Source organism: Fundulus heteroclitus, chromosome 1, assembly GCF_011125445.2.
Source record: "Fundulus heteroclitus isolate FHET01 chromosome 1, MU-UCD_Fhet_4.1, whole genome shotgun sequence".
Lineage (NCBI taxonomy): Eukaryota > Metazoa > Chordata > Actinopteri > Cyprinodontiformes > Fundulidae > Fundulus > Fundulus heteroclitus.
In genome coordinates, this window is record NC_046361.1 from 30,073,065 (window position 1) to 30,143,989 (window position 70,925).

General features: G+C 38.3%; 5 protein-coding genes across 7 annotated transcripts; 3 read left to right on the top strand and 2 right to left on the bottom strand.

The window, feature by feature from the left end:
* Positions 1–15,890: 15,890 nt before the first annotated feature.
* Positions 15,891–19,994, top strand: LOC105928558 (major facilitator superfamily domain-containing protein 4B). The gene is made up of 10 exons (XM_012865866.3): positions 15,891–16,233; positions 16,324–16,522; positions 16,625–16,870; positions 16,959–17,121; positions 17,297–17,412; positions 17,557–17,730; positions 19,145–19,292; positions 19,382–19,452; positions 19,583–19,703; positions 19,822–19,994. The coding sequence occupies exons 1-10, from the start codon at positions 16,004–16,006 to the stop codon at positions 19,923–19,925; spliced, it is 1,572 nt and encodes a 523-aa protein (XP_012721320.2). The 5' UTR covers positions 15,891–16,003; the 3' UTR covers positions 19,926–19,994.
* A 2,847-nt stretch (positions 19,995–22,841) lies between these two features.
* On the top strand, positions 22,842–30,348 carry LOC105928569 (CMRF35-like molecule 7). Of its 2 annotated transcripts, none has more exons than XM_021318190.2 (5): positions 22,842–23,134; positions 24,839–24,965; positions 25,049–25,414; positions 26,840–26,891; positions 29,939–30,348. In XM_021318190.2, exons 2-5 carry the CDS (start codon positions 24,929–24,931, stop codon positions 30,027–30,029), a joined length of 546 nt encoding a protein of 181 aa, XP_021173865.2. In that variant the 5' UTR covers positions 22,842–23,134; positions 24,839–24,928; the 3' UTR covers positions 30,030–30,348. The 2 variants fall into 2 exon arrangements, with proteins under 2 accessions (XP_021173865.2, XP_012721340.2); XM_012865886.3 differs by lacking the exon at positions 29,939–30,348 and adding an exon at positions 27,055–28,182 and having other exon boundaries at positions 22,844–23,134.
* Positions 30,349–30,809: 461 nt separating this feature from the next.
* On the top strand, positions 30,810–37,570 carry LOC105928568 (cell division control protein 42 homolog). 2 transcript variants are annotated; one of them, XM_012865885.3, is made up of 6 exons: positions 30,810–30,927; positions 31,497–31,638; positions 31,721–31,793; positions 32,421–32,530; positions 35,312–35,509; positions 35,678–37,570. In XM_012865885.3, exons 2-6 carry the CDS (start codon positions 31,534–31,536, stop codon positions 35,765–35,767), a joined length of 576 nt encoding a protein of 191 aa, XP_012721339.1. In that variant the 5' UTR covers positions 30,810–30,927; positions 31,497–31,533; the 3' UTR covers positions 35,768–37,570. The 2 variants fall into 2 exon arrangements, with proteins under 2 accessions (XP_012721339.1, XP_012721338.1); XM_012865884.3 differs by having other exon boundaries at positions 36,356–37,570.
* A 2,624-nt stretch (positions 37,571–40,194) lies between these two features.
* On the bottom strand, positions 40,195–53,045 carry LOC105928571. Its single transcript, XM_036142039.1, has 15 exons — positions 52,840–53,045; positions 52,456–52,600; positions 49,220–49,469; positions 48,985–49,099; positions 48,767–48,862; positions 48,545–48,680; positions 48,308–48,453; positions 46,048–46,057; positions 44,684–44,785; positions 43,013–43,084; positions 41,974–42,217; positions 40,987–41,101; positions 40,791–40,886; positions 40,410–40,539; positions 40,195–40,341 (listed from the first exon to the last, which is right to left on the bottom strand). The coding sequence occupies exons 2-15, from the start codon at positions 52,528–52,530 to the stop codon at positions 40,195–40,197; spliced, it is 1,734 nt and encodes a 577-aa protein (XP_035997932.1). The 5' UTR covers positions 52,531–52,600; positions 52,840–53,045.
* A 4,496-nt stretch (positions 53,046–57,541) lies between these two features.
* LOC110368726 (F-box only protein 44) lies at positions 57,542–69,694 on the bottom strand. Its single transcript, XM_036140435.1, has 6 exons — positions 69,206–69,694; positions 62,143–62,371; positions 60,890–61,004; positions 60,695–60,790; positions 59,048–59,183; positions 57,542–58,961 (listed from the first exon to the last, which is right to left on the bottom strand). The coding sequence occupies exons 1-6, from the start codon at positions 69,320–69,322 to the stop codon at positions 58,740–58,742; spliced, it is 915 nt and encodes a 304-aa protein (XP_035996328.1). The 5' UTR covers positions 69,323–69,694; the 3' UTR covers positions 57,542–58,739.
* Positions 69,695–70,925: the final 1,231 nt, after the last annotated feature.

Consider the following 70,925-nt stretch of genomic DNA (forward strand, 5'->3'; position numbering starts at 1 on the left):
ATACAAATAGACATCTTTATGTGAATATATCCTTAACTTGAATTTTTCATCCATAACTTAAAATTGTTTAGACTGCATGTGTTTGTTTGTTTGTTTGTTGTGTGTGTGTGTGTGTGTGTGTGTGTGTGTGTGTGTGTGTGTGTGTGTGTGTGTGTTTTCAGTGTCTACTTAACAAAGTCTTCTCTATGTATTTTGGGGACAGTTAAAGTTTATTGTTGGCTCAGTTGGTTTAAAAGGTCACTTAAATGCATGTCTTATCTTCCAGGAAGAGCCTGCAAATTTTAAACAGAAAGAAGGGTTTCTGGCAGATGTGTTATAGTTTTTTAAATCCAAAATGTGCTAATAATGTTGCATTAAATGTTTATTAACCCAGTTGTTAGAAGTGTATTGCTGCATTAAATAAGCATTCCATGGCATTTATTCAGCTCTTTGAAAGAACACAAAATAAATTAAGCAAAGCAATTAAAAAAAAGAAAGATATTTTTCCATGTAATGGAAATACAAACGAATGGCTATAGTGGTATGTTACATTAAATGGCTTAGTTAGGCAGGTATTAATATTTGGAGAAGCTTATGGAAAGAGCATGTAAATCATATAATTTTTGGATTGTTCCTCTTCTTTTCAATTAGTCCTGCAATTGTGACGGTTCATGTTCTATTACCCTCTATGTTATGGCAACAAGACCTGAGAACAGAGCTTTGCAGACATATACACGGCTCTGGAAAAGTGTCCAAAATATTTTATTGCAATTGCAACCAAAACATAAAAAAAAACATAATTTGAAATATCATACTGTAATTCTATTGATAGACCAAGACAAGTGAAAGAGACCAATACATGGCTTTTAGTTGTTTTGTTTATTTTAACAACAGTCTGTACAGTGTGGCTTATATTCGTGGATGTGCAAAGCCAGTTGGGATAAAAGACTTGCAGTAAAAAAAAAAAAAAAAAAAAATTGCAGGGGAGGGGGGGTTGGAGTTCTGGGGGTGCAGCAAATAAAGAGGCAGTAAAACCTTTTGAAAACAATATTTTTTTTCTTCCATATCACAGTTATGAACGTTTTTATGCGTTTATGTATCTCATAAAACCCTATTAAAATACATTTGGAAAGTGACAACAAAAAGTCCAAGAGGTTATGGATACTTTATTAAGCCCTCGATGTGCAATTCGTTCATAGTTTTAGTGACCAGCTCTTGTATCATCTGCAGTGACATGTGGTATCATTATATTCTCAGCATAATGATACTAGCCTCCTTTAATTAACTCTAGGTGGAACTAGACGTGTGTCATTTCCTGAGGCAGCGGTGTGGAAACGGTCTAATTTGGCCACAATGGACTACAAGGCAATCAACAGGGCAGGCTGAAAAAGTCAAGAATTTATTTTTTTAAAAAGACAAATTGCAAAAAAAAAAAATGTCCCACAGTCATTGAATGAAACACATCTTAAAGGAGTCATGGCTACAGCATGACATGCATATTTTTGCAAATGTTATTATTTGCTGGTCTAAACAAACACCACAGTCAAGGATACACCTACATATCTGGACTTGGAAATCATTTTTAATGATTCATCTTCAGATTATGGAGATTCACATTAAACGGTAAATTTAAAACAAATCTGTCTCTTGAAGTCTTAAAAGAGCTCCTCAGTTGATAGTCCACTGTGCATCCAATGGCTTTAAACCCTACATGACATGTCAGAAAAAAACCTCACATAGGAATAGAAAGCCATAAGTCGCATGTGTGGTTTTGACACTGAAGGTGATGATACGAAATTGTGCACTCAGATCCAGTTAGAGCATTCATGCATTTCAGACTGGGAGCTTGCAAACAAAGAGGAAAAGCAGGAGAAAAGTGCACAGCATTCAGCATTTGTAATCACATCCACATGAATAATTAACCAAAGAAACTGAAAGTATTCATCTGATGCCCGGGGGAGTAAACTGAACCTGTCTTGTGAGCCTTTAAACAGTAAAGATTGTATTTTTCACAAAACAGACTCACATAAACTGACCCCTTTTTTTTTCTTCTCTGGGAATGAATTGCACAGCAACCTCCCTTAAACTGTGCAGTTCCTAGAGGGGGGTGGGGGGTCCTTGTGAAAAAATCTTTGATTAAAAATGTAGTGTTAAATCCACGTCTGCAGGGGAAAGGTGCAGTTTTGTTTCAAAACACATCACGTAAACTTTTTCTATTTTCTGCACGACTTCCTCAAAGACAAAAACAAAAGACCATTCATCCTAAAATATAGTTTATCTGCTGAGCATAAAAGGCTTATCAGACTTTAATAATGCCATCCATTCATCCATCCATCCATCTATCTTCTTCCGCTTATCCGGGGTCGGGTCGTGGGGGTAGCAGCCTTAGTAGGGAGGCCCAGACTTCCCTCTCTCCAGCCACTTGGGCCAGCTCCTCCAGGGGGAATCCCAAGGCGTTCCCAGGTCAGCCAAGAGACATAGTCCCTCCAGCGTGTCCTGGGTCTTCCTCTGGGCCTCCTCCCGGTGGGACGTGCCCGGAACACCTCACCAGGGAGGCGTCCAGGAGGCATCCTAACCAGATGCCTGAGCCACCTCAACTGGCTCCTCTCGACGTGGAGGAGCAGCGGCTCTACTCTGAGTTCTCCCCAGATGACTGAGCTCCTCACCCTATCTCTAAGGGAGAGCCCAGACACACTACGGAGAAAACTCATTTCAGCCGCTTGTGTCCGCGATATCAATGCGATGCTTCGGTCACGACCTAAAACTCATGACCATAGATGAGGGTAGGAATGTAGATCGACCGGTATATCGAGAGCTTTGCGTTTTGGCTCAGCTCTCTCTTCACCACAACAGACCGGTACAGCGCCCGCTTCACAGCAGACGCAGCACCAATCCTCATATCGATCTCCCATTCCATCTTTCCGTCATTCGTGAACAAGATCCCGAGATATTTAAACCCCTCCGCTAGGGGCAGGACATCGTCCCCGACCCAGGGATGCCAAAAACATATTTACATAGACACAAAAGTAACATTTCCATGCAGCTGCAACTTCACCACATCAGTAAGAGCAATCATTGCAGCGAATTAAGACAGATTAATATATATATATATATATATATATATATATATATATATATATATATATATATATATATATATATATATATATATATATATATATATATGTTAAATTGTGTACTTCACAGTTATGCCTAAATACAGTTTTTATGAATTAATCTTGTATTTAATCTGTTCTTTATTGAAGTTAGGGGACAGTTACCAGCATTGCTGACTGATAAAGGTGCTACGGGTCATTTTGAGCTGCCCATGTTAGCAGAGGCTCTGTGCTCAAGCTGTGCAGGCCAACTCTGCACACCCAGATGTCTGCTCAGAAAACAGAAGCCTTTAGAAAAACATGAAAAATAATCCTCCCGGACTGAGAGGAAACGGGCTAGCATGGAGGACAGAGGAGGCATTTGTTGACATTGTATCAAGTGCAAAGCCAAGGTATGTGAGGCTTAGCGAGGCCAGGTATTTGTCAGTCAGTGCTTCTTGGGCTTTTGCTGTCTCCAACTCAAACAACAAAAGCTCCATTGAGAGCCTCCTTTTTTTCCCCTCCTCTCTGAACAAGCACACAAAGCTTCCTAAACTATAGGGAGTAACTGTTCTGTTCTCACAGAACCACATCCTTTTATGCACCTGTTTAAGTTTTGCACAGCAAAAACACACATTTTTAAGGTCAGCAAAAAAAATTAAATCAGAATTAAATGACTGAAATGAAGAATGTTTAAATAGTTTGAGAGGTCAACCTTTACAAACCGGTGCCTGTTACTGTTCCCACTCTGAGATGACCAGAGCATACGCTAGATATTCTCGTTCACATCCGTTCAGGGAAGAAAAGAAAAAAAAAAGATTTACTCTATCCGCCTACTCTGGGTTCAAAGGAGACCACTGCCGCTGAGCTGCAGGGTTCCTCTCCTCATGCATGTCTCAGCATAAATTAGTGAAGCCCCCTCTGTCAGACTCTGTCCAGACAAATAGGTGAATCTCAGCCACAGGCAGGATTAGTATTAATCCCCAAACATCGTACATGGCTCCTCTCTGCTTGGAGCCAATTCTGGAAATCATCATTGGCCTGGTTATTTTTTTCTTCTTGTTCGCTTGTTTGTTTTTAAAAGTCTTTGAACCGTGGATGCTATTTAGTACAGGTCTTTCTGCAAAGACAAAACCTTAAAGCACAGTGGAAATTTCCTCTAAATGTTTTCACAATCAATAAAGCAATTGACTAATAATCAATTATTAAAATTTAAACGTGTATTGCTATATATGCTGATCAGTTGAAAGCATCTTCAACTGCCTGACGACACCTCTATATCCTGTTTAATGCTGCATACAACACAAGAGAGTCGCGGAGCATCGCTGAAGAAGCTGCATTGCTGTCTGACTTGATATAAAGAAACAGCCTGAGGAGCTGCTACAAGCCCCACTTCAACAACTAACAGTGACATGCATTTGATACTGGATGGATTCTGCTACAAATCTGACTCTTACCTCCTCTTCCCCCTCTCCAACGTCCCTCGCTGGACCGACTGTGGCATCCCCTCAGCCTGATACTGTATGGAAAGACAATGGGTAGGTTCGGGGGGGAGGAGTTACTATGTGAGCTGGAGATGGAGTAAAAGCAGAATGAAAACTGGAAGAGAGAGAGAGAGAGAGGGAGTGAGGGAGAGACAGACAGAGAGAGAGAGACAGAGAGACAGAGAGAGAGGGAGCGCTAACAGACCTTCAAAATGCACATTTGACTGAACGTTACATGAATTGCAATTCTACTCTCCCCTCCTCTCCCTCCTTCAGAGGTAGGGTCAGAGAGAACGACAGCCAGAAAATCCATCCTTACGTGGGAAATGTGAGAGAAAACAACAGAGTGTGAAGGGGGGGAAAAAATGGGTTCTGGTTTTAAACAAGTCGCTTCTTTCTTTGGTTTTTCCTTTGAATGAGTTCTTAAGATTCCAAGTTGGCAAAGAGCCCATGGGTCCTGGATGGAGAGGATAAAAGAGGGGCTGAGTTAGGGACAGGGGAGGGGGGTTCATTGTGCTTGTTCCCTTCCTTTCAGTCTCTGCACTCAAGTTGATCTTTGCAGCCAGTTACTAAATATTTCAGCCATTGGTCACCCGGTTTAAAACAGAAGTTCACATTTCTTTGTCATACTATTGATGTTTTTGCTCGGTTATCAAAAAAAAACGTTGTTATCCTGCCCTTGTGATTGAAAAATACTGTAAAATAAAAAAGAAACGTTCCATCTTGAGCTCCCTGATTTTTGTTTTGTTTATTTTTTTGTCCTCCTTACAGTCGGTTACCAGTTTTGTCTGATAAAACTGAGCCGAAGACAGGAAGACAGCAGGTGCTGTGAAACTCTCTTGGAGCCAAATTCAAATTCACTCACTACCCCCCCCCCCCCCCCCCCCCCCCCCCCCTTCATTCACTCCATTAATACACCCTCCTATCCCTGTCTGTGTTTTGTGTAAGGCTGGGGGCTAGTGGGGAGAAACATGAGACCCACTTAGTGAAAAGATACACTTTACCTTTGGTTTTAACGAGTGATGTCACCTTGGTCTTGTTAGAACGCCTGATGATTGTGGAAACAGTGAAAGGCATTAATGTCTGTCATATCTTTGCAGCCTGTGCTGCAAAAAAAAGCCTTCTCTCCCCCCCTTTCTTTGAGTGGACCCCCTCCTCCTCCCCCTCGTTACCCATAAACCCTTCCCATACCCACTCCGTCTTCCTCTCACTTTCCCTCAAATAGACACACAGTCGTGGTTCATTACTATTCACCAGGTTTCACTAAGACACGCATCATTGCTCCGCTCCTTACAACTGTGTCAGGAGAGGTGGAGGAGAGCGAGGCAAAAGCAAAAGACATTTTTGCAACACAAAATGATGAATCACCGAGGTGTTTTCTGTGTCCTGGTGTCTGTACAAAGCATATATTACCAGAAAGCTGCACGCATGGGTTCTCGTCTTAAAAAAACATTCATTTAGTAAAACTGGTACGGTTCTTAATATAGAATGAGCCTTTGTGCATTCTTTAATCAGTCACTTTCCATTCATTAAATCCATTCATATTGTAGCCAAGCCGTATTCACATTATTAGCTGCTCTCATACAATGACATGGCATCTCATCCATGAAAATGGTCACAGTCCTCTCTCGCTCATGTGTTGGATCCATTTAGGCTTTCTAAATCAAGATCATGCTGCCATATCTAATACACAGAATTACATCCTAATGAGTATAAGTCTTAGTGGTCCTGCTTTTCCTCTTTGTAGCCAGTTTTCCAAGTAGATAACAATCATAACTGTGATATCTACTGCACTGAAAAAAAACCATTCCTGCATCATATACTATGCACTGTTACTTTATTAGATCAAAGAAGATCAGATTTAGCAGCCGCTTTAATCCTAACCAGACTCGATTAAGGTCAAATCAGCTGGTATAGTTTATCAAAGTATTTATAGTTAAGAGTCTGCTGTAATATTAGACTAAATGTATTTGAATTGATTACAGAAAGCACCGTTGTCAGCTCAAGTGCTAGGAACTCATTTTGAGTTTCACAACTTGACTTATGCATTCCTCAGTTGGTACAAAGATGTGTTGAAATTTTATGTAGCTATTGGGCACGGTGGTGGCACAGGAGTAGGGCTCACATCCCATGCAGGGAGGGCTCAGTCCTGGACATGGCTGTGAATGTTTCAGGCCTCAGCCTGTGAACCTTTGCCACATATCTTTCCCCTCTCTCTCAACCCCATTTCCTGTCAGTCTACCATCAAGTAATGGCCCCTAGTGCCGCAAAATAAGAACATTTAAAAGAGTAGCTTCTGTTGTGAGTGAGACTCATGCTGTGTTCAGACCAAACGCCTTTGGAGCGTCAAAAAGACACCCAACGCCTCAACTTGGACGCTTGCCAAAAGGGAACAAAAAGTACATAAAAATTTCTTGAAATTAGTGTATTTTACTTGATTTGAGGAGCTAAAATAAGACAATTTGCCAATGGAATGAGTATTATTACCCCTAAAATAATATAATTAGATATCCTGCACTTGAAATAAGATGATGGAGATGAATAGTTCCAAAAAGTGCAAAAATCTTATCCCATTGGCAAATAATCTTATTTACCTGCTCTAATCAAGGAAAAATACACTTATTTCAAAAAAATCTCACTTACTATTTGTTCCCTTTTTGCAGTGTGCACATAAAAGTCCAACGCGCTGTCTAGAGCCTCGACGCTCTGACGGTGCGTCTGACAAAGTGGTTCCCGTTGGGAGGAGCTACCCTGTTCTCTTCCTCTGCCGGACTCTTTGGAAAATTGCGGATGTTAAACATCATTGCACAGGTTATTTTGATCAACTGCAAAAATTCAGATTGTTCAACTCTTGCGGCTCTAGAGGCGCTTAACGCTGAAAGCTTCAAAACGCGCAGTGCAAGATGCCCCTTGAGGGGCTTTCGCCATAGACTTTGCATGTAAATCTGACGCCCTTGATGCTCAAAAAGCGTTTGGTCTGAACGCAACATAAGTGACCCCATGATGGCCCTGGCTGAAACCACACAACTTTTTTGTATTTTTTTTTTTTCTTTTTCTTTTGCCTCTGTCACATTCCTTCTCACCATGCTTGGTGGTAAAATAAACTTCTCATCAGGCTTAGTTTGTCACAGTTGCAGTTATTTAAAAAAAAAAAAAAAAAAGGATTATTTTGTCTGCAGATGATCAAAAACGTTTGTGTAAGTAGACATTTCCTGATCCCCAAAGGTCAGCACACTCCCCCCATATATGAAGGACATGTCCTCTAGTCTTTCCCATGTTGAGTAGCCAAATTGCCCTCTGGGTCTAGTCCTATTTAAAACAAGAGCAAGAGGAATTTAAAAGTTGCTTAGTAATCAGATTAGTTTATACATTTACAAAAAGGTTTGGATTCCAATCAGTTTTATAGCCATTGTTAGAGGTGTTAAACATCTTGGCACAGGTGATTCTGTCAAAAACAACTCTTTTTTTATGTGTTTTTTCCATTGTGAGCATATGCAGCTGAAATAATAGATGAATTTCTTTTTGAGAAATTTGTACTAGGGGTGTCAATATTTGTTGACAGTGCTGTAATTCAAACATTCTAATATAAAATCCAGATACCAAAATATAACCAAGAGGATTTAATGTAAGATTTGGCAAAAATATATTATTCGTACTTTGCCAGTGGCATAACAACAGATGCTGTTTTCTTGGTTTTCTTGATGACTCATAGGGAACAAATGATCCAGCCGTAAAACCACTTAATCAGGGTAAGTAAGGGTGGCTGCTTGGAATAAAACCCACAGTTCCTATGTTTACATGTTAAAACACAGCATTTTTCCAGGTTGCTTAAGTAGAGCATTCACAGATTCAGTTTTTGCATTGCCTTATTTTTACCAAGTCAATATGTGGTTATTATTATTATTGCTTTCGATAAAAAAAAATCACGTTCTATAATACAAGGCAGTGAAAAGTATTTGAGTTGAGGCCTGAATAACACCTATGGCACCAGCAGGGGGTGGTAGTGCGAAACCCCTGTCGCCGCTCCACCATCTTGAGATACACTGGGAATAAAGGAGTGAAATATTTATAACTTGGGGTCTTCAGCTGATGACCACTTTGTGCTCACAAAGGTGTTTGAGGCAGCACATTTGGCGTAGCATCTGAGGAGGCGCGTCAGGCAGGTAGACCATCGACCTGGATCTCCATGACCCCTCTTACAAATTTTGTTTGCTGTTTTGGCCATTTGGAAGAACTTCAATGTTTCAGATCGTCAATATTTTATCTGTAACAAAAATAAACTGTTTAAATAACTAAAAAAAACTGTTTGGGAAAAAAAAATATTAATGTATAAAAAGCTACCCAAACCAACTTCACTGCAAAAAGGGAACAAAAAGTAAGTAAGTGCAATTTTCTTGAAATTAGTGTATTTGCGCTTAATTTGAGCAGGCAAGCTTATCTGCCAGTGTTATGAGAATTTTACCCCTAAAATAATATGGTTTTATATATATATATATATATATATATATATATATATATATATATATATATATATATATATATATATATATATATATATACTACAATTGAAATAAGATGATGGTGATGAGTTGTTCCTAATTTAAGTGCAAAAATATTATTCCATTGACAGAAAAAATTATTTACCTGCTCAAATCAAGGCCCAATACACTCATTTCAAGAAAATGTTACTTATTTTTTGTTCCCATTTTTCAGTGTTGGCCCTTTCTGAAAAAAAAAAGTAATTGCCCCTCAAAACTCAATAACTGGATGTGCCACCTGTTGCAGCAACAGCTGCCATCAAGAGTTGTGATAACTGGCAGTGAGGAGAAATGTTGGGCAACTCTTCTTTACATATTTTTTTTTAATTCAGCAACATTGGTGGGTTTTTCAGAAAAACATGTTTTAGGTCATCCCACAGCATCTAAACTGGATTTAAGTCCAAACTTAAACTAGGTTCCTCCTGCATAGCCTACTGTATGTCTTGATTTCACTGGTCTGGAAGGCGTGCTGGAATTGAACTCAGCTTTCAAAGAAACGTGTTCAGTCACAATTTATGATTTAACGATGGAGGGTCAGATACAGCATCTGTTCAAATGGGGCCAAGTTGGTTTTGTTTGGTTCATTAATGAGATCATCACTGAAAACTGTTTTTTTTTATTTACTCAGGTCATCTCACTTTAATACTGTTTGATAACCTGAAAGAAATCTTTAAGGGGGTAAATATTTATTCATGGTACTATATAGACATTAGTTTTTAGTTTGATAAAAAAAACACCCCACCATCATTTTTATACACAACTTTATCTTATATTAAATAGCTGCCATCTCACAGCATCTTTCAAGCTAATAATGAGCCGCCTTCACCTCCACTTTACCTTCCTCACTTTTTGAGTGCACCATGTCTAAGAGAGTAGCAGTGTTTTGCCCTGCAGACATGTCTGTTTGCATACCTCCCTTCCTCTCCTCTTCTTCATGCTATGTGTGTGTGTGGGGGGGGGGTCTCTGTGGGGCATTTCTAACCAAGGCTACAGGGACTGACTGCAGAAATGTGGATTGGTGACAGAACCATCTCTTGATGCTCTGTGTCACATCTCCTTTGGCTAATCTGCCTCACTTGTGTTTCTGATTAATGGATGAGTTTGAGCTGAATATTATGCTAATTTTTGACTTATGGGTAGGGAATGTCTTAAATCAGACAACGTGCTCTGCAGGCAGTTTAGATTCTAAAGGAGCATAATAAATACTGTAAAACTTTGGGGGGGGGGGGGCAGTGTGAATAAAAAAAAAATAGTAATCAGTTTATAATTCCTGTCACATTGTACTGGCTCTGCTTCAGGTTTCTGATTGCGGATTGGATAAATGTCAGCATATGGAGATGAGACAGAGGAGCGGAAGGCATAAATGATTTGGACATTTATGTGGCTGCCGTGACCAAACAACCGCAAAGACCGAATAAAAGATATAATATTTATAAGTAATTTGCTTTTTATTGGCTTCCTAATTTAGTTTCACTATTCCTCCTGGAGACCTCTGACCACACTTAATTGTTGTGGAGGTCTGATAGCTACACATGAAGGCGGCACTTTCACACCATCTAGTGTTGGAGAAAAGCAGTGAATTAGGAAGTCTGTCACGTCACCAAATGATGTGCTGGTTTGCTCACTCAGTTTTGATTGTTTGACCATCTCTGTGCAGAATAATTCAGTGAGTATGTAATGAGTTTGACTCTAGAAGCCTGTATAGAGAGCACAATATCTATGAGGTCTACTCTAAAATCACAAAGTAATTAAGAAAGAAGTGTGGTTCAACAAGCATCTAGTATTGTGTTGTATTTAACAATTAGGCTTGTATGAAGACAGTCAGTCACTAGCAATGCTTTCCTTAAAAACTCAACAATATCTTACCAGAAAACATGGTTCTCTCCAACTCCTACTGGGATCTCCTTTTGAGGAACAATGTTATAAACAGAAATAACAACAAACTATAACGTGTATTGTTTATTTTAGGCTAACCAATTGGTTTCAGTTGCATTATCCCTGCAACTGGATGGGCTTCCCTTATTTATTTGATAAAAAAATAGGTCAATTTTATAACTTGATGCCGGAACCAGAGCTGCAGCCTCCGCTCCACTTCGTCCCAAAGGTTTTCTATAAGGTTGAGGTCAGGATTCTGTGCAGGTCAGTCAAGTTTATCTACACCAATCTTTATACACCTGCAGCCATGGAAATGAGTGAAAACTCTCTATCCATTGATTTGGTGGCGTGCCCCCATACTTTTAGCAATACAGCATATGTTAGAACAATGCAAAGTATTTCCAGTGGCAATATCTGCTGTTTACTGTACATTCACTTGACCTCTAAATGGCTCAACAATAGGTTACTCAAGTAAATGTTACTGAGGAAATGAAATACCCATCTCTAATGGCAGCAGGGAGTTCTGTTTCCTCGTGGGTCTGATTTTTAACTTGTACGCTGGACCATGTAATTTCATGGTTCCATGTTTAAAATGACGCTGCATTCATTCGGGACACATGCGTGCCAAACCAGAATGTTTGTACAGAAAGATTTCAGTATGAAACATTTAATTTCAACAGTTTATTTCTTATTTACACAATCACAGTGTAATGCTACCAGTTTAATATTTTTAGTAGCTTGCATCTGAGCTGGAATCAGGTTTTGTGCACATTGTTATCTTCACAAGTATTTGCCAGTTTTCTGTGGTTACTTGAAATCGCTCCCAATTAAACTTGTCTTTTCCATTCTGACTCCATCACATTTGAATTTAAATGTTGTTAGTGGTAGCAGGTTGGTGATAGGCTTATTACAGAGTGGGCTCTCAAATGAAATTCTGCTTAAGGCTCTGTACAACCCAGGGTTGGCTCTGTGGCACATACTTATACATCACCCAAGCTTTAGAAATAAACCCAATCCAAGGTATAAAGCACTGCTGCATGTAGCTAAAGAGAGAAGTTACCAGAGGATATATATTAAGTCAAGTCCAGTTTATTATTTATATAGCACATTTCAGCAACAAGGTGGTTCAAAGTGCTTTACATCCTGAAAACATAAAAACATCAGAATGGTCACCAGTTGTGAAACCAGTAACAAACATTGAATGGTATTAAGTGAAAACAGATGAAATATGTTGTTCAATGTCCCTGTTATTATGGGTCGAAAGCAACTCTAAAGAGGTGGCTTTTCAGTCTTGATTTAAAGGAACTCTGTGTTTCGGCTAAAGTTGAAGTTTTCTGGGAGTTTGTTCCAAATTTGTGGAGCATATAGGAGCTGAACCCTGTTTCTCCATGTTTGGTTCTGGTTCTGGCTATGCAGAGTAGACCAGAACCAGAAGACCTGAGTGGTCTGGAGGGTTGACACAGCAACAGCATGTCTTTAATGTATTTTGGTGCTAAGCAAAAACAGGATTTACAGGTACTTTTTAACAGATATGACATAGATTTATCCATCTATCCATTGTCTGGACCTACTTATTTGTGATGAGTCACAGGGGCGTTGGTGCCAATTTAGAGAGGCCAATTAACCTGGCAGCCGTGTTTTAGAACTGTGGGAGGAAGTTGGAGTACCTGGAGAAGAACCTAAGCATGCACAGGGAGAACATGCAAACCACACACAGAAAGACCCCAGGAAAGGATTTGAAGCTGGGACCTTCTTGCTGCAAGGCAACAGTGCTACAAACTGCACCACTGTGCTTATACTGCGTTCTAATTTACATAACATAATCCCAAAGAAAATATGCTCCACCAGCCATGATGCTGCACCTTCATCAGGATCACTTTGAAAATAAGAATCGCTGTTTAAAATTACAATGAAGTTTTGCTCATTAAGGGTTTAAGGGTCGTAGTGATGTATTTTGACCATAAAAGAAAACACACAAAAAAAATCATTTTCATCTTCAAATAAAAGAAATATACGGCTACATTCATCCTGATAGTGTGTTTGAAGAGCAACCGGATCTCACAACACTGCTGGGAGTTGCTGACTCCCTTGGGCCTCATTACCTCTCCTTGTTTACTCATATTATACAATATCATACTTTTGGTAACGTGATCTTGTTATGGTAAATATACACAAAAGCACTTCATTTACTAACAAACAGAGCAAAATACAAAGTGTAAAACACAAAAATAAAATATAAAAAGCCAACAAGGCTCAACAATTTAATCGGAAAACCTTTGTATCCGACCAGAGTGTGCTACTGGTGTAGAAATTCGTAAAGTCATAGTACATGACTGGGCCTCTTTGTGCATAAAGACAGGACCAGTAAAAAAGAAGAAATAATTGTGTAATGCTGCTAAAAATCCCACAGCAACCATGTTTACACAAGTCTTACACTGAAGTCAACACAGTTAAGAGGTCACCTCTACTTTAGAGCCAAATAAATGTCTTGATGATTGATAAAGCACAAAACAATATAAAGACAAGAAAAAAAAAACAGTATTGGATAATTGTAAATTTCAGGTCATAATGTCTGGGGGGAAAAATATGTAAATCTCCACTGTGCTTGAAAAGAGAGCAAATTAGTCGTATGCAATCAGTGTACAGCTAAACAAAGCATTCACTGGAGAACATTAGGTGTTGGTAGCTTTCCCATTTAATAATGCATTTTGTAAGAAGCACGTTTAAAAAAATCTAATGCCTTTTAAGCTATTCCTTTCTTTCAGTAAATGCATTCTGTGCATCTTACCACAACATGGGGCATATTACTGCTATTGAAACTAAACTGGCTTTCTGTGTTCTGAGTTATCTCCCTGTAAATATCTAACTTTCCTCAGTCACTTATGCAGCAGGCATTTTGAGCAGTATACATGAAAGAATAGACAAAGTAGAGACGCTATTATATTTTCAATATATCCAAAAGAAGTAATGAATGAAATGAAAATGTTTTTAAAAAAAAAAAAAATACTTTAACTGCTCTCTTGTTAAACTCATTAAAAAATCAAGACATCAACCTGAAAATGAAAATAGTTTTTTTTTTCATTGAATCTGCGTTAATGTTTAAGTATGTCTTACAATGTGCATTTATTGCAGAGTTCAATTGCTTATTTATGGTTTTGAGCTTTATTCAACTCTGTGTTCCAGATTTTGAGATCTGATATGTTTCAGTTCAGAGACAGATGACCTACTTCAGTTGCCACAATTTGCTGTTTATTTTTAACACTCGTCTCCAAGATAATGTTGGTTGACAATTACCTGAACAGCTCCTCTCGTGTTGCTTTATCTCCAGAAGAGGATGTGAATGTTAATGAATGTCTGTTCTGAAAACACACGTATTTCTCATGGTTTAGAACATAACCAACATGCTCAACTGTTGGCAAATCAGTTACACAGCTGGAGGCTTTGCTTGGCTGACTCTGAAAGGCATTGCAGCGGGAAGAGATATAATCTCAAGAAAACATGACATGTTTAGCAAAAAAGGAGAGCATGGATTTTTCCTTTTGTAAAATGCATCTGTCAACTACAGATAGGCATATCTTTTATGTTTTGGGGCAAATTAAATCACAAAAGAAGCAAGAGAAGAAGCAGTCAAATAACACATATGCAAGATGATTTAGTGACATAATTACTTATCGCATTAAACGCGTATCACTGGAAAGATTTGTGTCATTAACTTGATATAACAATGTGCTATAAACTCCACCGTAAACATAAATAAATTCAAAATCAAACTAAAAAAGAGCACGTCTATAATTTATGTTTCTCCCTATTAAGATTTTGACGAATGCCCATATTTGGTCATAACCTGCACAACGGTTTCCTCTTTCCTGTTCACATTAACAGGATTAGGTATTCAGTCGTCTTTTTTATTTCTACCAGTAATGGTCTGATAGCAGATTTTAACATGTTATATACATCCTTATATATATTCTTTTTTTAAAAACACTTTATCACTGTGGGAGAAGATTGATTCAATCTACCATATCACCAAGTAATGTTTGTTCCATCATGGTTATCCAGGTAGGTCTAAGTTTGGTTGCAGACATCCAAGTTGATATATGCAACAGCAGGTCGCAACCTAATGTGCATTCCTGGGTTATTTCTCTGATAAATCCCATGTAAGTCATCCTCTCTGGCTACAAAAATCCAAATGGGCAACTACAAAAAAAAAAACAGACTTGTAACTTAAACAGATAAATCTGCAAGTTGCAAGCAACATCATAGTTGAAAAGATTTTTTGGAACTTCAATAAAGATGTGTAAAAAAGTATTTTATATTTTTTTCATTGCAGTGCTATGATCACACATTGATTCTTTAAAACTCAGCCTTCACTTTAAACACATTCATTCAGTACAGGGGAAAACAATGTAAATAAATATATTGTTAACATGAAACCATGTAAACTGCACTTTAATGGCCTTGAGCAATTAAAATTTGAAAATTTGAAGCCTACTTCAGCCAAACCTTGTTTTTTGGGAGAAAATAAATGTTTTGTTCACATTACTTCATCTGGTTTTAATTTTTTTGAGTTTGTTGAATTACGTTTTCCTGGACATTCTAAGGTGAGGATTATCGTTTTCCACAAGGGCCTTAAAATTGTCCAGGTACGACAAAAATAAGACAACCTGTACATGAGACATCTGCGTTGTTGCTTCCTGTATGACAAATCTTCCATTAAAATGGCTCCGATGCTGTGCAAATGTTAACTTTCTCGTAGCATTTCAACAAAGAGCCTCTTTCTCGGCCAATCATTGACACCTTTCAGATTGGGATATTATTGTTGTAGGAATCAACACTTTATCCATTAACTCAAAAGGACATCCTTTTCTGTTGAGAAATGCAGAAAAAGGGAGAGAGTTGAATGCTTTAAAAAGAGATCCAGAAACCAATTTCACTTGAGCAGAAGTCTATAGAACCACAGAGCTTCATTCACACACTCCAGCTGTAACATTCAAAGGTAAAAAATTATACTTGGCTGTCAGCTGTCCCCAAGATGTTCATAGATGAGCGGATTGTAACTCTATTCAAACGAAACGCCCATCACACGCTGACTTACTGGAGCGTTTTCTTCAGCTTTGGACTCTGCATTGCTTTTCTCGGACCTACGATTTTGGACCTGCAATGTCAGACGAACTCGACACTCAGTCAGATCACCTGGGTGTTTTTTGCTCAGCAGTTCTGCTTGTTGATTGGCAGCTCCATTGGTGGCGTTTTCACAAAAACGTACGTAAAACAAAACAAGCGAGCTGCAAGAGGTTTCTTCTTCATTTTAACCGTATGTGTCTCTGTCCATTTTGCTTTTTGTCCTTAAAGGTTGTTCCGTGCTCTAGCTGCCCTATTTGTCTCTGCTATTCTCATCTCTGTAATATTTTCCATCATCCCTGTGTGCAATAATGTCCTCGTACTGGCCATCGCCATGGCTGTTTCTGGCTTGGCAATGGGTGTTATTGACACCATTGCTAACATTCAACTGGTGACCATCTATCAGAAGGATTCAGCTATTTTCTTACAGGTACAAAATAACTAGCTTTTTTTTTCTTTACTTAAAGACTCTTATTTGAATAATAGGAAACTCCAGTAGCTTGATGTTCTTGGCCTTTGTGTACTCTTGCAGGCTCTGCACTTCTTCATCGGGTTCGGTGCCCTGGTGAGCCCACTGATTGCAGATCCTTTCCTCTCAGAGACAGGCTGTGGGAATCATACGGGGAACGAGACCGAGATCATGCATCATTTCAGGAGCATGCTGAGATACAGTCCGATTGTGGAGCACAACATAACTCAGAGCCACCTGCCACACGATGGAGGGGAGAAGGAGGAGCCCATTGTGCAGTACGCTTTCTGGATCATGGCGCTTATTAATGTAAGACACTCAGCACACACACATTAGAAGTCATTGGCGTTTCACTTATTTGATGGTAATTTCTTTTTTTTTTTCTGCTCTTCTACAGCTGCCTGTGCCCATTGCTGTGCTATTTCTCATGTATCGGGAGCAGTTGCTCCCATGCTGCCCTGGCAGCACTCCACGCCTTTTAGACAAGGATGAACTAGCAATGGAGACCCAGCAGGGGGCCGAGGGCCCAGACTTGGAGCAGAAGGAGCATGAAGCTGGAGGTACACATTTGAAAGAAGTATTTTATTTCTTTTATTTTAATTCATCTTATATTCCTTCATGAATAAATCATGCTTTCATTGAAATGTCTGTCAGGCAATATAAAAACAAAACAATAAATGCCTTTATATCGTTTGTAACTTTTTTTATTTTATTCTTTTTTTTGCTTTGCCACAGGTCATGGGAGTATCTTCAGCTGCTGTCAGAATGATAACCTGCGTGGACTGCCAGCATCCTTCTTTATGATTCATATCCTGGGAGGGATGGTGCTCTTTATGACCGATGGCATCGTGGTGAGTGAGGGGTGAAGATAAATCACACAATGTTCATTTCACATGCATTATTTTCCACATAAACTTTTATTAGTCTACACAAGATATGCTTCTCATAAAGCATGGAAAGTAGAGCGCGTGAATGAAGCTGGCTTGTCTTCTCAGGGAGCATATGCCGGCTTTGTGTACACCTACGCTGTGGCCCCACCGATGTCGCTGCCGAACAAGACGGCAGGTTACCTGGCTAGTATTTTTTGGGCAGCGATCACTGCTGGACGTCTCTTGTCCATTCCTCTTTCCTATCGTTTCCAGCCAGTGAGACTACTCATGTTTAACCTGGTAAGGCCAATTAGAAAGTTAAAGGTGCATCATCTGTATGTACTGTACAGTGCCTTGCAAAGAAAATCATACCACTTTAAATCGTTCATGTTTTTCTCTTGTTACAACCACAGACTTCAATGCATTTTATTTCAATTTTATCAAACAGACCAACACAGAGTAGTGTATCATTGTGAAGTGGAAAGAAAAAACACAATATGGATTTGAAAATTTTTCACAAAAGAAAACTGGGAAGTTTGGTGAGCATTTTTAGTCCAAACTGCAAAGTTCATACTTTGCAAAAAAAAAAAGAAAAAAAAAAAGCCTTTTACTGCAATTACAGAAGTGCAAACTTTTTTGGTTCTGTCTCTATCCTTTGTTAATGTATGAACAGGGACATTTTTTTATTTCATACCTCATGCATTAGTCAGTCACAGAATCTCAGTTAGAGTCAAGGTTTGTCTAATACATGCAGTCATGTTCCATTAATTAGAATGTCTGTTTCATTGAGGCTCGTTTGTAAAATTAAAAGTGCTTTTTGGAAATAGAAACCTTCTTGAATGTATTAAATATACTTTTAAATAAGCCCACATATATATATATATATATAAAAAATGTTTTATCAGTCGGATGTAATTTTCTAATCCTAAATGTCATCTTCTCATTAGCTGTAAGCAGAAAATCATTATGATTAACAGGAATAAAGGCTTGAAGACATTAGTTAGATTAGTTCATCTATGTAATGTGTTTCACTTAATAAATTGAGCAGCTGGAATAAATTAACTTTTAAAAACAATTCCACTTTATTGAACTTTACTGTAAATATCTTTGTCTATTTACAGCTGGTTGATGGAAACTCTTGTGTGAAACATTTAATTGTAGCTCTGGCTGTATGTTCGGAGCTGCTCGAAGGGGATCTCCGGCCCTGTCTCAAGTCCTTTGCAGCTGCTAACAGCTTTTTTTTTTAAAGGATTGTCCTGTATTTAGTTCTGTCCATTTTCACTTCAGCTCAGATCAGGTTCCTCATGCTGCTGAAGAATGCAACCCCGCATCATGATGCTGCCACCACCATGTTTCAGGTTGGATGTGGTGTGTATAGTAAGTTTGTTGTCGGCTGTACATAGTATTTAGAAATTTGTTGTCTTCTGAAGGCAATTGGTTTCACTAGTTTTATTTAAGAATATGACATTGATAGTGGCTAAATATCTACGCAAACCAAAGTTTCAGCCCAAATTTGAACACCTCGTGTCCTTTTTACTTCCACTTATTGATGATTTACTTTGTGCTGGTCTCTCCAAAAATCCCCAAAAGATATATACAGCAATGCATGGTTGTAACAAGATATTTTTCCAAGGAACTTAATGTCAGGTATAGGATAAAGCTATGTTGGAAGTAACATTGGACAAAATATTCTCTTTATTTAATCTTTTTTCAGGCAGGAGCTATTGTTACTGTGTTGATGCTGCTCATTTTCTACACCAGCAACGCCTTTCTGTTTGTTGGAACCTGTTTATGTGGACTTTTCCTGAGCAGCATATTCCCATGTATGCTTGCCTATACTGAGGACATCCTTGATTACCAGGGTATTTTAAAAAAAAAAATCTCTTCTTTACAGAAACCAACGCTTCACTGTTGGGATTATTGTGTGAGAATATGAATTTGTTTTTTGCAGGATGTGCAACCTCGGTCCTGGTGACAAGCGCAGGAATGGGAGAGATGGTGATGCAGGTTCTGGTTGGCTCAGTAAGTTTTATATGTCTCCCTTGTTTGATTAGAAGATAGAAATAAGAAGATGTATCTTTAGTTGGAAACTCGTGGCAGGTATTGATTTAGATTCATGTATAGAAGTTTGACGTTGCATTTATCTCCACAGATCATTCAGAGTGAAGGGAGCTACAGCTTCCTGCTGTGCGGAATGATAATCGCATGCATCGGTTTTGTCCTCTTTATTGGTCTCCTGCTGTTCCATCGTATGCACAGAAATTACCTTACAGGTACATCATCAAGCATAGTCCTTACACACTGTAGATCTAGGTTTGCTAAATGTTTTATTTATTTTTTTGTCATCCTCACTTCTCATTACCCTTCTTTCTACTCCTAAAATTTCAACAGGAACATCAAAGAAGTCAGCAATGGTAGAGGAACCAGCAGCAGAGCAGAATGGATCGGCCAAAACAGAACAAACAGAGAATGCTAACGCGGTTGCAATTTCATAGTTCAGCTTTTTTTTTTTCAATGTTCTTCTGTTTTGTAAATTATATTTTAAAAAATATTTGAATCATGAAGGTTTCCAACATTTTATGGCTTGACTGTTGGAGGTAAATGTATAAAAGGATAGCCTAAAATAGATTTTAAAAGTGGGGCTGTGTTAAAAAAGGTTATAAGTGGGTAATATCTTACCTTGGGCAGTTTAATATCATACTATTCTTATTTTTGTAGAGCCCAGTAGCTGAAGCAAAAGGTTAGCATGAAAGGGGCCAAGAGCAAAGTGGACTTTAAGCGGCTTAAACAACTCCAACAACTCAAACGCTTTAGGTCCGAGCCCCTCTTGGACTAGCATCTAGTTTCAGCCTCTAGGATCAACTAATCTGGATTTATACTAGATGAAGACCCAAAAGGGATTATATACTGCAGGTAAGACATAACCTGCTTTTAACCTTTTAACAGATTCTCACTTGCAAAGTCCTAAACTGTCCCTTTAAAACATTTTTGTTCTTTTTGCATATTTTGCCACATATGTTTATATAAGAGTGATACAAACTTATTGTAATAAAGTTAAATATGTCAATTGTTTGTTTTCTTTGCTTTGAAGATTAACTATTTGCAGAGGGATCCTCTGTCTTTATAGTTTTCCATCACACAAAGAGGGGAACTCAGACATTCTGCAGGGAATAAAATGCCAGACTGGGTCACCCAGCCTTTCAGCGGTTAACAGTAAATCCATAACTTCAGTCAGAGGACCAGTAACACAAGGAATATAAGTTTTCCCTTTAGTACAAGAGGATTCTTTTAGACATGTATTTCAGAAAGTATGCGATATCCATACTTAAAAAAAACTCACACACACACACACACACACACACACAGCAGCAGTTGCAGGCTTTAAAGTGGACATTAAGACATTAACGTGAGTATGAGCGCTTGTGGCGTGCTGTGGCTGATCACCTCCCGAACACAGGAAGCTATGTTGTAAACGTAAATGGTGTAAATGATGGCTAGCATCTTGGAATTGGAATTAGCTGAACTTCAGCTAATTCAGGCATTCGAAAATGAAATAATGCGGAGAGACAATTTTTCACATTTATAAGTGCTATGCAGATGTACTATATGCAGGTTGGTGAAAGCACATAATGGAAAAAACGACAAAACGGAGTAAGCTCACATTACCCGACAATCAGTGTTTAAACCACTCAATGAAGCAACGTTTGTTGCAATTTTATGGCACAACCCAAACCTGTTTTGTGGCATGAGGCTTATTGGTCTAGTTCCCTGCAAAATAGTTGTTTTCCCTCAAGCAGTTAAGCACCACAAACAATGCAAGACACAATGAGCACTAAGCAATAGATTTAGACTGTTTTATCCAAAACTAATTTTCTCTGCCTAGACACAACCGGCAGCCAGTTTGAGGCAGCTAGACTTACTTGTGAGTAGGGTACAGTCACACAGATAGACCGTATTGTCACAATGTTGAGGTGTTTGGTTATGGTTTTCATTTGAATTCATATTTTTCAGTTTTTCTTGTCCTGCATTATGTACTACAAGTCTTGCCAAAGTCTTCTGTTCTTTTGTCACATTTGAGTTTGGCTGAATCGGTTTATTTGTCCATTCCTGTATGTGTTAGATGTTATTCTGTGTCAGTGGATTTCTTTGCTTTAAGCCTTCTAGTTTATTCTTGTATTTATTTTTACTCGTAGTCTTGTGTTTGTGTTCGCAGTCAGATTATCTCTCTGTTCAGCTCAGTTCATGTTTACTTCAGTTATTCACCCTCAGATATCCACTATCCAATTAAGCTTTTTCAGTCCACCTTTTGCCTTCTCATCACACTCATGCTTCCCACCTGTTTCCCCTGCCTTTTAAGCTCCCATCAGCACCTTGCTGGATTGCACTGTTTCAATGCGGTACCGCGCACGTGACGTCACCGTCTCAAGAGCAACGCCCCTTTTGCCGCTTAGGTAGGGCATACAGGAGAGAACGCACGGATAACAGATATGACCGACTTTACAGCCGTTAAACTTTCCCAAGACGATGTCCCAGGCGCACGGATTACTGGTCGCACTGTCGAAGAACACACCAACGTTCAGCTCAAACGATGGCTTGAGGTTCGATGGCTTAAAAAGACTGGAAAACTGGCCGAGTTGATGAACGGTAAGCTTTGTTTTTTTTTTTCTGCGCGGCGATCATGGCAGCGTCGGCCGTTTTTTTTGTTGTTGTTGTTTGCAATCACCGTCCAGGAATGGGTATATGTTTAATGTTTGTCTCATTTGAAATGTTTTTGAGTAAGCTATCCTGGTAGCAGGCTATCATGTTAGCGCCTGCTACCATGATAGCCTATATGCGATCATGGTAGCAGGCGCTACTTTATTAACATGTCGGCCACCAAAATACTCTTACCTTGACTTGATGTCGCTGGAATTGGGTCAGGATGTTCTTCGGTTGTGCCCTTTCCTCCGACAAAATGCTTGCTACATATGTACTTGAATTTGGTAACTTTTTCCGGGTTGAACTGTTGTGTAGGCCGACCGCCCCGGTGTTCCAAGCGTACACATTTCTCCTTGGCAGTCTTGAAGAAAACATCCTTCATATACGGCCGATCAGCGTAACTCGAGTCGCTGTTGCACGTTCCATAGCAACAATGTTTAAAAACCATGGTCTTAGATTTGGAAAAAGCAGTCGTTTACCGAGTAAAACCAAGGGTAACGCACGTCTCTTTTACAGCGAAACAGCGGCGGACTATGCAAGCTTGCCCTACTGCGTACCACGTGATGTGACGTCATCGTGACGTTGTGTTTCTAAAAATAGCTCGCGCGCGGTACCGCATTCATGTCATATCAAGCCAAGCCAGCCCATACCTTGGCCATCTCTCTTTGTTGCCTCATTTCATTCTTTTGTAGCTCCCATTTAAAATGTATTTTTTAAATTATTTTTAAGGTCTTCAACTCTTGTGCTGTCTCTGCATGCCCATTTGCACTTGACTCCACTCAAAGAGACACATTTCTGACACACTTTGCTTTGGATCTTCTTCGAAGATGCATTCTTTTACTTGGCCAGCAAGATCAAGACTTTCCCGTACATATCCTCCCCATCACAGCCCGTGGAGTGCTGCATACAAAGAGAAAGAACTGCACTCCACTCAGAATATCGTAGCTCTATAACGCCATGAAAATCCCAGCTGTGAAACTTCTGCTTCATGGAATCGTGAAAATGGGTCAGTACTGTGCATTTTGGGACTCAGAGTTTTTGTTCACTGTGTGCACTTCAGTGCTTGTTCTCCATCCATGGCTGGGCCCACGCATTGCTTGAATTTGTGTGCAGTGACAGAAAACATTAACAGTCTAATCACAACGTGAAGACAAATGGAGCTTGAGAACCTATTTGGGCACCAAATATTTGATGGTAAACATGTTTGACATCTCTAATTACGCTGAAGAAGGAAGGTGAAGTGTCATAAGCAGGGATTTGCAATCGGTTTCAAACCACTCATACGTAAATGGAGAACTTACCAAATTAAAGCTTCCTATATCACTTATCTTTCTACAGTGGCTTGCAAAAGTATTCATACCATTTTAACGTTCCACATTTTCTCACATTACAACCACAAATGTAAATATATTTTATTATAATCTTATGTTAAAGACCAACACAAAGATGATGCATGGAGCCAAATACAGGGCAGTCATGGAAGAAAACCTGTTGAAGTCTACAAAAGACAATTGGTTGCACTCAGAGAGATGACTACTTTTGCACATGACACTTTTCATATTATCATATCATATTCATGTTTGTGGTTGTAATGTGAGCAAATGTGGAAATGTTCAAGGGGTGTGAATACTTTTGCAAGCTACTGTATGTCTATAAAAGCCAGACTAATATTGCAGGAGTTAAATACTGGTCCAAGAGACTCAGATAGCAGAAGTAATGCTGTTAAACCTTTGAAATAACATAGGTCTGATTTTGAGAGGCTTTTGCACAATATTCACGTAAAACAAATATCAGAAATTAATCTCTGAATCATACGAAGAAAAGTCTGCTTCTCTCAAAATGCCTTTTATCATTTAACATTCTTCCTATTTTGAAGAATATAAAGAATACTCTGATCTAACAATCTTAAAACTACATTGACGTGCCTTTTACACTTATATTAAGCATTATAGGTTAAAAATTTGTACCTGTCACTTTGAAAATAGTTTACATACACTCTGCAATAGTGTCAATGAGCGTGTAGCCACGGTGGACAGTCATCTGTATTGTTGATGGCTTTCCAGCAATTCCTCATATCGAGCATGCATGTAGTGACAGTGGAGAGGAAAATTTCCCTTAAACAGGAAGATACCTCCAGCAGAACCAGGCTCAGTCTGAACATGTAAAGTACCCAGACGCTCTTTTATATGTAGCTGCCAGGGGACATTGTCTGATATAAAACAACAGTCTTAGTATTTGGAGTATGTTTAAAAGCTTATGTTAAAAGTAAAAATGTGTAATTTTGTTTTTCTTCTATGGTCTGATCTTTGATTAGCAGTAATGATTTAAATATAAGTATCTAAGGTGCTGGGTTCTTCTGTGACCTCCTGGATGAGTAACTGAAGCATCCTTGTAGTATTTTGGTAAACCAGTGACTCTTGGGAAGGTTCACCACTATTCCTACTCCTATTTTATCTCCATTTCTGTATAGCTGTGAACCACTGACATAAATGATAACATTTTATTTTTCACCATAAAACATGTAGTGTAAAACAGGTGCATGACATGTAGAGCATGCTCCAGATTGTTGATGACATCAAACTATACTTCATGTGGTTTGACAAGTTGTTAGAGGAAACAACACACATCAGAGCAACTTAAACTCCAAGAAAAGTGTTTAATGAACACAGAACAAAGGTAAAACAGATGATAACTTACTGTTAGTTTACAGGAGACGTTTTGCATAATCAGAAGGAATAAGAGGAAGCTTCTAGTTGCCAAAGTCAACGTCATACTTCACATCGTTCCCAGCAGCCAAACCATGAGGACTTCAAGTTTTTTTGCCAGCAGGATTTGGGGTAATTTTCTTTTTGTTCTTAACAATAAATACTTAGCTATCTAAGTATTTGACATTGGAAATATTTTTTTTAATCTTTTGCAGTTCCTGTTCTCTGTCTTTTATTGCCAATAAAGGATACAGTGGACTCAGTTGATCTGCTGGCTCCAGAAAAAGTAACAGCAACACACAATGGATCGGTGAAAGTCGCATGTCAGTACGACCTTCAATTCAAGACAAACACTAAGTACTGGTGCAAAGGACCAATCTATGATCTGTGTGGAATACTGGTGAAAACACCCAAAAACAGACCCAGTGACAGATTCTTCATCGCTGATGACATGGAAGCAGGAGTCTTCACCATTACTATGACTTTAATCAGGGAAAGTGATGAAGATGTGTACTGGTGTGTAATATCCAGATCCGGAAGAAACGTCTACAAACATGTGAAGCTTGTCGTCACTCAAGCAGGTATGCTTTAATCCCCTCAGATATCCAACATAATATATACAATGGAATGAAAGAAATTTTAGCCGATAAAAAGCAAAGATCTTTTAGAGAAGCAGATTTGAATATTTTTGCAATTACAGGAGTTGCTTGTGTTGCCAGCTGTCACATCTTCTAAAGACACCATAGAATAGTCCAAAAGCAACAAGTCAACAGACATCCACTGATTCAGTTATATTTTTTACATATCTTTAAATCTAGGTTTAGTTCAATATGTTTATTCTCATCATCTTTTGTTTTCCAAAAAACTGATTTCAACAGCTCTAACAACCGGTGGCTTCATGTAATATTTCACAATCCTTGATTTTTTTTTTTCCAAAGCTGTGTGTGAAAAGCAGAACCATTCCCTGCTTTTAGGCAATAATTTAGTTTTTCAGTATATTATCATCAGCAAAAAATGTTGTACAAGGTTTTAACGAAGCAATGTTAAGAATATAATTTATTTCAAAACATCTTGTCAACAAATATGTTGATTATTTTTTTTGCGATACTGATAAATTTCAAGACACAAAATATTGCAACTTTCCCCAATTTGGTCAAAAATATGTAATTTAGAAATTCATGAAAAACCTTTAATTTAATCAAGTTCTTGTTAGATAGCTCTTGACAACTTCTTATGTTATTTTTTAAACCAGCTTCGAGTCAGATAAGGACTAAATCAGCTCTGCATATTCACTTTCCCTCTGTGATTAATAAAGTTTTTTTTTAATTGAATTAAACATAATTGGATTTAAACATAACAACATTGAATTTTAGCCTATCATATTGCTTTAAGGCTTAATCCTCCAAGAAATAAACAAGGTTTCATGAAGGATACTAATGATTGGGTTGAAAAGAATAACCCATAACATGGATTTACCTATATAATGACAATTCGGTTAAAGTTACTGATAAATACATCTTCTACACCTTTGTAACCCTTGTCTGATCGAGTGGTGGTCATACAAACTGGGATATTATAGCAACACTGCTGACAACTGTACCACAGTGAAGCCAAAATTCCCATTAATTCAACATTCTATATAAAAACAAAATTCCCTGTCTGTGTTGACTGCTGATCAATTATGTGGTCAAAGTATATATAGTGAAAAAAGTAAACTTGGTTTAGATGAGGTTCAGTGAAGCATGATCAGGTCATTGCATAGTTAATCATGGTTATCTGTGAAGAAAGATGTAATCTATTTCGGTTTCTTCTCAAATCAACCAGACTATGTCCAAATCTTTTAACAAATGTTTAATTGAAACTGCCCAACCTCTAGCCCAACAGCAAAAAACTTAGAATTTGTGTCAAAGAAACAAGCATAACTGTTTTATATTAGGTATCTTAAATTATCCATTTCAATCAAATATTGTATATTTATTTATAATGCAATATGTTCTTTTCTACAGCCACAACCCCAGCCACCACAATAAGTAGCTTTTTGGCGCAACAGGAAAGAAGGTGGGTGTTGCAAAAATATTTGCATTTAACTGTAATGGTAAATGACATGTTGTTGTGAAATCAGTAACATGTATTATTTATTTGAAATATGAGCTCTTATAACCATGATTTGCTGTGCACAATGAATGTAAACTGATTCTGGTGCACCTCGTCTTTCCTTTAGTCTGTGGACAGCGCTACGGTGGATCTTCTTTCTAGTGATGTTGGGTTGTTTGGCAATGACACACGTGGTTGTCTGGAGGATGAAGGCTCCAAGGAATATATAGTCTGTCAATAGCAATAGTTTCGTCAACACAGCTAATTTGTAATGAGTTGGGCCGTGGGTAAATCATGAACACAGTCACAACCACAGAAGCACAGAGAAACCGATCTTCTGTGATATCAAGAACCAGGCATGGAGTGGGCTTCCATTCAGTGTGTGAACTGAGCCGATCTCAATCCTGTGGGAAAGGAGCTATCAAGACATAAAATTATTTATAATGAGGTATTTACAATAATAAACTACTTCAACTTCAGGGCAAAGAAAAGGGTTTGCTTTAGGTTTTCTAAAGGTTCTAAAGAAAAGTCAAAAATAGACTGCAAATATATTTATACAAAATAAACATTGCTCTGAGATGGGGACATTTGGTCCCCCTTGACTTTTTTTCACTCGACAGATTAAAAAAAACGACTAATATTACAGCCTCCAATCAGATGAAATAGGAGGTTTTTGCCTAAGATGAATTATGATTCATGCTGTCGTCCGATCACAAAAGTACCTTCAAATTTTTAAGAAAAACTGAGTCATATCCTGTGAAACAGGTTATCAGGATTATTCCTGTGAGATATTTCATATTACATTTGCTGTAGCTCCTGGAAGTTAAACATCTGTGCTTATCTGGTTTTGCAACCAAAGCATTTATCATCAGTTTGGGGTTTTTTTTTGTTTGTTTTTTTTTGCTCAATTGCAGTTACTTGTACAATCTAATACCCTAATCTAGCCCTCATTCTAGGTTTTAGAAGCATTTGTTTTGTTTATATCCAACACAGACATAGGGAAATATTTAGTTTATGGGACTGCCGTATTGAAATGGATTAAGGGTCACTTTTGTGTAAAAGGTATGCAGCCAATTGCGTATCATACTAACAATGTTTCCAAATGTGGAAAAGATGCATCTGGGGCATTTGCCAAGGTGCACATTTGTAGAGATAGCATACTTAACATGGCAAAAGCTACAGATATGGCTTGCAGTGGAACAGCAAGCCGGCATGTGAAATACTGTGGGCACAAAATAAAAGCTATTCAATTCACCCCTGTTAGCATTAATTCCTCTGGTTATATGCAACTGTGGCATGTTGTTTAGCAAAGTAAAGAGGCAGCGTCTGCAAAACATGTCTAGGCCTTGAGAAAAAGAAAGCCGAGGTTAAATGATGTCAACTGCTGTGGAATTGTTTTCTCAGCCAAATTCTAAGAAGGTTAGTGAAACAAGAAACACTCAACCACTTAAATTGAAGCTTTAAGAGGCTGTATTGTCAATGTAATCATTCTTCCTGCCTCTAGTAGCCTTGAAGAGATCAATTTTCTGATATTTCCCTGCAAGTAAAGAAAAACAATATTCACAGTCCACTTTCACTGCCCCATGTCAGTACAAAAATCAATACATTTAGGGGAAACAATTTTCTGTGGTCTGTTATGGTTTACATACGCTTTTGCTTCTTGAAGACAAACAGCTTTTTCTATAAGATTTGCATCATAGACTGTTGATGGTTTATAATTTTATAGCTACTAGCAAGACTTTTAGATTAAAATAAAACTCATTTTGAATATTGTTCTTCTCCTATCTAGAACAACATTGTTCTAGATTGTCAGTTTTGTCAATTTGTTTCGCCGACTTGACGTACATTTTTAATTTAACCAACATACTATGCATCTCAAAACCCAGCCACCGCATGCAGATGCCTCTGGTGACATCACATGAAGAAACTTGTCAATGTTCTTTTGAGTATGACCAATGGTATCTTATCTTTTCTTCACATTTTGGACTAAAAGCTTTCTAAACTGTCAAAATCTGTCAAAGGTCTCTTGCTGCCATAATATTTCTGTCAAGCTGTTATGCAACGCTCGCAAAACAATTTTTTTTTTTTACCAGCCTTTGTCCCCAAACACAGGCATAAACATCTATACTTTAGTTCCCATGTGCTTTTGTAGTCCATGTACATTTGTTGGGCAAGATAGTTTCTTAAAACACACTAACCTTTTTATATGCAAAATACAGATAAGCTGTATGCTTTGGTGCGTAGCTCTCACATACGCAATTTGCTAGTTTCCTTCAAGCATAACCCATTACTTCCTCTAAATGAGCTGCTGGGTATAAACACTTATAATGAGCCGGGTCTGGTATTGCAGCATATAATTTCACAATCATTCCATTTCAACAAAGGAGGGGAAAAAGCAACAAAGACAGAAAAACACCATCACACCGTAACCAGAAAGAGAGAAACTGTTATAGTTAAGCTTTAGATTTCAGACTGTATTTGTATGTCTTACAATTAACTATTTAATGTTATACAAGGAAAATACAGGAGCCACTCTTTTTAGACGCAGCAGATATGCATGGAAACCAATCAGATGGAAAAACTGACCTAAAACTAAGCATCCTCACCAGATGAACTTGTGCAGAAGACTAGTACTGTCACCGTCCCCTGTATGCTTGAGCTTAATCAGTATTCATTACAGCTTGGGGATCCCGATAGTGAAACTCTGGTTTAAACTCACGAGGCTTGAACCCCTTGTGTCTAACATGCAACTGCAGATGCTCCAGAACCCACCTCGACACCATAATATTTGCTAACGTCTGGCGATCAGCTCCAATTGTGTGTCTCTTGTGATGTCATCAACCCAAACAGAATAGCAATTTTCTTTTTTACTTCTGCATTTTGTGTAGGAATCCATATTTTATTAATTATCTGTGTGTTTAATGTTATTGTCAATTTTCTTTTTGGGGGAAAAAAAAAGCTACAACACTGTATAATTTACATGTAATGATCCTGTTATTTGTATTATACAGGGATGATAGACTGATTGATCGATTGAAACACCTTATTGTCCCCAAGGGGAAACGCATTTTGCAACAGAGTCTGTTGTATGGGCAACAATAAACCAAAGAATAATTCAAAACAACAACAGCTAAAGGAATAAAAGACCTCAGGTGCCAGTTTGATCTTTCCCCCTTTGGCCATGTGTAAATCTCCTCCCTGATGGTAAAGGCCTGAACCCGTTGCTCAGAGGATGCCGAAGGTCTGCCGAAGGATCGGTTATATATGCGGAGCAATTTTCTCGCTTCACTAGATGGATAACTCTGCCACTGAGTTACACTTTATGATGTTTTATCGAGACTGCATGGAAATGGACACTTTGGATCGCAATCTGACTGTACTGTGTTGGGTTGGATTAAGGAATAAATAAATTAAAACTGAACTGGATTGTATGCTGGATATCAACTGGAGGTTTAAGTCTTACGGGGTGTCATGGGAGGAGGTTTTGTTGTGAAATAGGAGGTGTATAAACAAACTGAATTAAGAAGAATGGAGCTGCAGTGAGTTATGGGGAGGATGCAAGGTCAGGGGGGGTTGAGGTGACATCACCATCCCTGCTGCAGGAACCACTTGGAACCACTCACTAGACATATGTGCAAAGCCAGCCAACACAACCAAAACGGCAGCGCTTTTTAAAGTAAAAGCACCTGGGGGAATAATTCCCAGCTCGTGATATAAAAGGCACATATACGGACAAAAAGCACAAAATTATAGCATTACACTTAATACTGCCACTAAAGTGTCGCTTTTACGGCTGCTTCGCGAAATATACGTAGGTTTGACAGTTCGCACTGAGCCATGAGGTTTATTTTGAAAAGTGTTTCCGGGAAGAATCAGTCTAACTTGACTGCTGTGGCGGACGTGAGGGAGGAGGGACTCGGCTAATTGACGGAGCCAAGTTTCTGCTCGCTGGTGCCAACGCCCGGCGAAAACATCCAACTTATCAAGTACAAACACGGAGGTACGTAACTTTGATAATCCTGCACGTCTATTTGATGCCATTCGACATGTAAAAGTTTGTTGCCGCCCTTGCTCTGGACATTGCAATTCAAAGCAAAGTCTGCACGGACACCCAAACTACCGTTAACCGACTGGTGGCTAAGCTAACGTACTGGTTAGCATTGTGTAGCATTAGCTAGCACTGCAGTAGCCTAGTTTGCTAAACAACACTAACGGATATTTTGTGTTGTTTTTTCCCCCCTAATAGTTTAACTAATCAACTCAATATAATGTTAATAATATATAACATCACTCCCAAGTATTCTATTCAGCCAAGTTATTTAGCAGGCAAGTAATTCTTCTTTAGCTAACGTTAGCTAGCCTCCAGACAGTTTTGATAATCATGGGGTGTGACTGAACAAGTTAACGCTGGGAAATGCTGCCTTTTCCTGGCATCACACCGGGCCATCAAGCTGGTAGTAGGATTTTAAAAGGCACAACGCTATACTGTTCAGAGTTACTCGTCGTCTTAATTCGAAGAAGGTATATGGCCTAATCTATGTCAACTCTCTCCTCCCCCTCTTCCTGCAGCTAACGTAATTGTCAGCAGCAGCTCGAAAGCACAGCGATGCAGACCATCAAGTGTGTTGTGGTGGGTGATGGAGCAGTGGGAAAGACCTGCTTATTGATTTCCTACACCACCAACAAGTTCCCGTCTGAATATGTACCAACAGTAAGTTGTGTGTGTCTGTATGATTGCAAGATGCGCCGAGTAATACCCATGAACTGACCAGGATTTCACTCTTTGATCGCAGGTGTTTGACAACTATGCAGTAACTGTAATGATCGGGGGTGAACCATACACCCTGGGCTTATTTGATACAGCAGGTAGATTTTTATCTTGACATTTTGAATAAAACGTTGACTTTTTTTTAATGCTACCTTTTTAACCTGATGTCCACTTTCCCCATAAAACCAATATACCTGCCAGAAACTTCTTTAACTGCACTCTGGTTGTAACATTGAAAGATACTTATGTAATTTTAAAATATAAGTTTTAGTTGATTGTATCTTTTGAGCTAAAATAGTGCAAAAACCTACATTTCCGTGTTAAAAAGGGACAATAGATGCAATGCAATAGCTTATGCTTAGAGAGATGTTTGTAATCCAAAAATGTTAATTCTAATTGGCTGTAGCTGTTCTTAAGAGGAATAGGACAAATTTGAATGTTCTCTCATTGCAACTATAAACAAACAAAACAAAAAAAACACGTGATCCTATTTTGCTTTCTTGTTAGCGTTGCAGTACTTTTGGTATGTTGGGAAGGGCTTTCGCCAGAGTTCTGTTACTGTCAATGCAGAGCAACACAAACTTTGTTTAAATGCTGTCTGCATGGTGGAATTGGTTAGTTGTGTTGGCGGTGGTCTTTAAAGTTATATCTATATTTTTAAACGTTATAATTTTGCACACCTTTCTCTAGTGTGGTACAAACCTTTCTGTCTTTTCTCTCTGTAGGTCAGGAGGATTACGACAGGTTACGACCACTAAGCTACCCTCAGACCGATGTCTTCCTAGTGTGTTTCTCCGTAGTTTCTCCTTCCTCATTTGAGAACGTTAAAGAAAAGGTGAGTAGACAAATTCAACAGTTTTCCACACCTGATTTCGTGGTTTAGATGTGTAAAATATAAACGGTTTGTCAATCTGACAACCCCAAAGCGCTTTACACTACAATCAGTCATTCACACACTGACGGTGGTGAGCTATGTTGGCAGCCACAGCTGCCCTGGGGAAACTGATTCTGATTCTTTATCAGTTTAGAAGGCATTTATCCTGCTCATTTGGTTTAGGACCCATCCCACTTAATCCCCATCCCCGTCCCGCCCTTGGCATTCAGTAATTCAAGTGGCTGAGAAAGTACGTATACAATTTGTGTAGTGTGCTATGAGTTACTTTTTCAAACCCTTCCAGGTTGGTTCTCCAATCATAAGCTGTCGTTTACAAAACTGTAATGAAAACATTTAAAGTCCCTTGAGAAAACTTGAACAAATAAATAAGCTTGACCCACAAAATCTGAAGTTGAACTCCAACCCTCTTTCCTGGTACGAGGAAGTGTGCTGCGTTGTGCTTGCTTAAAACTGGGTTCGGATGTTTTGGCTTGGACTTATGACTTAATATGGCTTCACCGATTTGCCAAACCTGCAAGCGCTCTCTTTGCTAAGAGGAAGACAGGCTGCGTGCACTCTTGTCTGTCCCATGAGTGACGCTGCACCAATCCGTCTCCCTTAGTCATCGCAGACCTGCTCCAAGGCTTTCAGTTGATGGCTTTTGCATTCCCTGTCAGCTTCTATATTCCACGGAGCAACTGCATGTTGAGTTTAGTTACGATCCCCAAGCCAACCCTAAACTGGACGATGGCTGCAAAACAAAGGTCCAAATAAAGGTTGTTGCTAAACTGCCTCTAAAATCCTACTGTAAAATGACTTGAATTTCTTTTTCCTAAAAAATAGAAAAAAATTGAAGCAACAGTTTGTGTGTTTGAAACGCTCTGAGCGTAGAGACGCCAGGAAGCCCATTTCGTTCTCGGATGTAAGTGTTTGTACGTTTAAAAAGCATGCAGTACAAACAAAAAGATTTCAACGTGGTTGTTTGTTTGACAGCATCCAGCCTTTCAGTAAAATAAAGAATTATTCTAACATGGTGTCATATTTATTTAGAGTAAACAAAAAATGTTTTCCCAGTAAGGCAAGGCAAATTTATTTGTGTAGCACATTTCAGTACAAAGACAATGCAAAGTGCTTTACATGATGAAAATATAGGAAAATAAAACAGAATAAAAGCAAGTTGGAATAAAATGTAGAAACAAAACCAAAAATAAATGTTTCTACAGTAGAAACAAAATAAAACATGGGAGAATAGAAACTAAAAGCAAATATTAAAAACAGTTGAACTACTCTAGTAGTCTTAATTCTAATCTAAATATTATTTTTAAAAAATTGGACAGACACAAATAGCACTTGTACTTAGTTTGCTTGTACTTAGGACTTGTACAGCTGGCTTAGGTCCTGTAATTGTTGCTCCAACACGCATTTTTACCCACAGCAAACGATGGAAGCCGGTTTACCGAAGAAGCTAAGTGTTGAACGGCTAAATAGTTTGCTTGACATTTTGGGAAAAAGGCAAATATTAAATCTAAATCAAGGCATCACCACCAGGTAGGGGGTGTGGGGGAATGACAATATTAGATGGTGAAGGATTAGAAAATGTTACAGATCTGGTAAAGTAAAACAGTTTTTGAGTTTGGCTAAACATTCTCACACATGGTGCGCCTAAGGTCTCACGCAATAAATGTCAGTTGTACTTGGTATTAGTTGAGATAATTACACAAACGGATAAAATGGTCACAGCGTTCTTTGGTGTAAAAGGTTTTTCTTTCTTTTACATAAAGATCTCCAACGATTGATGCAGAGAGGGACGTGTACCAGTCATACTCTGTGTTCCCTGTGGATTAGCATCAAAACTAGATCTCAGCAGCATCCTCATGTTTCACAACAAAAGTGATTCTTTACTTTGTGCTGAATCATATTGTTTAATTTCAAATGTCTTTTAAAATAAAGATCTTACAGTGTATTTTTAAGTTGATTAAAACTATGGCAAGTAAATTAAATCCGGTTTAAATGCTGATAATTAAATGATGGGACTAAAGTAATTTTAAAGCTATTTGTAAATCAGCATTAATTATGACGGATCATTTTCACTTTTTACCCGGCTCATTATAAGTGTTTTTACTAGAAAGACAACAGGCAAGAGTTAATGAGTCGTAGCTTTAAAGGACGCGTGTTGTGTCCGTCAGCGTTTCTTTTTCTTGCCTCTATATGTAGGAATATACTATGGGGCATTTTTAAGCCAGTTTGTGCAACTTGGTAAATTGAAATATTGAAAAGTAATTTTATTTTTCAAAAAGACTATTCAAAAGAGGAAGCTAATCTAAACAGATTGATGATTGCACCCACTGTTCAAGCATTTATTTCTTTTGACTTGAATATTTATGGCTTAGAGCTAATGAATAATCAAAATTAATTTTCTCTACAAAAGTGTGGTAACGTATACTAAGCCATAAAAGATCATTTCATAAGAAGCTGGCCGTTCACGGTGTTCTGTTATAATAATGGAAAGTTAAAAAAAAAAGTTCACAAGTGTAACATTTGGTGATTTTTTTATTTATTTATTTTTATTTATTTATTTTTTTTTAAACTGAAACTTTTCAACAATGCCATTTTTTTAAGATGCACCTGTACTTCAGTCACAACTAAAACTTTATAGAACCATCTGTGTGCTTCCCATGTTTTCAGCCTGAGTAATCAGGTTTTTCATTTTTATTTATTTTTTTTGTCTTTTTCCCTCCCCAGTGGGTTCCTGAAATCACCCACCATTGTCCCAAGACGCCATTCCTGTTGGTGGGCACTCAGATCGACCTCCGCGATGACCCCTCCACGGTGGAGAAGTTGGCTAAGAACAAGCAGAAGCCAATCACCCCTGAGACAGCAGAAAAGCTGGCTCGAGACCTTAAGGCAGTGAAATATGTCGAGTGCTCAGCCCTAACTCAGGTAAGGCCTACTTCTACGCTGAGCTTTGCCTGCATGCGCCATTCTTCTAACAGCAATGCTAGAAATACTTTGGCCTGCCTTTTTCTAACAGCTTCTGGCTCAAAGCGCCATCTAACACCATATGTGTGTGTGTGTCTGTGTTTCTCCTTTCTTTTTCTGTTTCTGTAGCGGGGACTGAAGAACGTATTTGACGAGGCTATCCTAGCCGCTTTAGAGCCCCCCGAAACTCAGAGAAAGAGAAAATGCTGCTTGTTCTGATGTCTTCTTGATTCTTGCTTTGCCTCTTGATTGTCTGCTGCTTTTCCATTGTAAAGAAACGTCTCTCACTGAAGTAACCACAAACTCTTTTGAAGTTTAAATCTCTGTGCCCATCGACTTTTAGTTTCTTCCGTTCGTGTGTGTGTGCGTGCTCTCTTTTCAACTTGGCCTAATCACAGTTACTCACGCTGCCTAAGACGATACGAGTGCCAATCTTTCAGTCTCCTTTTCATCCATCTGTAACGAGACATAACTAAGATTTTTTTTTTCTTTTTTTTTAAAAGCACATCCTGTTCTCTCAATATTCAGCTCACCTGTTATATTCTAGAAATCGATTGAAGCCGTTTTCTGTCTTGGACTGTGATGGTTTTTCCTCTACCGTCACATCAAAAATTTTCCACTGACTTTTGTCTTTGCTTGGACAGTTTGATCATAAGGGAGATTATTGGTTAATGTTTGAATAAAGGAAGATCTTGATTGCCTCGCTCAGTTTCTACTCGCCGTTCTTTTTCTCTCGTACAGTTCAGTCGATATCAGTTTGCACTTGGGGGTAGCTTTGTTTTGAATAACCGCATTTTGTTTCCACAGAAAGGATTAAAGAATGTGTTTGATGAGGCAATACTGGCTGCCCTGGAGCCTCCCGAACCTAAGAAAAGGCGTAAATGCGTTCTGCTCTAAGAAGCCCCGCCCCTTCCTTCACACCGTTGTCCAAAACTAGGTTAACAGTACTGATACGGTTTTCTGCACAAGCACATTCCACCATTAGTTGAGATGTCACTGACTTAACCTAAAAACATATTTAATGTGATAAATGATTTTTTTTTTTTTTTTTTTACTTGAGTTGTCCCCCTTATGCTGTGCTGGAAAATTAAATGCCACTGATGTTTGGAAACTATTATGAACTCTTGACAAGTTAAACCAACGACAAACTGAAGAGGACACTTTGGAATAACGTGTCAGTTTGACATCACAGTTTTTTTTTAATGGAAATTTTGCAGAATACAGATTAAAGGCTTGTTTTCTCCACATAGTGTCACGAAATTGGGATGCCTTTCATTGTTTTTGTATTTCTTTGAAAATATGACTCAAGCCATGTTTGAAAACTGCAACATACTCCTATCACCAGCTTTTACATTAGCAATAATAATCCTTCTTTTGTGTCTCTGAGATTTAAAATGTCTTTTAATCATTCCAACACGGCCTTTAGGGAGATCTAAGGAGAACCTGCAATGCATGAGATTTCTAGGTAATGCTCCATCTTTGCCCTAGTTTTCCAAGAGAGAGCCTGATAAATGATGCTTGACATGAGAGGCAGGAAATGCATTTTAGGACTTTAAACACTTTTAGAAACATTCATTTGGAAACGCATCGCCTCAGAGGTTTTTCGCAGCATTTGGGTCAACCTCGAAAACTATCCGTTGTAAAGACTTAGATTCTCTCTTAACTCTACTGGCTGAAGTTTTAAACCCTGATCAGTTGATCAACATGCCTGCATCCTGGTAACAGCTCGATGTTAAATGACTGAACCAATGACATGTTTTTTTTTTTTTTTTTTTTTTTTTCTTTCCATGCCGAATTTGTAAGGTGAAGTGTTGAAGTGACTTGTAAATATAGTATGAATAACTTATTTACTGAATGAGACTGTGCATTGCTCGTGAGGTTTTGAGAAGCTGAGATGGCGCCGAAGTCAAATTAACCTGAAAAAAAAATGTCTTTTATTGTATTCAACTTGACAAAAGTTGTACTGTATCTTGCTTGTGATAAAAAAAAAAAAGCACAACAATAAACCAGTATTATGATTAAGTCTTCAAATGACACTGATTTCTGTGACTTGATGGTTGCATCAGATTGTTTACATTTTTGCAAGTGGTGTGAAAGAGCAGGGGTTCTCAAACTTCTCGTGGCCACGGACCCCTTCGCAACAGTAAGATTTTTTTCAAGGATCCCTTTAGATTCCTCGTGCTGATAGTATTTTTAAACAACCTTTTGTACTGTTAAATACATTAGGAATTATGTAAGTTTTTAAAAATATCTATAAATAAACCTAATTAGAGATTTGGTGGAGATTAGATCCTCATTCTTCATAAAGCCAAACTCAATATAACTGTTGGTCAAACTTCCTAATTTAACTGATTTGGCTTTTACCTTACTTGATTAAGTGGATAGAGTTAAATATTTGTCCATTGTGTTACCATTTAGCTCAACCCAACACATCCTCCGCAGTCCCTCCTAAGGCCCGACAACCTGCGGTTCGCGGACCCCCAGGGGTTCAGGAACCCCAGTTTGAGGGCCGCCGACTTTTAGAACAAAATGAGAACAGTAAATTAAAATACAACCATGCAAGGATTTTATTAGATGCACACTGTTCAACGAATAAGAGCAAGCAGATTTTTTTGTTTATTTCTGGAGGGACTGCACCCGATTATAGCCGCTTCTTTTTTTTTTTTTTTCAGGTAATGTCAATCTGCTGTCCCAGCAGTAGCTACAAGGGAAAATATCAGGAAGGAAAATCAGACTTAAGCCAGACCTAATCATGTAGTTAGAGCTGTGCAAAACCATCGTGTTGGTTGGGCTCGCTGACCTGGAGGAGGGTATGGTGGCGCTAATGAGCAGAAGTGGTCCAAGTACACAGACCTGGTGGAAGTTTGCAGGGAGGCAGGCTGGAAAGCAGCCATGTGTCCAGATGAAGTGCGATGCAAGGGTTTCATTCACTGTTCGCCTCCTCAATAACGTGAACAGGAGCTTGGCGCCAGAGAGCCACCAAAGAACTGGCAACCGAGGGCAGCTTTTGGCTCTGATTAGGGAGGAGGGCTAAAACCTGGGATGTCAGCCACCGTTCTATGCACAGGGGTTAAAGGTGCTAAACATCCATGACTGGTGGCCCCCAACTGATGTCCTGTTCATGTCCAGAGGAGCGCACTTACTTAAGGCACCGGTGGAGGTGCGTCATCCAGGAACGGCCAGCAGGCAGATTATAGCCTGCATCTTTAGAAAGTCAAAAACTATCGCATGCTTTTTATTTAAAAACATTGTTTAATCTATACCTTTTATGGTTTTGTTTGAGAAAAGCTGACTTGACAAAATTAAGGTTTTTGTTTTGGATATTATTCCTATCGTTTATTCTTCAAGGGTGGTGGTGTAGTATTCTGCTAATTTTGAAGACTAGGTGTAAATCTGCAAGAAAATAAATATCCTAACTCGGGTGTGAACGACACCATTCTGTAAATGAGATTGAGAAATTTTAGAAAGACACATTCGAAACGCGGCATGTGTCCAACATGTCCTAAAAACAGAAGAAAACGCAACGGAAAACGTGGATAGATGTTGAGATGAAATCTTTAGGAACGTGTTGACATGAATGACAGTGCGTGTTGTACGTGATGTCAGGGAGTGAGCGAGGAGCGTTCCTACGGCCAGGTTATGCGCTGCCAGCTGAGCAGGCTACAAGCAACGGTATTTACACTTTGCGGTCACAGCAGAAAATAAATTTCCCCTCTCTTCGTAGTAAGAGGTCGACACAGTTTAAGATTTGAATTTCTTGCTGAGATTTATTGTTGATGCACAATATTCAATTACTGCAAGAAAATATACAAACACACCAATCTGTGCAATATGCTGGCGAAGAGATAGACAATAATAATTAACGCCCAATGCAATAAGGCTTCAAAAACCAAAAAAAATGCACATGCGCCAAGTTGGTAGCATGTCCTTGTTCGTGTGTTTGACCTGCATTTCAGCCCTCTAAATTGTCTGAAGATACTTGGCACTGCCATGTCTCCTCCTTTCTGCACTTGCCACACCTGACTTGTAGCAGCCTACGCAGCGTGTAGTGGCGTGATTGTTCCTGCACGGACAGTTCACCTGGCACATTGCCCTTTTTCCCTTGGCCAGGTGTGGGAGGCTGTTGCCGAAGAGGTTTGACCCGAACGCGACTGAGGAAGCTCCGCCAGGAAGTCCACCTTTCCTGCACTCCGGTGCGTGCCTGATAAAGCACAGGTGCATTCGATGATGCCATGTCAATCATGTTATAAACCACAGCGACCGGCCGTCGCCGTGCTCCTGAGCGCACAGTGTACTCTCGCACCGTCTGGTCCATCACAGCCACACCGCATTTCATGCCGTTGTGGTCAGTGACTGTGTTCGGCTTCTTCTTCAGGTACCCCCAGTCTCTGTTTCAAGCAAACCCCTCCCCCAATAAGTAAAAGCTAATCTGGCAGGTAATGGCTGCATTTAGAAATGAAAGGGGGGGCTAATTGTAGGCCAATGACTTGTTCATTTTAAACCATGCAGCCTTGTGGCTGTCCTCTGGGCATGGTAGCAGGAGTAATAAAACTCTGGGTTTCCAATATTAAAGGCATAAAAAGCATAGTAAGTATATAGAAAAGTAGTAAAAATCTCTCTTCTTAACAATTCTAGGGTTCATAAAGCTATGTGTCCAATGCTGGACACAATTCCACGCATGTTTCTGTTAGGCGAATGCCGTACCATCCTGCCCAGAACACGCGATCTTTACCGCCGTGCTCAAAATAGACATATCTCACCCCAGGTCCATAATCCTTAAACACGTGGATCATCTGGAAGGAAAATAAAGAATGTTATTCCAAGGGTTTCTCTGATTCTTGCATTTCCTCTTCGTCCATACCTGTTTCCACCTATCGTTCTCCCGCTCAGGTAAGCGAATAGTATCGGGAGAGAATTCCTGAACCACGTCCTTGTTTACACGCAGTAGTTTCACAGATATGTTGTAGTCACAGTCGCATCGCGGTGCGTACCTTACAACAGAGAAACACAAAATTAGGACCAGTTCACTAACATCCTAACGGGTTCAATTACAAGTTGAAAACTTTTAGCCAGAGCGTCTACAACTTTCTTTGAAATCTGACGTGTAAATCTAGATCATAGGGCCAATGCCATCTGGGTCTGGTCTGCATGGGGCCATGGATCAGCAACAAAATATTGAACGTCTTCGTGAATTGTACTGAAGTCTGTATAATTGCTCTCTGAACCGAGACATTTTTCTCACCAGTCAGATATCCTGATGTGAGGCTGAAACTCATCCATGAAAGCCTGGCTGTACCCCTCCTTCTCCAAGTCAATCAGCTGCGACTTTGTGCACATGCTGCAAACAACAACGGAGATTTAGAGGCTTTTCGTTTTTTTTATTACAGTAAGCCATGCTAAATCATTACCACATATTGTGTCTGGGAGTGAATATTCACCTGAAGGAAGTCACAAAGTTTGTTTGTACGTCTGTATTTGGGTGTGGTGCCATAGGTTTCTCTACTCTCCACCCATCACCACCATTCCTTATTATCCTCCAACCATGAAATTCTTCTGTACAAGCAAATGGAATAAGTATTTATAAAAGTATATATTTATAAAAGTGTAATACTGTGGCATCTCTGCATATAGGGGCCTGGCCCCACCAGATGTCTCTGAGGAGCTCTATGTTTCCAATAATCAGTGAGACAGGATTGTTCTTTATAGAGTAATATTGTTAAAAGAAAAAGACATATTTGCTTACCAATAAAATTCTATTATAAACGTTTGTGCCTATATAGGCTATCTAAGTCTCCTAGAACACTGACAAGCTCAGTAGGCTAAATCCTCTTGAGGTGCCTTGATACGTTTGTTTAAACATCTGAAATCGCCGTGCACATGCCCAACAAGCTCTCAGAAGACAGCCGTGGGGCACAAATACTACGGCCCCAAGCTCGGATCATCCAAAAGACTGGAAATGGACGTGTTACGTTTACGTTCTGATGGATAGTGTGCCAGCAGTTGGTGTTGCTGGCCTTGCTAGCTCATTAAGGGATCGATGTGAATCTTTTCTGTTCAATAAATGAGCAATATGAGCAAGCCTTTATTTGTAATTTTATGTATGAAAATTAAATTATATTTAGCTATAAAATGGCATTTCTAGTGTGTTGGCTTATGCCAACTTATCTTTTTAATTTCAAATTGATCAAAGTCATGTATCACAAAAAAGGTTGCTAATAGGTGTTTTTGCTTTTGTCCCCCACTTAAATTATGCCAGAGATGCCACCGTATATATATATATATATATATATATATATATATATATATACACACATACATATATATATATATATATATATATATATAAATATAATATATATGAATATATATAGTAACAAGGAGAAAAATGCAGCTGCACAATATCCTGTACTTTAACACATGTTCACCTTCTCCTCTTGGATTTTTTATTAGATTTCTCCTCTTCTTGCACATGAAGTAAAACAACCTCCAGTTGCTCGGTCCTTTGGCCGACTCACGGGCGTGATACCCCTCTCTTCTGCACCTTTCTCTCCAGAAAGAGTCACTGTCTGCCACATCTTTCCACTGACGGCAAACTAACCGGCACACACAAACCACCAGGTGGGCGGGCAGATTCAGGAAGATTTCCTCCAGGATGTCCAGCGGAATATGCTGGAGAGAACAGAAAAAATTGTGAGAAGAAGCTTATTAATTATTATTATTATTATTATTATTATGGCTTAATGTTGGGGACTGATCCCTCAAAGTTGGAAAAACACACAAGTCTTTATAGAAATCTCTGATTCTGCAGGACAAGTCAGTCATTGTGGTGGGTAGGTCACAGATAAACATAAATCTTTTTTGATTGCAACATTACTCTCTGTTAAAGTTCTAACAAGACAAGATACTGTTTAATCATTTTTTTTGGTCTCGAGTCCTGGACAGCTGTTTGTTGGGGGCTTCCTCTTTTTTACTCTCCAATCATTATTTTTTGGCAGGAGGTTGCAAATCTTCATTAAATAATATTTAAATATACACAGGATTTTAAAGCATTTTAATGATTATCCATGTTCATACAAATGTGATAAAAAATGACAAAGAAATGTATTGGCTGCCCTCTATCCACATTAGAGGCGATGCCCCCATCCCCGAGCTTCAGGAAAAACACTGAGGAGAACTGCTCTCATCTAAGTTACAGACTGTGTCGTCTCCTGAAAGACATGCAGAAGAATCCTGATAAACAGTTTTACAGGCATTTATATACAGCCCTAAAGTTCAGTTAACCTTACTTTAAAAAGTTTCACGGGTGCATTTGGTTCCTTTGTCATTTAAGCTTACGTTACTTTTTGGGCTATGAAAAAAATAAGGGGATCATTTCATGCCGTTTTAACAATTTAAGGTAGTTTTCTAAATCATATTAATATAATCTACTCTACTGTATGAAATGTGGTTAAATTATTCCCATACATCATCCACCTGCAGGAGGTAGAGTTTCAGTTTGACAAAGGCTCCTAATCTGTCCAACTTCACAGCAGTCACCTGGTGAAACATATATCAGAAATATAATAAAGAGGAGCATCATGTAAAACAATTTTTTTTTACATGGAAAGCCCATTTGCACACCTTTGCTGCCTGAACGTGTTGTGAGAATCTTATTGTAGCCCTATGAACCATTTGTAATGACAAAAAAAAAAAACTTTTTTACCAAAATGCTTAGCTACAGAGGAAACGGACAGACAACGCCTATGCACAATGTGGAGGGTACAGATTCACTGCTTTGAGATGGCGTGTAAACCGGACTGTAAATGGTGAGCATCTGGTTATTTTACTCATAGACATTATATACGTAGACGCCTACAGGGCGGCCATCTTGGGTCAGACCACAGATCAGAGAGCTGCTGTCAGAATGAATAGGAGGCTGCTCAGATCTCATTTTAATCATATGTTCACAATGCTCGTGACCTTTCAGTCAGATTACACAGATTTATTCAGAACCAAAGCAATTTAAACTGAAGTCAAACTGGATGATATATATACTCACAGTTATATATTTTGCAGTTATATATTAACACACATAAATTATGCACACATCTCGCTCTCTCTATCCCTTTTATCATCAATCAGATCCAACAGGGTAGCTTCCTACTTCATGTGTAAATTTTACAAATTACACTTTAAACTGTACAAAAAACAGATACTCATTAGAGACCATCTGACACTTTTTAAGAGTACGTGATGACAACAGCACTTATCTACATAGGAGCAAAACTATATACAGACAAGTGAGAGCAGAGGTGCCAATAACAGCATTTAAAAATGATATAATACAAACCGCAATGCGGAGGGGGGGAAAAAAATCAACCAAAAATTAATAATGCATCTGAGAATCAAAGAGATTACAAAAACATAGCAAAAACAATATATATCATTGTCTATATTATTATAAACTATATATATATATATATATATATATATATATATATATATATATATATATATATATATATATATATATATCCTCAGTCACATGTGTTTAATGTACTTTTCTCTGCTTCCAACCCTGCTACCCATTAGCACATATTGTGTTTATGCCGGGAAAAACTGTAACTGTTAAGCATGAGGATAATCTATCATAAAATCTTACTGATGGAAGGTAATTCCCCAGGATGTGGTTTGTAGTGTCCTTTTATTTGCGCACCCATAAGCAGAGCAAAAATAGGGCATCCTTGGGCGGAGCTCTGGAAGTTTGCTAACTGTCAATACAAATTATGCATTAAGTTTGACAATAATTTAATTCAATCCATTGATCTCATGTAGCCCCTAAAATGGTGACGTTTTTAGTCAGCTAATTTATCTGGAAATCGGGTGAGAATTCACCGAATTCAGAGTGTCTGAAAACATAAAGTACATTTCCACGTGTATTCTGTCTGACAGCAGCTTGGTCTGACCAAAGATGGCCGCTCTGTCGGCACGCCTCCCACCCGACGGCGGGGCGTCTACGTATATAATGTCTATGATTTTACTGCGTCGAACCACCAACGCAAAGTTGCGCATTTTCTTGTGCATAAGGACATCTACTTAAGTTTAAAGGGTGACTCGGCATTTTATGTCATCAGGCTTGTTTTGAGCAGAACTTACAAGTTCGGCTGAATCCCACCCCGAAGTGGATGAAGGGGAAGTCCGTTGGACCAGCAGATCGGAGCTGTACGCTTTACCCATTCTTGCAGCTTTGGGTCTCCTCTAAAATCCGATCTTCATGACCCGTTACCTTCGTACAAGCGGTGTTTTATTTTTGGTATCTTAAGTCAACGGACCCTCGCTCAAAACCTGCAATAACAAACGCAATCCGACGTTTGACAGATGATATTTCCTGTTCAGATAAATTCACAATAAAAGCGCTGGTCTTCCGGAAGTTACCATGACGAGTTCTTTTCCCTTTCAACTTCCTCCCGTATGATCACGAAGCAGTGCCTCCTCCTACATACCGCCCGAAAATCTTATTATACCGGTTAATTATCAAGTATAATTAAAGAGAGAAAAAATGTGTTACAGGGAGTCACAAAAGTGAAGACTAACCTGAAACAGGCGTAATTTTTTTTGTCAGTTTGTACATATGTCAGAAAGTCAGTCATAAATTTGTGTTTTGAAGCCATAATTATGAGATTCAAAGCCTTAATTTTTGAACGCTTTGAATCATCGTGATTATCATTATTTTAAAACTTAAAAAAGCTTTCAAATAATCATGAGATACAAATAAGTCATAATTTGAACTTGAATTCATAATTACGAGATAGTGATAATTCGACTTGAAAAGTCATAGTTATGGAGTCATAATTCTGTTCGTCTTCCAGCAGAATAATCACCAGAAACCTACTGCTCAAGCAACATTCAAAGGTTTAAAGGGAAGTTTTTTTATTAGTGTTGGAATGGTCTAGTCAAAGTCCACACCTCAATCCAAATAAGAGCCTGTAGTTAGACTTTTGAGATAGCTGATTACTAGCAAAAAAAAAGGCTGTGTTGCCTTAAAGAATGGGCAAAATCAGTGGGAAAGTATGGCAAGCTCATAGATATTTAATCAAAGACTCTCACACATTTATTTTGAAGCATTTTTCAGTTACAAGATTCAAAGTTAAAACAGTTGATAGAAATACCATCTTAACTCATTGAGATTCTTTTTTTAAATTGAATATTTTCCTTTTCTTGGACAAGTGAAGATCTCTGGCAGTTCATATTTAGTTTGTTACACTGTTGAACTGTTGACCCTAAGGACTTAAAATCCTCCACCTTCTTTATCGCTTCATCTCCCTGTCACCACATGGCGCCACTTGGCTCTCTCTCATGTATTCTGTCTTGCCACAGCAAACCGGTCATTCCTCTCCTTTCCAGGCAGAAACCTCCATCTCTCTACACTTTTCGCCACCTGTTCCCTGCTCTCACCGCAGATCACAATGTCTGCAAACATCATAGTCCATGAAGATTCCTGTCCAGCCTCATCTGTCAACCTGTCCATCACTACAGCAAACAAGAAGGGGATGCCTTACAGCTCTTTCACGTGTTCTGCACCACGTTATCACACTCATCTAGTACTCCGGACTTCCTCATGCTATAACCCTTACTAAGCTTTGTTACTTCCTGATCCAAAGGCCACTTCTGTGCATTCTCACTTTCCTCATTCGTCAACTCTTGAAGGTACTCCTTCCATTCACATCTCTATCCTTAATCACCCTAACCTGCTGAACATCCTTCCCACCCTTCTCTTGTCTTATTACAGCTGGACTGGTATGACTATATTCTGGTAGAACTGTATTCGGGCAGAACTGGTTGAACATTTTTCAACCAGGTCTGGCTTCTTGTTAATCCAAGGTTGTATTTTCACTCCAGGCTTGTTTCAGTGGCAGAAATAATTTGATGTGACCTGCAGTTATTTTACCCATGAATGTTTAATAAATCATAAATAAAATTCAGCTCTACAGTTTACAGATATGTATGCCGAGTTGTTTTTTCCGTCAGTGTGTCTCTTTAAAACTTCCCTTGGTTACAGTAGCATGAGTACTAAATACCAATGGCCCTCTATATAATCTACTGCAGTAATAAACATATCTTCCATTTAAAAATATAGATTCAATATACAGAAAACTGTTTGCTATCTAAAATTATACTCAATGGACTTCCCTTTGACAGCAGCATTATACAGGCTTTTAAAATGTCACCTTCATAACATAAAACTTGACACCATACATACCATATGCTCTGTGATTTCTACGTGAGGGTTTTTAACATGATCCATTACACACATGATATGGGGGGGGGAGGGGGGGGTACAATTTACAAACTTCAGAATAAGTGTTTTAGAACATTACAAAAATGACTGCAACTGGGTCAGGATCCAAAAAAACACACAAAAAAAAACAACACATTTGTATTGAGTCAGAAGAACCATTTATCCACAGAATCTTTAGGATCATATTTTATATTTTCTGTGTTTCCATAAATGATGTGATCCCACCATAATTAATTCATTTACATATAAATATGTTTCGTAGATAATAACTTTTACATTCCAGAGATCTGTGTTTTCAAAGCTGTCCCATTACGGAGTGGTGGTCTAGTGGTTTTAGAGCAGCTCGGAGAAGGCTGCCCACACCCGGTTCCAACCTCGCAAACTGCCACTACAGGTTCCTCAGCAAGACCCTTAAGCCCCAGATTGCTCCCCAGGAGCTGTGATAGCTGCCCACTGCTCCCTAAGCGATGGGTTCAATGCAGAAGACAAGTTTTGTTGGAATATACCACTGCAATGACAATTCAATGTTTCTTCTCTTCCTTCTCTTGTTGTTTTCAAGGACATGTGGTAAAAAAAAAAAATACCTATGGCTCACCGTACGAAATAGCACAATGAGCCATTTCAAATAACAGCTGAAATCAAACAAGCCTTCTGAAATGTTAGTTCAGCACAATTAAAACTTATAATCCCCCCCGGCATTCAACAGTTTTTTTCCTGCAAACCATGAATATGTGTTCACAAAAAGTGCAAAATTTGAGTTTATTATTAACCAATTTATAACGCCACATAAAACAAAGGAGACAAAGGAGACAACCTGATTACACATTCTGCTCAGACATAAACAGACAAAGCAATTCTCTTTAAGGCAAATCAGTGGTAGAAAATCAATGTGCAAACCAGGATAAAGGTAGCAGCGCTGGTGGTGGCTTACAGAAAAGTTTTGAATCAGACATTTACACACAGGATTGGAAGCAATTCTAACTATTTACTCTGCATAATTTTAATAAGTTAGGCAGGAATGTTGAATGGAAGGATCGGTCTTTCAAGTTACTTGGGACGGTTCAGCGGTGGGTCAGAAACAGATGCAGAAATCTAACATGCTACGTCAATCCTCTGGTGCTTTTACCGTCTCCTATAAAACTTTGAGTGAATGGTTTTACATGTCATTTTCCACAGAACACAGTGGGGATTTTTTTTGTTGAGGAAATAAACATATTTTTGAGGCACCTCTGTTAGTGGCATTTAAAGCGACAATTAAATAAAACATCTTAACATGTATGCACTTAATATGTGCATCCTTATGTGCATAAGGATGCACATATTAGATCAGAAAATCTACCTGCCTTACATGCTTTCCTTCAGTTCCCTGCAGGATGTTTCAGAGGGGAAATAACTTTGAAGGCCAAAGCTTTAAGGTTTTTGTCAATTATGTATGCAACTATATCTAAAGCTGTGTTCCAAACACGGTTACATTCAGAAGCTAGGTATCCAACGCTGGACATACTTCAACACAGCTGTCTGTTACACGAATGCCGTACCACCCAGCCCAGAACTGTGTGTCTTTACCACCATGAACAAAACGCACATATCTCACTCCTGGTCCATAGTTCTTAAACACGTGGATCATCTGGAGAAAAAAAAAGAAGAAACATCAGTAAACAGTGTTTTTATTTTTTTGTGGATCTCCAGCTCTACTTGTCTTTGTAACGTGCACAAACCTGATTCCACTGCTGATCGTTCCACTGAGGAAAGGAAATCAACTCGGGATTAAATTCATGGAGAATTTTCTTCTTGTGATTTAGCAGCTGAACAGAAATCATATAGATACTTCCACAATCCCATCGTGGTGCATACCTAACAATAAACAGACACGTAGAGTTTTCTTCTTGTTTGAGATGAAAAAACAACAACTAAGTATTAGTCGTGTGCAGTTTTCTCACCAGTCAGATATTCTGATGTGTGGCTGGAACTCATCCATGAACGACGGGCTGTAACCTTCGTTCTCCAAATGAATCACCTGTTCTTTTGTGCACATTCTGCAGACAGCAGATTTTATTCAATTTTTTTTTTTTTTTTTTTTTTTTTTTTACATTTAATTAGCAAATACGACTTCAATTAAATAAACGTGAAAACAAAGGCGATGCTGGTGAATACTCACCCATAGGAGGTTACAAAGTTTTTCTGGACTGCTGCATTTGGATGTGGCACCATAGGCCCCTCTATCTTCCACTTATCACCATTATTTTCCAATATTTTCCAACCCCGAAAATTATCTGAGCAAATAAAGGATGAGACAGAATCTGTAGATTTTTTTTTTTTTTTTTTTTTTTAACATGATAGAACAATAATGGAGCTGCAAGACATCCATTAAAGTCAATTTCAGAGCTGTTCACCTTCTCCTCGTGGATTCTTTAGGAGATTTCTCCTTTTCTTGCACAAGAAGTAAAACAGCATCCAGTTGCTGGGTACTTTGGAGGGATCACGGAGATGATATCCCTCTCTTCGGCATCTTTCTATCCAGAGAGACTCGCTGTCGGTCACATCTTTCCACTGACGGCACACTAACCGGCACACAGAAACCACAACATGGCCGGGCAGATGTAGGAAGACTTCCTCCAAGATGTCTGGATGTAGAGGAGCGACCTGGCAGGACGGAAAGAAGGAGTTTTAAACCGTTAGTTCCGTTTTTAAATCACTGAAGTTAGATTAAGGATTCCCAGAGTTTTAGTATTGCAAAAAACAAAAGCTTTGGGTTTCTTTAGGGTCTGTGTTGGTGTATTGGTGCAGTAATAACTTCAGCCTTGAAGTGCAAAAAAATAAATGTCTACCCCTGAGTTGCTGTACTCCCCAGGTCAGAAGGTCTTAAATTCATGAAAGTTGCAAATGTGTGAATTTGAGAATGAACAGGGGACATTTTAAAATATTTACTTTATACGTTATAATAATATGCTTTCCTTTTTTTAAACTTTTGCCTTTCCAGTTTTTTAACATCATTCGCTCCTGAACATAGCTTAAAATTAAAGCAAGATCAAATTTCAAGCAGAAAAACAATAACAAATACATTATCTAAAGCCTAACAAAGTATATTATGATACATTTAATCATTGTGGTTTTTTTTTTTGGTATAACCTATCCAGTTGTAAAAACTCTAAAAACCTCCATTAAAATAAATGTTTTTTCACAGCATAATGGTTTTGTGGTGGAAAAATAAAAATGGCACAAGGATTAATCATTACCAAATTTTTCCCTCTTTAATGTAACATATCATCTGTATCATTCAGGTGCATAAACAAATCTGGGATTTGGAAAAATGGAAAAACTAAAAAAAAAAAAAAAAAAACATTACAATAAAACACTTTTCTTCATTTCCGTCTCCATCTAAACCATCTCACACCAACTACCTTCATCTCCTCTTCAGTCTTCCTCTACGCCTCTTAACTGGCAGGTCCAGCCTCAGCTTTCCTCTACCAATGTAATCACGATCCCTCCCTCCGTATACATCCAAACCACCTCAGTCTGCCCTCTCTAGCTTCATCTCCAAAACTTACATGAGCTGTCTCTCCGATGTACTCATTCTCGATCTTACCCATCTTCGTCACTTCAAAAAGACAACCTCAACATCTTCGTCTCTGCTACCTCCAGCTCTGCTTCCTGTCTCTTCCTCGGTGCCATTGTCTCTAAACCACACATCGCTGGTCTCACCTCCGTCTTGTACACCTTTTCTTTCTTGCTGATACTCTTATCACATAACAGACCTGACGCTTTTCTTCACTTGTTCTTGAAAATGGGTACCGGCACACTTGTCCATTCCTCGGGCATCGTCTCGCTCTCTGAGCTCTCACTGAACAGCCTAGTCAAAAACTCTACTGCTGTCTCTCTTAGACATTTCCCGACCTCCACAGCTAAGCTGTCACGACCAACAGCCCTTCCACTCGTCATCCTTTTTAATGGTTTTCTTTACTTCATAAGAATAAGGATAATCTTTGCTACTTCCTGATTCACAATGGTTGCTTCTTCTGCTCTTTGTTCTTTCTCATTTTCCTCATTCAGCAACTCTTAAAAAAACAAAAACTGCAATTACCCGGTCGCACAAATGTGCACGCCCTTGAGCTAATACTTTGTTGAATTTTTGTTTTTATTCAGTTACAGCATTCAGTCTTTTTGATCGGTCGTTGATTATAGTGAATCTGATTAACTGTAAAAGTAAAGACCAGCTGATCCTGGAAGGATTTACCTTATTTTCTTTTTTTTCCTTTTAAATCTGACCTAGATTTCTATTTTCACTGTAGCAAGACGAACTAACTAAAGCTCCTGAAATTCTTTCAACGCCTTTGGTTTTGGTTTGCAACCCCAGTAGGGAGCGCAGTGTCAAAGGCAGGACAGACAGGTTCTGCAAGAGCTTCGTTCCTCTGACCATCAGACCTTTAAATCCAACAAGGAAACATATCATTCAATACTTTAGTTAAGCGACAGTCAATTTGCTTCCACTATACTTTTATCATTCTCAAAAAAATTTTTTAGTAGGCATGCGCAGGTTACCCGGTATACCAAGGTTACGGTTTTGAAACCATTACATTTTTTTTTTTAAATCACACCATTCCTACATTTTAAAGCGCTTTTATCGAGATGCCAGTTAAAGCCCGGCTGTATGCAGCATAGAGTGGCACAGTGCTGTCCCTCTCCCACCTCTTAACAGTTGGCTGGCTGGAGGAGGGCCACTAGATGTTTCCCTCTCCGTCAGGAAAAATAAAATGGGCTGTTTGGGGTCAGGAAAAACACCGTCACTGTGTGGCGGTGTTTTTCCCCACCTCAACCACCGATTTCAGGCAGACTGGCTACCCCAGCAGACAGCTTGATGAATTAACCAGCCACTATCAGCTTGTTATATACAGGTGTTAAGCCATTTAGAGCAGAAAACAGGAATGTAATTTTTTTTTGCAGTAATCAAATTTACTGTAACACTTCTACTAAACTGGCTTTTACACTACTGTCAATCTGATTTAAACAACCTCCTACACACACAGCACTGACTAATGTAGGTGAAAGGTTAAGTCCCTTAAATCTCTCAATCAACAAGGACTTAGGGGACTTTTCCCTCACCGTGGTTGTATTTCTGACATGTCTCACACTCGGCTGTGAAACCCCTCGTGTTTTTGACACTGAAGCTCTTTCTCAACATCACGTGACTCCGTAGCGCGTGGAGAGTCCCTCCAAATTTCAGGAGTAGCAATTTGACTTAGCAGCCATCCTGATCTGGACCATGTGCATCTTTTTATTATTATTAGACCTTTATTTAACCAGAATATAGTCCCATTGAGATTAAAAACCTATTTTCCCCCGCATGGGAGTCCTGGCCAAGAGGCAGCAACAAATAGACCTACAAAAAAATACACGGTTAAAAGAGAACAAACTATGAAAAACAGGTAGATGTCATTGAAGCAACCGGACCATTTGGTTTGGAAGTAAAAGCACTCAATGATATAAATTCCGTTAATTTTAATGTCTGTTTCCAGGAGGAGGGCGCTGAGTGCACAAAAACCCTCTTTTCCAACGCAATCCGAGCAAAAGGGACAGACAGAAGCCGCGCATGGACATCTATCAGCGCGTCAGCGTCTCCAGCAGGACTTACCGCTTCATCCGAGCTCGTCGCAGTTGAAACGACGCTGTTCGCGGCCCCCATGGCGGTTCTGGGTCTTCTCTTCATGCCTGGGTTTAACCCAGACTCTGTGTGCTTTCCCAGCAGCCCGTGAATCACCGCTGAATCGGCAGAGACCCTCAAGAGAGAAAATGAGCCAAAACACGGAAGTGAAGTGAAAACCGAAATTAAACGTCTAGCCAGCACGAATTAGCGTTGATTCAAACGGGACATTCTCAAATGACAACCCTCTAAATTGTACACACACAAAAGACACGCAAAAGCGAAAATATGTTGAAATTAAGCCCTTAGTTTTTAAGACAACACCTCATTATGCCTTTCGGTTTCGATTATTTCACCCAAAGTAAACGGGCTTACCTTTACCGCGGAGGATAAAACGACAACATCCGATTAAATACCGGGACAAATATCTGTAAGTCTATCCACTCATATTTAGGCTCATAACAGGTTGTGAAGCGACCCAAATACCCAAAACGAGCCACCGCTAACGAGAAAGACCTGCTGTGTAAGCAAAACACTACCGACTTCTTGCAAGGATCCTCAGAGGAACGTTCCGGCTAAACAACGTTCCCAGCTTGGGCACTGAAAGAAACAATAACATCCAGTATATATATATATATATATATATATATATATATATATATATATATATATATATATATATATATATATATATATATATGTATATATATATATATATATATATATATATATATATATATATATATATATATATATATAGATAGATAGATAGATAGATAGATAGATAGATAGATAGATGTATATATATGTAGAGGTTAAACATATATATATATATATATATAGATATATATATCTATATATATATATATATATATATATATATATATATATATATATAGATATATATATATATATAGAGAGAGAGAGAGAGAGAGAGAGAGAGAGAGAGAGAGAGAGAGAGAGAGAGAGAACTCCAGACAGAACATGACCTTATTCCAAAACGGGTAAGTATACAAATAAAACCTGCTTTTGTGGAAAGCTTCGAGAAGGATTTCTCAAGACAGTATCTTGTCCCATGTTAATGTCAATTTATTAAAAAAAAAGCACAATATAAAACCATGCATAGTTACATCACAGTCCTTTACATTCTATATATATATATATATATATATATATATATATATATATATATATATATATATATATATATATATAGATAGATAGATAGATAGATAGATAGATAGTCCACTGTAGAGGTTCAGTAGAAGGATTTGTAATGAGGACTAAACACTTCATGATAAATACATTTGAAGTAAAATCCAAGTTACGGTTCAGTTTAGCAACAGAAAAATCAAGACTTCTGTCACGTTCAAACACCTAAAACATTCATTAACAACACAAGAAGGAGAGACAACAATGTTTGGTTTTCAAATAATCTTGCAAGGAGAGGAGCTGAGATGCTTAATACAAATCTCCAAATAGAGTTCATAAAAACACTTATTATAGTCACAATATATTTCTCTGCTTTCTGCATGCCTTCTGCAAAGATGAGAGATATCTAAAACCTTAAAACATCTTGGTAGTAAAGAGTAAATAGTATATGATAAATGCAATGAACATAGTAAATAAGATAAAATATATAGAAAACAGAAAAATTAATTCTATCAACTTCTGATTGTCAAGATCAACATTTATAATTTAACTAATAAAACCCAAGGAATGTTGTCAAAACATAGGCTATTTTACACTTGAAACAAAGCTGAAAAAGATTAGTTTCTCTTCAAACATACATGCTTGATCAAATTTCACGATTGGAATAAAATGTATTCGGATTAAATAATTGGACTGTACCGTTTATATGGGCACACAATCAATTTAGACTTAGACTTAGAGACTTAGACAACTTATTTGTCATTTTGTATGCACAGAGTACGTACAGAACGAAATTTCGTTTGCATACAGCTTGAAAATTTCAGTGAATTGCAGTAGATTTCAGAATAAAGTAAATGACAGGATAAATTTACAGGATAAAGTGCAACAGTGATTTCACAGTACAGCAATTGAAAATTAATTAATTAATCCGATAATAATGTTTGTGTATATGCGCCTGGCTTTATTAGAATAGAGCCATTCTGAGATGCACAGTTGTCATATTACCCTAAAAAAACACTGAAGGAAAAGTTCTTCTGTCCTTTGTTTGTCTGTTTGTCTTCTGAGCTTCTTCTGAGGGTCTAATTACGGTTGAAACATTACTGAGTAAGTAACAATTTTGAGCTTTTTAATTTTTTCAAACAGAGAGGTTGTATCGGGAGCCCCCTCAGTTTTGCTTCCCGACATAATAGGCATCAAAAAGACTATGTTTAGATTACAATTATCGGCTCGTAAGAGGTTAAACATGAGAAATAACATGTTTGCTAAAGGCAAACTAACACTCTTTAGAGGAGTAAGGAAAGCCAAGTTCATTTGTATAGCAAATTTTAGTAACAGGACAATTCAAAGTGCTGTACATGATGAAAACATAGGAGAAGAAATCCCATATACAAAAAGTACATTGCAGTGGTATAATAAAGTAAAGTACAGAAAAGTTGGACTACAGATTGAAATGAAGGATGTTTCAAGCCAATGGTAACTCTATTGACTGCATGGAGCATTATAACTGAATGCTGCTTCTCCATCTTTGGTTCTAGTTCTGAGGATGCAAATTAGCCTCTAAACCAGAAGACTATAGCGTCCTGGAAGGTTTGTACAATGACAACAAATCCTTAATGCATTTTGGTGCTAAGCCAATCAGTGATTTAACAACTAACAGAATTATTTTATGGTCTATCCTCTGACATCCAGGAAGCTGAAAGGAAGTTAGAACTGGGGTGTTGTGCTCTTCTTTCTTGAAGACACTGGCCGCAGCATTCAGGATCAGCTGCAGTTGTCTGACTCATGAAGAAGTTTTTTGAGTTCCTGCTTGGGCTTTAGTTCTTTAATCCTGGAAATGTTTTTTCAGGTGATAGAAGGTCAGCTTTGTCATTTTCTTTATGTGTAATTGTCTTTAGGTTCACGTCCGAGTCCATCACTACACCCAGATTTAGAGTCTGGTCAGGAGTTTCTAGCTCTAACTGAAGCTGTGTGCTGACCTTTGATTGTTCCTCCTTCCTAATCACTTGAGTTTTGTTTTTACTCAACTGAAGAAAATGATGGCACATCCATGAACTGATATGTTCTTTGCATCTATCCAACCCTTTAATGGGCTCATAGTCACCTGGCAACAATATAATATATAGCCGTGTGTCACATATCTTGTTTGCTATAATCTGACCCATGGGGAACATGTAGATGTTGAAAGGAAAGGGCCCCAAGAAGGAACATTGGAGAACCCTCCAAAGGGATTTTCATGGTCTCTGATGTAAAAGTACCTATTGATAAAAAAAAGTCCCTGACCTTCAAAGGGGACATATCATGCAAAATACACCTTTTTAGCCCTTAAATATATTTTTTTTGTAGTTTGTAGCACAGAAAATTAGAATGTAGTGTCTTCAGGTGCTGCATAGATATCTTTATATTCATATTTTTAAATCTGCTCAGTTTTCTCTATTCCCTATTACAACAGTAATGCCCCATTTGCACTTAAAGAGACCGCAACAAAACAAGTTGCTCTCAGATACACCCCACCACAGGGGTAAAGGAAGGCCCAGTTCCACTGGCTCGTATTGGCCGCGCACAGCACGGCTCCGCTCACATACAAGTCTTTCAGGAGCAGTTTTTTTTTATCAGGACCAGCCCGGGTTCCCCCGGCTCTGCTGAAGAGCGGGGTAAAACCGCGCTGACTCGAGAGGAGTTTTGAGTGAACACACCTCTTTTGAGTGATTGGTCGCTGGGCGAGGAGAAATGAGAAGGTTTTCTCCGAGGAAGTCCAAAAAAACTGAAGAGTGACGTCATTAATACAAACCGGATTCCAAAAAAGTTGGGACACTAAACAAATTGTGAATAAAAACTGAATGCAATGATGTGAAGATGGCAAATGTCTATATTTTATTCGTAATAGAATATAGATGACAGCTCAAAAATGTAATCTGAGTAAATGTAACACTTTAAAGGAAAAATAAGTTGATTCAAAATTTCAGTGTCTACAGATCCCAAAAAAGTTGGGAGAAGTAGCAATAAGTGGCTGGGAAAAGGATATTGAGCATATAACGAACAGCTGGAAGACCAACTAACACTAATTAGGTCAATTGACAACAGGATTGGGTATAAAAAGAGCCTCTCAGAGTGTCAGTGTCTCTCCAAAGCCAAGATGGTAAAAGGATCACCTATTCCACCATTGTTGCGCAGAAAGATAGTGCAGCAATACCAGAATGGTAGTTGGCCAGCGTAAAATAGCAAAGACTTTTAAGTTATCATCATCAACCGTGCATAACATCATCAAAAGATTCAGAGAATCTGGAACAATCGCTGTGCGTAAGGGTCAAGGGCGTAAAACTTGTGGCATGGGCAGCTTGCATGTCTGGAAAGGCACCATAAATGCAGAGACCTATGTTCAGGTTCTAGAACAACATATGCTTCCATCTAGACGTCATCTGTTTCAGGGAAGACCCTGCATTTTTCAACAAGATAATGCCAGACCACATTCTGCAGCAATCACAACATCATGGCTACGTAGGAGAAGGATCTGGGTGCTGAAATGGCCAGCCTGCAGTCCAGATCTTTCACCTATAGAGAACATTTGGCGCATCATAAAGAGGAAGGTGCAACAAAGAAGGCCCAAGACGATTGAACAGTTAGAGACCTGTATTAGACATGAATGGGAGAGCATTCCTATTTCTAAACTTGAGAAACTGGTCTCCTCTGTCCCCAGACGTCTGTTGAGTGTTGTTAGAAGAAGGGGGGATGCCACACAGTGGTAAAAATGGCCCAACTTTTTTGGAATTTGTTGACGCCATGAAATTTGGAAATAACATATTTTTTCCTTAAAATTATACATTCTCTCAGTTTAAACTTTGGATCTGCGATTTGTGTTCTATTCTGAAAAAAATATTTGTTTTTGACACCTCCACATCATTGCATTCAGTTTTTATTCACAATTTGTTTAGTGTCCCAACTTTTTTGGAATCCGGTTTGTATTAAGGACCACTATGAACAGAGTGGGTGACACCGAAACAATTTTATTATTTTAAAAACCATAAACCATGCCTGAATAAGAAAAAAAAAAAAGAAGAAAAAGGGACACTTCAGGGTTCTGTAACCAGACACACTGCATCAGATCTATGCATTTATCGTGGCTTTCTCTCTTTTCACACTGAAAGATGGTTCTGAATTGTCTATCCATCCACCTCTTACGGTACAAGCCAGCAGCTATCTCACTTTCCCTGTTGCCGCCCCATCTTTCTATATAAAGCACCCGAGGAAGCAGCGGGTTGCTTTCACAGAGTTGCCCCGCTGAAAGGGGCTCGAGCTCGATCAAGCCCAACGCTTCATCCACTGACAGCACAGCCCACAGCCAAATGGACAAAAATAATATGACTGCAGTTAAAAATCTTTAAAGCTATTAATGTTTTCTCCTCTGTCCCACCATGGCTGAAGCAAAAGATCGAGTGTAAACCACGCTCCGCTCCCCTGGTTAAACTGGGGATTAAGCCCGAAAATCAAACCAATAAAATAATTACTGTGGTCAAAAATAATTTTTCATAAAGTGCTCTTGCATCGCCATGCTGAGGTTTTATAAAACATTGAGAATAATCCATACTAAAAGTGTACATATTCCAAAAAAACTCAGAATGGAGTACAGGGAAATTCTTTTCAATTTATAAAACCGTCATTTTCATTTATAGATCACAGCTGCTCCTGTTTCCGCCTCATATTCTGCCCTTTTACACGCCCACTTTCAGCCACAGATAGTCAATGCAAAGCACCTCATGAATGTTAAGGTGTATTTAAATGAGTCAGCTGATCTTTTCTTCATGGTGAAAAGTCAAACATGGAGAAAAGCAAAACAACTGTGAAAAAAACAACTGTAAAAAAAAATCTAAACTGGACATAGGAAATAAATGGCTGTGTCTTATACAAACATACAAATAATTTCAGGGTGAAACATAGAACCGAAATGCATCATATGTCCCCTTTGAACCAAACAGTTCTACTTTACAGCATAAAAGCTAACGTTGCTGATTCCACAAGCCTCCTGTTTTAAAGCAATACTCCACCACATTGTTTGTTTACTCTATATGCGTCATTCGTTACAGTTGATTAAACAATCCTGCACACCTCCACAGACATTTGAGTAGTTTTCAGGAAATGGTGCATGCACGTGATTTGACGTTTCTTGATTCATCCTTTGCTGTTCTTCCAAAGCCTGTACCAACGATGCTGTGCATTGGTGGACAAATCTCAACACAGCAATCGGTGAGGCGAACACCGAACCACCCTTTCCAGTATCTTGTATCTATGCCCCCGTGAATAAATCGAATGTATCTCACTCCAGGGCCATAGTTTTGAAATATATGGGTCATCTGAAAAACATTCAGACATTTTTGAGTTAACCTTGGCTCTTTTGGGCTTTCTTTGGCAATTGGTTGGGGGCGTTTTGTTTTCATACCTGATTCCAGTGACGAAAGGACCTCCAATGGACATTAACAGTTCTAGGGGCAAACACTTGAATATACTCCATTCTTTCATTAAGCAGTTCCACACGGATGTTGTACTTACAGCCACAGTCAAAGCGAGAAGCAAACCTGGGAAATCAGAATCAGAATCAGACATACTTTAATAATCCTAGAGGGAAATTACTTTTGTTACCCAGAGGGTAAGCAGACATATAAGACAAACACACTGTCATAAGAACAGCTGTACTATTGTTGCCTCAAGAAATAACACATTCACAACCATTTGGTAAACACGGTGCCTTGGGAAAATCCTTCCGACCTCTAATACTTTCCAAAATCTAAGTACAACTACATAGTTCAATGGTGCTTAGGTGGGTAATAACTAGTTATATTTGCTGCAGTAACTTTTTTGAACTAATTGTACTTTTAGGAGTAGTTTTTACTGCACTGTACGTTTTTTTTTTTAAACTTTTACTTGAGTAACATTATTCAAAATTATTGCTGCTCTTACTTGAGTAAAATTTTGTGAGTAACTTCGCTGAATAAAGAACAGACTTGTTTTAACCAAGAGAGACACACATCTTCTTCTTGTTTGAACACAAGCTTTGTTGTTTTAATGTTATTTTTTTTAAATCTTCTGAGCTCATTGAGCCATTTAAAGTTCAAGTGAACGTACCTTGAAATATAGATATTGTTATTTGAAGTTCTAACATGCTGCATATACATTGAGTGCCATAAGTATGGGTTTTATTGGTGTTGTGTTGAGAAATATCTAAAAAAAAAATTAGTATTTTCGTCTTTAAAATACCAGAACTTTTACTTCACATTTTGTCTGTCCAATTTACATCGCTTTTAAATATTAAACGAGATGTTAATATTAGTTATTCAGTTCTTGAGCAACCTTTCTAGGATAGATTCAAGGAAATGAAAGTGTTTGTAGCAAACATTTCTCTGTATTAATAAAATATGAATATTTCACTAAACCTGCTTTGTGTTGTTAACATGCTTGATCTTGAGAAAGACTCAACTCTATATACAGATATTCTCGAGTGGCTTTTATACATACATACATACATACATACATACATACATACATATATATATATATATATATATATATATATATATATATATATATATATATATATATATATATATATATATTACCAAAAATGTGTCATGATTTGGGGTTTTGTTATTGGTTTGTTTTGTACTTCTTTCTATTTTACCAATTCTGTCTTGGGTTTAGGTTCTGTCTTAGTTTTGGTTAATAGAATAGTTTGAGTTTTGTTGTGGTTTACTTTTGTTCTTCATTTTATATTACCAGTCAGGGTTCTGCAAGCTTTTAGTTCAGTTCTGTTCACCTGCCAGCTCGCCTCCCTGTTTTCACCCAATCAGTTTGTCACTCCCCTGTCAGCAGTCACCAACCTATCAGTTTGGTTCTCTGTCAGTCACTTCCCTGCCTTTGATTAGTTCCACCTGTTTTCCTGTAATTAGTTTCTACTCAATTCACCTGTTGAAAACAACTATTAATAAAACTAGAATGCACATTTTATTCATTAATGGTCTGTTTTAAGTCATGACCTCAAAGTATTTGATTTAAGGGATCAACAACCTGTAAAACAGAGGAATCTTCTCACCATTCAGATATTCTGATGTCTGGTTGGAATGTGTCCATTATAGATGAATTGTAGCCCTTGTTCTTCAAATCAATTATTTGGTACTTCTCACACATACTGCAAAAAACACGTGGTTTTAGTAACTAAATGACATGTAAATATGGCAAAAATGAAAGTTTGCCTTGTGTAGTTGCACCAGTACTGTTGAATACTCACTAAAAAGAAGTGACAAAGTTTTTCTGGACTGTCATGTCAGGATGCTTCTCCATGATTGGCTCAACTCTCCAGCCATCACCTCCGTTCAGCCGGATGATCCATCTGCTAAGTCCTTCTAAAAAGACAGACCTATTAGTCACAAGAAGTATTTGTGAGGGATCTTTAACACACAAAAATGTATTTTTGCTTTTATGAGCAAAAGTATTTGTATGTACAGGGTGATAAGGCATGTTCCTACATTGAGAACCGTTTCCAGGGACCAGGGTAGTTTTCTGGGGATAATTTTTACCCCCATGTGTTTCTACTAAATAATAATAATAATTATTATTATTGTTGCTGGCACATTCAGGGGAACATTAACAGTCCGCGGTGTGAATGACGTGTTTAGAGTGGCACAAATTGGGCAAATAGAGCAAAGCACAACTGCCAACGTGTGAGGTGGATGAGTCTCTATACAGCAAAGCAAAATTTCTCTCAAGTTCAATCTAAAATCTTTTGTCAATTTGCATTGTTTTAAGGGTGCTCCTCATCCATTTATTGAAAAGCAAAAATTTTGGTTTTTTTTTATGTTACACATTTAGACAGCACAATTAAGCTATATTTCGATTGAGCAAAGATGGATTTACTGACTGAAGACGCCGGTCGTTCATGTCCCGGAGGGATGAGCTGGAGGATGTCGCTGGGGAGAGGGATGTCTGTTATTTTTCTCCTGGACTTGTTGCCCCCACCACCCAATCTCAGATAAGTGGAAGACAATGAATGGATCACACTTAACATTGTTCTTGCCTGTTATCCTATTCAAAAGAATTCAAAGTATCTGACAAAAAATGTTTTTGTCAGATACTTATGTTTGACATACATTGTATTGATCTATGGTCCATAACATCCAGTGGGGCAGTTAAAGAGTAACATCCACTTTATTTTTACTGCAATCATTTTTGTAGTACTAGTGGTCTTTAATGAAAGTATGCTGACAGAAAAGGAGCCAAAAGAGCGGGGGAAAACATGAAAGAAAGATCCACAGGTCTAAGGCCTCCATATTTGGATTGCACGCTCTCCTTGTGCCACCGGCACAACCCAGAACCAACTTTATTTTAAGTTGCATCTTTATAAGTATGCAGTAAAATGTATTGATAGTTATAATGCTGGGGGTGTAAATCTTTCTTGTGCCATCTCCTTTCTCTTTTACCGTCACTTGGCACAAAATGTTTTTGTGGTCTTTCCCAAGGATGATTAAATGTGTTAGTTCTCACCTTCTCCTCTTGGATTTTCAATAAGATTTCTTTTCTTCTTGAGCAAGAAGTAAAACATCCTCCAGTTATCAGGGCTTTTGTAGATTTCACCAAGAGAATATCCTACCCTCCTGCATTTTTCTCTCCAGAAAGATTGTCTGTCAGCTACTTCTTTCCACTCGTGGCATACTAATCGGCAAACACAAACCACCATATTGGGAGGAATATTTAGGAAGATCTCTTCCAGGATCTGAAAAATAATAACAAAAAACTGTTACTTATAATATATATATATATATATATATATATATATATATATATATATATATATATATATATATATATATATATATATATATATATATATATGCTTTATATACATATTAAGCATTTTTCTGTTTACAGCATCCTGAAAACATATTTGTTAGATACATTAAATTTAATTTAGGAACTGGAAAAACACCATGCAAACATTATCACAATCATCTTTATTTGCCTATGATTTTGTGCACAATCATGCAGTTTTATATGTGATAATAAACCTATATATATATATATATATATATATATATGGATATTGGCTTGAGCTGAATTTAGATTGGTTATCAGACATATAAACGATATCAACATCGGAAATTGATATCAGCTCAGATTATCAAATAAGTGCATCCGTAGTGTGTGTGGATGAGTGTGGACATGCATATGTGTTTAATTCTGCTGACAAGAGATGACCTGAACATTGTCTACAGCAGGGATCACCAACCATTTTGAAACTGGAAGCTACTTCATCGGTACTGTCATACAAAGGGCTATCTATACCCACCTTTGAACGACAAGGTCACCTTAACGTTACATTTTATAAATATGTTTTGAATGCTTTTGTCATTTTTAAATATATTTAAATACAAGTATGATTAAAAAGGAAGAGCAACTGACTAAAATAGCAATTTAACTGCAGCCCATTGGAGGGTTGTGGAGTTTTTTGTTTTTTTTACAGGCTTGTGGGCACCACAGGTGATCCTTGGAGGTTACCTGGTGCCCGTGGGCACTATGCTGGCGACCCCTGGTTTACAGAGTAAGCAGTTCCCTCAAGACATATTGTAAAGGGGTGGCCAGAGGGGGTCCACTTGTAATCCTCAGGGACAACACAAAAAACAAAAAAACATGACAGAATGTCAGGAATGTTTTTTTATCGTGCTGTTCAGCGTAAAACAAGCCAACCGTTACTATTTCTTGTAATTTATATGGCAACGCAGTGGTCCTCCATTCCGGTCCTCGAGGGCTGGTGTCCTGCAACTTTTATTTGTTACTCTGCTTCAACACACCTGAGTCAAATAATCAGGTCATTAGCAGGACTCTGGAGAACTTGACTGCATACTTAGGAGGTAATTCACCTATTTGATTCAGTTGTGCTGGATCAGGGACACATCTAAAAGCTGCAGGACACTGGCACTAGAGGACCGAAACTGAGGACCACTTATCTAACATGCACAGGAAGTCAACTCAACATTTCGTTGTGACTAGATAAGTGACTTTTTTTGAAGTAGGTCTGACATAGAAACCTAATTTATTCTGGATCATGGCCCACCACAATGACAGAATTTTCATTTAGTTTTTTATTAATCTATTTATTGATTTTGTTTGCTCCACATTTCTGACAAATGTCACAACGTTTTTCTTAGTTTCTGTTTCTTTTATGTACTGTCTGCATCATTATATGCCCGTTTGTTGTTGCGATGCATTATTGCAATTCATTCATGTGCAAAATCAATTAATCCGATCATCATGTGCGTTTATATGCACATGGCTTTTTTCAGGATAGAACCACTGACATGGGCAGAATTACGAAATTTCCCTAAGAAACACAAAGAAGAGGAAGAAGTACTTCCGTCTTTGTTGAACAGTGTACAAGTTCGTTTGTCCTCTGGGCGCCCAGAATGGACTTGCACCAGGTTCTAATTGCAGCTGAGACGTTACTGAACTCCCTGATTAAGCTGTAGGCTCAGCACCACAAACTGTTGGTCTTTTGAGCTGTTTTAATGTTTCTAATAGAAATGTATTGTGCACAGACCAGTTTTGCTTCCTCGACACGCCGTCTAGCCACTCAAAGCAAAAATTTGTCACTTTGACGTGGGGGGCACGAATGCACACAGCTTGCAACATTCAGAATAACTTGAGCCTGACAAGGGTTTACATGCATGCTGATAGGATTGTCAATCGGCAGAAACCACCCCTCTCAGTCGGATTGCAATTTCATTCCAATCCTGCAGAATCCAATTAGACGATTCAAAATGGCATGTTTACATGACACATTCTTAGTCTGATTGGCTTGATTTATCCCCATTACTTATGTTCATGTAAACATAGATTGGTCAGATGGATGTCTCCAAAACAGGTTTCCCAGATATGAAGACAGTACGACAAGCCAGCTTTCATAGGAAACACTGCTGGGAGAGGTTTCATTATTGTGCCTGATTTTGATGAAGCCGACAACTCTGGTGTCCTCATGGTTCTTTAAACAGCAGAGGCCCTCTAACGTGATTCTCGCCAGATGGATTTCATTTCGCAGATCTTCACATATCCATCATGGATTGCTCCACTGGAGATTTATTTCGGAAGGAGGTGCCTTAACAAAAATCCTTGCATATGAGGATTGGGTAAACCACTTGTCCTTCACCTTTACTGACGTGCTACAAGTTCTTGGCAAACCCGGTTGGGGGAAGGTTGAAAACATTGTTTCCACTAACAAAAGCCTTCAAAGTCGTTCTCTGGTGTTCTTTTAAATAATTAATATTCGGTAGATGTGGCAACACTGATGAAATAGCAGCATCAGCGTTTCCGCTTGCTTATTCGTTGCGTGCTGCCATTTCTTGTCTGAACCCAAACAGTCGCTTCTCTGATACGTCACATCTACAAAAATCCCGCCTGCCCGATCCTAATTGGCTCGTCCATTTTATGTGGTACTGAAATGAACAACATCCATCTTCCTGATGATCAAATAACCATTTTTTATTTTTTTAAATTAGCTTCAAGGAGCTTTTAATTAGCATCACCTAGCTATCACTTCCCAATCCCAGGGAAGTAGCGAGGGTGTAAAATTGGAATCTGTTGTTGGTTTTTCTGCACTGGCTCACAGTTTTATTTACACCCTCTTTAAGTGACAGATTTTGCTCATTTGGATATAAAATAACTTTGATACTATAAATTAAATATGCTTCATAAACTGATCCTCAGCATAAGTGAGCTTCTGTGCTTTTTTGGAATAGGTCCTTTTTTATAAGAATCAGAAGGTCACACATGATTCCTTGTATTAGATATAATGGTAACAGTGAAACATCTCATCGCAGCAGTTCCTATGAGTCACAGCGGATGGAGCTTGAGGCAACACTAATCCTGATGTCATGTAGCTTCCGTTATCACATTTCTTCCAGGGCGTTCACTATATTAGCCTGTGGCTTGCCACTAAGGACTATAACTTTGGGGTTCTTCTACTTTTCATATTACCAATGAAGTCACTGAACCCACTAATAGCCACACACATATTTGACAAATAGCCAAAACACAGCCTAATTTTACATTGGCTTTAATAACATTTTTAGTGTTTCTCATGTCTTCGGTGAATTAACATTTTATAGTTTAACAACACAAACAAGCCCTTCTTTGTATTTAATTTCCTCTTTTGACAAAAAGCAGAGATTAAGCAACAATAACAGCAAAATTGCATGTTTAACTTTAGGTATGCTTCTACCCAAAGGGAAAGCATAAAGAAAAAATGTGGTTTGTTAAACTGCACAAATACTATTGTATAGGCTACCTTTATTTAACATTTCTTATTCTCAGAGCAACCCAGAAGATATTCTTCTTCTTCCTGACCACTTAACCCATCTTAAAAAAAAGAGAGCTTTTGTCCCCCTTCTGTCCTTTGGCTTTTCATAGCAATGACACGCACACACGACTTTCCACTGAAGACTATTCAGGGTAAAGGTATGCACCTCTGACTGATAGTGAAACTAAAAAATGGCCTGAAAAAAAATCTCAGTTTGTTTTTCATGCTATTAGAGATCTGAGTCAGAGGCTTTAAGAGAGTTTCATTGCCAAATGTGGACACATCTCTTTAATGATTCTCCTCCCTCTGGGGCGGTACACATTTTAGCTTGTGTTAGCAGTGTAGAGGACATTTTCTACATAAAGTGATTTGGACACTCCTCGGATTTCTAGGCGCTACACACTCTGCTCATTGCACCATTGCATTATTGTCTCAATCTTTCACAATCTTTCAGTTTGTTTGTAATGTGTTCATATGTGCCCTCTACACTGCAGACTGTTTGGTTTATATCACTGCATTATTATGTTATTATATAAGTAGACACACTGTGAGCGTTGTTCAATCCAGAGTCAAATTCCTTGAATGTGTACACATCCCTGGCAAATAAAGCTGATTCTGACTCATAAGAAACTGTCTGTTGTTTATTCATCCGTCTATACCCGCTTATCAGTGCAGGGTCACGGAGGGCCAGGAGCCCATCTCCAAGGATCATTGGGCAAGAGGTGGGGAACACCAAGAACATGTCTCCGGTCTATCACAAGGCAAAATAGATCTATTGTTTGTAATGTTTCAAAATATTTGTGTCGCAAATGCTGCAGTGACCTATGATGCCTTTGCAGGGCAGACCTCAACGCAGGTACGTGTTGGTTAGACAAATCCCGTAGAATCCTTTCCACCACCTTAAAGGGGCCAAGTCGCGTATTTTGACCATAGTAAGAAAACATTAAGAAACATATTTTCATGTTCAAATAAAACAATACAACTGTTTGTCCTGATAGTGTTTACTTAGTCCTCCTCTTTCTTTTCTGTCCTCCGCTGGTTGTTGGACGACTCGCTGGGCTTTATTGCTTTTCCTTGTTTACTCAATGCACGCATTCCACAACATCATACTTCCGGTCACGTGATCTTGTTGTAATAAATATACACAAAATTTTTTTTTTTACTATCAAAAAGAGCAAAAACAAAAGTCTAAAACACAGAAATAAATATAACAATAAATCCTTGCCTCCATGGATGAACTTAATGTATCTGACACTGAGTCCATAGATTTGGAATTCAGTTTCCTTTCATTGCAGCAACTAACCAACATAGGTACACACTCAATGTCAGAAAATTATATATTTATTAGAGAAATTAATTCAAAATTCATTCATTCAACATTGCATCTTAAAAGCTTATTTAAATTCAAAAAGTAAAACTTATATGACTTCATTATACTGAGTAATACATTTCAAGGGTTTATTTCTGCTAGTAAGCGAATACGGGAATTTACTTTACTTTTATAAGACCTTTCACAAGTTAAAAATCACAAAGTGATTTGCAATAATAATAAAAAATAGATCAAAGCACAAAAGATAAAACAGAATGGCATGTAGGTAAATTTAAAACAGCATACTCAAAAACATAAAAAAAATAAAAAATCTTACGGCCTAAATCCAGCCCTAAATCCAGCTAAAAGCCAGTGTGAATAAATGGGTCTTCAGCTGCTTCTTAAGAAAAGAAAACAGATGGAGGCAAAGGAGGGATTTTATAACATAGCAGCCACCCCTATAGAAGATGCCCTTTTGTCTTTAAATGTGTTTGTGGGAACATTGCCAGCCTTTTAACCCCAGGCTCCTTTAAATCAAGGTTAAAAATCTTATTTGTTTAGAGATGCCTTTGAATGTTAATGCTCTACTTAAACTGTTGTAGTTCACTGTCACATCGTTCAATTAAGTTTGTAGTCCAACGTAACTTGAACTGCCGCAATTATTCCACTGCAATCTATTTTCCTTTTCTTGTCCTGTGTTCTGTTAATGTACAGCACTTTAAATTGTGTTGTTACTGAAATGTGCTATACGTATAAACTGACCTTGCCTTGATCAGAATATTTAGACTGTAAGAAGAGATGTGGGGCTGTAAAAGTCAGAGAGCTTGACCACACGGCTTTAAATGCGAGGAGTAAGACTTTAAATTAGTAAATAAATAAACATTTCCCTTTATAGGTCCACAGAGAGGAAAAAATGTCTTTGCACTTAACCCATCCCTTAAGGAGCAATGTGCTGCCACACTGACTGGCGCGCAGGGAGCAATCTGTGGTCAAAAGGAGCCTTGCTCAGGGACTCAGAGTGACGGACTGCATTTCAAACCAGCAACCTTTGCAGCCTCTCCAAGATGCAAATGCTCAGCTCCCTAACCACTAGACCACCGCTCCCACTTCTAATGATAGCCCATCTAAACAAATGAAAACAGGAGTAATGTAGTCTTATTTGTGTTGGTTAAAAGCCTGGCAGCAGCATTCGGTAGTTGCTGAAAACGGGAAAGATCGCTATTAAAATAATCAAGAAAAGGTTAAAAAAATGAATAATGATCTCCATATTTTATCTTAGCTGGTTTATCCCTTTTCAGAGTTCATCTGTAAGCAGTTACCACTAGTTTTTCATTGCACATATGTTAAAGCACTGTGGCTGATATTTTTGGGTGGTTATTTTTACTTACTTAGGTTACATGTCTTAAAATGTTTCTGACAGAGACACAATTTACTGCATTATTATTCAAAGTTTACAACTTTGTCATGAAAATGATCTTTAAAACAAAATCTTCATCCAAAAAGCCAAATACCTTAATATGAAACCAAAGTTAGGCCAATATGTTCTTCACAATGACTTTGTGTAAAGCTTAGTAGAATGCAGAATAAATAGGCCCTCAGACTTTCTAACCGAGTTGGAGAATATAAGTTTAAATCTAAACCCCAGCTCTTTGCTTTGCATGTGTATTTTATTTTAGTTCCTCTTCTACTCATAATCTTCGATTGCGCAGATCTTCTCATCTGCATCTTATACTAAGCATTTCTTTTGTATGTACATGCATCCATTCTTCTATGTATATGGCACTACACATTAATTTATTTAAAACTGCTTTCCTTACATGTTTTTCCATCAGTGTTATTCAAGAAAAAAGCTCTTACAACAGTGTAATAAAGTGTGTAAAGTTCGTGGTCAGAATTAAAAATTAGCTCTTGGAAATTTGTCTATTTAATACAATCAGTTCGTTACTTACGTCCGAGTTGAGAGAGGGAAGAGAAACTTGTGTCTCAGTGGGGGGAAGTGGTTCCACAGCTCGGTGTTTCTTGGTCATGTTGGGGCTCTTAGTTTGATCCATCTCTGTTCTTTTCATGGCTCACAATCAAATGCAAAGAACCAGGAAAACACGCTTTTGAGCTCAAATGGAACTTCTGCCTGACGTAAACAGACCTTGTTGACTGATTACCGGGAAATAGAGCTCTACTCTCCTCCTGCTGCGTTGGGGGACTAACGCCACCAGGGGGCGACAATCGGGCCAAACTCTCCCAAGGCAAGGCTAAGCCAGTTCCGGTAACTGAAAACTCAAAGCGCTGTTCATGAACAGAGACGGGAAAGCATACAGAGGAATGCGCACTGCATTGGAAAAGTAGCAGTAGGTCAAGATATAAGACAAGTTGAACTACAAACTAAACTACAACTGCTCTAAGTGGTATTTTCTCTGAATGTTCTCCCACCAGTGGGCATGCAGCCCAGCAGGGTTAGTCAGCAGTGTGTAATGTACTGGTCATCAAGGAAACAGTGGGCGTCTTATGGCAAGCCGTTTTAACATTTGAGATATCTTGAAAGGAATTTTGACTAGTCAAAATAAAATTAAAGATATCTTGAATTATTATTCTTCCTAGTCAGAATGTAAATAAAGATATCTTAAGTTACCATTCCGGATAGACAAAATGTAGTTTTGTCTGGTCAAAATGCATTTTAAGATATCTGGAATATAATTACGGATAGTCAGACGAAACTGAATTTATGTTAAAACGACATGCCGTAGAGTGCCTTTTTTATGCAATAGAGAGGGAGATTAAAAAAAACCAAGAGTGGCCAGATAGGGAAATTTCAAACTAACATTTGTAATCCTTGTGTACCACAAAAAAAAAAAAAAAAAAAAAAAAAAAGACAGAATTTCAGGAACGTCTTTAATGTGCTGTTGTGGTATGTTGGGAAGATGGGAAGAGAGTGAGAGATGGAAATTCATAAATGGCATGCTAAAAAATAGTGGCAGAAATTAATGAATAATTACTATCATTCTTTTAATATGAAATGCTAAAATATGACAAATCAGTAAAAACCTTTTCTCATCTATCCTTAGTAAATTTGAAATAAAAAATACATGTAATAAGTAGATGCATTTGTCTAAAGAGCACTACAACTACAGTCATATGTTAATCATATATAATTGTGTCAGTATTTATATCACAGATGTTGTTGTGGACTTCAGCCTGAAATAAGCCAACTATTACTATTTCTGGTCATTTCTACCCCAATGTCTGATGGGTTAATTTTTTTTACAGTATTTTTTAAAATATATCATAATTAATCTATTATAATGATTTTTTTAGTGCTTCAAGTTTTATATGAAGTTTGTTTCAAAATGCTTTCTGCTTCAAAGTTTCTTTCTAAGATTCTTGATCTCAGACCACCTTTTTTCAGGATTTTCTACTGTTACCAAATGAGGACACATTTCCCTAATGATTCTTCTCTCTATGGGACACTAATGCTAAAGTGACCTATGAATTCGATCATCAAATAAGAGTTTTTTTCATTTCGCAATTTAGAAAGCAGAGCAGTGTGAGTCATTAAAAGAACAGTACACAATATGAACAAAAAGGGATTGTTAATAGTGACTGAATACATGTTGAGACAGTCAATGAAGACTATGAGGATTAAGCCTCTAGCCTCTATGTGATAAATCAGCTACG

Excerpts from the sequence above, each read along its gene's own strand:
- LOC110368726 (XM_036140435.1), bottom strand. The coding sequence starts at position 69,322 with ATGAAAAGAACAGAGATGGATCAAACTAAGAGCCCCAACATGACCAAG. Across the intron at positions 61,005-62,142 it reads TGAAAATCCAAGAGGAGAAG|AAGGACTTAGCAGATGGATC; the intron begins GTGAGAACTAAC and ends CTGTCTTTTTAG. Across the intron at positions 60,791-60,889 it reads AACTTTGTCACTTCTTTTTA|TATGTGTGAGAAGTACCAAA; the intron begins GTGAGTATTCAA and ends TGTTTTTTGCAG.
- LOC105928571 (XM_036142039.1), bottom strand. The coding sequence starts at position 52,530 with ATGAAGAGAAGACCCAGAACCGCCATGGGGGCCGCGAACAGCGTCGTT. Across the intron at positions 49,470-52,455 it reads CGACGAGCTCGGATGAAGCG|GTCGCTCCTCTACATCCAGA; the intron begins GTAAGTCCTGCT and ends CCGTCCTGCCAG. Across the intron at positions 40,887-40,986 it reads AACTTTGTGACTTCCTTCAG|CATGTGCACAAAGTCGCAGC; the intron begins GTGAATATTCAC and ends TGTTGTTTGCAG.
- LOC105928568 (XM_012865885.3), top strand. The coding sequence starts at position 31,534 with ATGCAGACCATCAAGTGTGTTGTGGTGGGTGATGGAGCAGTGGGAAAG. Across the intron at positions 31,639-31,720 it reads CGTCTGAATATGTACCAACA|GTGTTTGACAACTATGCAGT; the intron begins GTAAGTTGTGTG and ends CTTTGATCGCAG. Across the intron at positions 31,794-32,420 it reads GGGCTTATTTGATACAGCAG|GTCAGGAGGATTACGACAGG; the intron begins GTAGATTTTTAT and ends TTCTCTCTGTAG.
- LOC105928569 (XM_012865886.3), top strand. The coding sequence starts at position 24,929 with ATGAGGACTTCAAGTTTTTTTGCCAGCAGGATTTGGG. Across the intron at positions 25,415-26,839 it reads GCTTGTCGTCACTCAAGCAG|CCACAACCCCAGCCACCACA; the intron begins GTATGCTTTAAT and ends TCTTTTCTACAG. Across the intron at positions 26,892-27,054 it reads TTGGCGCAACAGGAAAGAAG|TCTGTGGACAGCGCTACGGT; the intron begins GTGGGTGTTGCA and ends TCTTTCCTTTAG.
- LOC105928558 (XM_012865866.3), top strand. The coding sequence starts at position 16,004 with ATGTTCATAGATGAGCGGATTGTAACTCTATTCAAACGAAACGCCCAT. Across the intron at positions 16,234-16,323 it reads GGTGGCGTTTTCACAAAAAC|GTTGTTCCGTGCTCTAGCTG; the intron begins GTACGTAAAACA and ends TTGTCCTTAAAG. Across the intron at positions 17,413-17,556 it reads TTATGACCGATGGCATCGTG|GGAGCATATGCCGGCTTTGT; the intron begins GTGAGTGAGGGG and ends TTGTCTTCTCAG.